Raw genomic sequence first — 71,549 nt, forward strand, 5'->3', positions numbered from 1 at the left:
ACAGACAGAGAGAGAGAGAGCCCTGCAGGAGAGAGAGAGAGAGCCCTGCAGGAGAGAGAGAGAGAGCCCTGCAGGACAGAGAGAGAGAGAGCCCTGCAGGACAGAGAGAGGACAGAGAGAGAGCCCTGCAGGACAGACAGAGAGAGAGCCCTGCAGGAGAGAGAGAGAGAGCCCTGCAGGACAGAGAGAGAGAGAGCCCTGCAGGACAGAGAGAGGACAGAGAGAGAGAGAGCCCTGCAGGACAGACAGAGAGAGAGCCCTGCAGGAGAGAGAGAGAGAGCCCTGCAGGACAGAGAGAGAGAGAGCCCTGCAGGACAGAGAGAGGACAGAGAGAGAGCCCTGCAGGACAGAGAGAGAGAGACCTGCACAAACATGACCCGTCAAACACACGACACCCTGATAAAACACATGTTCTTTTATCAAAACCTGTCGAAGCTGCGGACGTCAACATGTGACAACCACCACAAAAAGATGCAAAACCACCACAAAAAGATGCAAAACCAGCACAAAAAGATGCAAAACCACCACAAAAAGATACAAAACCACCACAAAAAGATGCAAAACCAGCACAAAAAGATGCAAAACCAGCACAAAAAGATGCAAAACCAGCACAAAAAGATGCAAAATGACTAAAAATAGTGTTGTCAGTGATAGTAGCCGTGGTGACGTGATGTATGAAAGCGTGTCTCGTCTCAGTGATCAGTGTGACGAAAGCGTGGATGTGAGGCGTAAATAAATGTTTTTTTAATGAAACGAGAGAAGAAACGCTCTCCTCAAAGCCTCCAGACTCCACTGACAGAAACAGTGATTTGACCTGCAGCTCCTGAGTTCTGTGAGTCTGGTGGCTTTGAGGAGAGCAGAGATGTCGGCTTCTGTGTTCTCCGCGTGAATTTAAACAGAGCTGCCGGGAAAGTGGGGGAAATATTTAAAGTATAGTCGACACTTGTGTTGATTTATTTTAACGTTTAGCTGCTGTTGCCGTCGACAACAGCCTCCTGCAGGAAACACACGGACTGAGCAGCTCGTTCAACCAAACTGTAACACGTCCAGACTGAAACCAAGCCACCAAGCAGTAATAGCAGCAGCAGCAGCAGCAGCAGTAACAGCAGCAGCAGCAGCAGCAGCAGTGACAGCAGCAACAGCAGCAGCAGCAACAGTAACATCAGCAGCAGTAACAGCAGCAGTGACAGCAGCAGCAGCAGCAGCAGTAACAGCAGCAGTGACAGCAGCAGCAGCAGCAGTAACAGCAGCAGCAGCAACAGTAACATCAGCAGCAGCAACAGCAGCAGTAACAGCAGCAGCAGCAGCAGCAGCAGTAACAGCAGCAGCAGCAGCAGCAGCAGTAACAGCAGCAGCAGCAGCAGCAGCAGCAGCAGTGTGTTCTTCCAGCTGCAGTTTAACGGCTCTCCTTCCTGGAAATGAGGGCTGTGCAGCGACGCCTGTGCTGCTGTCGGGGGGGAGGCCCCTCACAGCGGGGGGGGGGGGGGGGGGGGAGGCCCGGTGTCTCTCTCCCCCGGCCTGATGGGAGTTAATGGGCCGTAACCCGGAGGTGAGGAGCCATTATCAGCTCAGCTATCACCTCTGTGACAGGCGGCTGAGTGAGAGGCTTTTAACGCCTCCAGCCCGGACACACACACCGCTGAGTCAGCAGGTTATTTACCTGCTGCTGTTTAACCCTCTGCTGCAACAGCATGGTTATCAAAATCCATATTTCATCCTGTCGTTAATCTTTATCTGATGTACATCACAATACTTTCAACAATAAGTCATGTGCATCTTTTTGTGGTGGTTTTGCATCTATTTTTAGTCATTTTGCATCTTTTTGTGCTGGTTTTGCATCTATTTTTAGTCATTTTGCTTCTTTTTGTGGAGGTTTTGCATCTATTTTTAGTCATTTTGCTTCTTTTTGTGGAGGTTTTGCATCTACTTTTAAGTCTCAGAGCCCTCGTTGCTATTGTTGCTATAACAACAGCTGCTCTCAGTGTATTTCTCTGCCCAGTGTGTTGGTTTATGCATCATCATCATCATCATCGTCATCCTGCTGAAGACAAACTCACATCCAAATACTGCAGGTTTTCATTGGACAGTAAATTACTTTGTTGTTCCTCTGAGAGCCGTCCAAAAGAAAAAAGAACATTTGTCCTCGGCTTCAACGAAAACAAGAACATTTCCCTGGAAAAGAGTCAGATTTTGAGGGAAGACGTCTGAGGGGGAAACGGAGCTGAAGACAGGACGGAAGGAGCCGGAGGTCGTTCTCATTCAATTTATTACGAGACTGGAAGTGAATCTGTGTGTGTGGAGTCATCCAGAGGCTGCAGAGGGAAGAAGATGTCACAGACACAACTGCATGATGGACGTCCACAGGACCTGTGTGTGTGTGTGTGCGTGTGTGTGTGTGTGTGTGTGTGTGTGTGTGTGTGTGTGTGTGTGTGTGCAGAGGCCCCCTGAACAAGCTTCTCTTCCCACAGTTCGTCTCTTTCCCCTCACATATATTAATCACGCGGACTCTTCCTGTTGTCTTGAGGAGGTTTTATCGTCCTCTGCAGGTTCCTGTTCTCGAGGCCGAGCCGGTCCCATCGGCCGGGCCACAGGTCAGACACAGTGAACAGAGAGAGACAGTTATATTTTAATCCTGTTTGAATTTTGCCACCACAGACACATGATGAGGTTTGTCAATTAAAAAGAATAATTCTGCAAATATAGAAAGACCTCCAGGAAGTGCTTCATCTGACAGCCGCCAAACGGTGCCAAAAAAACGTTTCCCCAGTGACTTAAAGTTTCACAACCCGTCACAAACAACGGATGGATTATTGCCTACGAAGAGATGCTAAATGCCTAAAGATGGACACAACAAGACCACACAGAGACAAAGATGACGACAATGACACACGAAATGATTAATAATAGATGCAAAACCAGCACAAAAAGATGCAAAATGACTAAAAATAGATGCAAAACCAGCACAAAAATATGCAAAATGACTAAAAATAGATGCAAAACCACCACAAAAAGATGCAAAATGACTAAAAATAGATGCAAAACCAGCACAAAAAGATGCAAAATGACTAAAAATAGATGCAAAACCACCACAAAAAGATGCAAAATGACTAAAAATAGATGCAAAACCACCACAAAAAGATGCAAAATGACTAAAAATAGATGCAAAACCACCACAAAAAGATGCAAAATGACTAAAAATAGATGTATCCAGTTCTTTCATTCATCCATGATCCCTCACAGCCATAATTACTCCACACTCAGTTTGACTGAAAGAAAAGAGACGGACGCAGATTCGAACATTTGTACATTTAATTACAACGACGTCTCCTCTGGAGTAAAAACACTGTTAATCCGTTATTTTACACGTTGGACTGAAGCTTTTCCTGTGAAGCAGCTGGAGAAGAAGTTCAGCGCTGACGTGGAACTTCTTCTTCTTCTTCTTTGGCAACAAAAGACTGGAGCAAAATAAATACATGAGTGAAAACAGTGTGGAGTCGTGGAGCGTCAGATCCCGTTAGAGCGCAAGACGTTTATCGTAATAACACGATATTTCCACGCTTTAACAGGATACTGACGTGGTGTGGCCGTGACACGTGTGCGTAGTTTTAGTGAGGAACACAAAGGTCAAATATTATTTACACATTTATAGATTTATGTTGTTATTTACGTTTCCCTTTCGTTTCATGTTTCTCTTCTAAATCCAGTTCGTCCATAAAACACATTATTATTATTTACAATATTCACACATTATTATTGTTATTATTATTATTATTATTATTATTATTATTATTGTTATGAACACAGCAGCAGCAGCAGCAGAGACGCTCTCTCAGTCTTTTATGAAGGAGCTGCTGTGTGAGCTGCGTCCTGAGGCTCAGTCCAGCTGTTGTTCACATCAGGCCGCTGCTCACAGCTCCTCCGGACCTGCAGGCCCCCGCCGTCGCTGCTGCTGCAGGCCCCCGCCGCAGGCCCCCACCCCCGCCGCAGGCCCTCGCCGCCCCCGCCACAGGCCCCCATCCCCGCCACAGGCCCCCGCGCAGCAGAGGAAACGGAGTGAAGGAGATCCAGGAGGAGGACAGGTCCCTGGGCGCCTATGTGGAGCTGCAGGAATGAGCCGAGACGGAAGAATACTGGACCAGAGGAGCGTCCAGGTCCTGGTCCTGGTCCAGGTCCAGGTCCAGGTCCAGATACTCCTGCAGAGACACAACAACGTGATGTTTACGAGAATCTGAGCGAACGAACAGACGTGAAGCAGAGAAACGAAGGTCGAGGATCCAGGGAAAGGAAATCAGAAACATATTAACTCTGAAACTTCACTCTCACTGTGACTGTGACTCCGCGGACGGACGTAAAGTATTTGTGTGTGTTTCACTGAACACAGTCGCAGTGAGAGTGTGTGAAGAGTGTGAACACAGTGAAGAACACGTCACCTGGTTCGCCATCAGAGAAAGCGTTCGGTCTAAATCCTCCACCAGCTGCTGGAACGTCGGTCTGCGAGACGGGACGGCGTTCCAGCAGTCTCTCATCATCAGGTACCTGATGGAACACAGAGCATCAAACCTCTGCAGCTGTGTGTGTGTGTGTGTGTGTGTGCATGTGCGTGCGTGCGTGTGTGTGTGCGTGCGTGTGTGTGCGCTCACAGCTCCTGTGTGCAGGCGGAGGGTTTCTCCATGCGGTGTCCCTCCTTCAGCAGCTTGAAGAGCTCCTCCACAGGGACCCCGGGGTACGGCGAGCCCCCGAGGGTGAAGATCTCCCACAGCAGGACGCCGAACGACCACCTGCAGCACACGGGGACGACAGAGACACGCTCAGAAGAACAACATGGCCGACTTCATCCAGCCGTCACAATAATCTGCCTACAGGCCAGGACTGAAGTCAGATTATTTTTGACCACAGAGAAACAAGACGACGACATAGAAACGCAAAATGACTAAAAATAGATGCAAAACCAGCATAAAAAGATGCAAAATGACTAAAAATAGATGCAAAACCAGCACAAAAAGATGCTAAATGACTAAAAATAGATGCAAAACCAGCACAAAAAGATGCAAAATGACTAAAAATAGAAGCAAAACCAGCACAAAAAGATGCAAAATGACTAAAAATAGATTCAAAACCACCACAAAAAGATGCCAAATGACTAAAAATAGATGCAAAACCAGCACAAAAAGATGCAAAATGACTAAAAATAGATGCAAAACCAGCACAAAAAGATGCAAAATGACTAAAAATAGATGCAAAACCAGCACAAAAAGATGCAAAATGACTAAAAATAGATGCAAAACCAGCACAAAAAGATGCAAAATGACTAAAAATAGATGCAAAACCAGCACAAAAAGATGCAAAATGACTAAAAATAGATGCAAAACCAGCACAAAAAGATGCAAAATGACTAAAAATAGATGCAAAATGACCACATGGAAGACTCACACGTCACTCTGGTGCGTGTAGATGCGGTCGAACAAAGCTTCCGGTGCCATCCACTTGACGGGCAGACGACCCTGTGGGAACATGAAGGTTCGGTCAGAACAGGTCTCAGATCAGCCACAGACTCCCACTGAGAACGGAGCCTCACGTTGGTGGTCTTCTTGTAGTAGTCGATGTGGTGGACGTCCCGGGCCAGGCCGAAGTCTGCGATCTTCATCACGTTGTCCTCGGTGACCAGCACGTTCCTGGCTGCCAGGTCTCTGTGGATGCACTGAGAGGAGACGCCGCCTTTCACTCACAGGAAGCTCAGAGTTCACTGCGTTATCGTCAGGAGAGAGAGCGAGACGCTGAGCTCGCAGAGCCACGGGCACTGACCTTCTTTGAGGCGAGGTACGCCATCCCCCTGGCCACCTGGTAGGCGGCGGACACCAGCTCCCTGATCTCCAGAGTGTCCAGAGACGCCTGCCTGGACTCGCTCCAGTACTCCAGCCCCGCCGGGCGCCGGGCGCGCAGGTACTCCCTCAGGTTCCCCTGCGAGGCGTACTCCACCACCACGTACAGAGGGCCTGACGGAGGAGGAGGAGGAGTCTCTAACATCCGTACACACACATCAGCACTGACGGCCCACGTGCACACACTCATGCACACTCACCGTCCTGCGTGCACGCTCCCAGCAGGTTGATGATGTTCTTGTGTTTGCCGATCATCTTCATCATCTCCATCTCAGAGATGAGGTCGGACAGGTCCTTCTCTGTGGCGTCCGCTGCACAAGACAACAACGACAACAACAACAACAACAACAAGGACAAAGACATGTTTGAAACGGTGACATGATGCTGACGTCTCTGGTTCAAACTCTGCAGCGGTTGCGTTCAGAAAGCAGCGCTCACCTTTCAGCATCTTCACAGCCACCTTGGTGAGGCGCGTGGGCTTGTTCCTGTCGACGCCGACGGCCTCGGCCAGGACCACCTGACCAAAGCATCCTTCTCCCAGAGGCTTCCCCAGCGTCAGCCTGAGGAGCACACGGGCTTCATGTCAGTGTACAGCGGGGTCAAAGTGACACCAGCACGCTACAGATCATTCTGTTCACTTCATTATAATCTCACTAATCTTTGTTTTTGACTGGAAGTTGCTGACTTTGATAAAAATAACTATTTTTCCTTCAGATCTGTGACATATTCTACATGAAATTCTACAAAAGCACCACAAAAAGATGCAAAATGAGTAAAAATAGATGCAAAACCAGCACAAAAAGATGCAAAATGACTAAAAATAGATGCAAAACCACCACAAAAAGATGCAAAATGACTAAAAATAGATGCAAAACCACCACAAAAAGATGCAAAATGACTAAAAATAGATGCAAAACCACCACAAAAAGATGCAAAATGACTAAAAATAGATGCAAATATAAAACATGGTGTTGAAATGTGACCCAGGAAGTCTAAAGCTGAACAGACGACTCATGAGGTTTATTAAAGTGTGAGTCAGCGTTTTACAGCTCTGTAAAGTGTCACTGCAGCAAACTGTTCATCTTCTGTAAAATAAAACACACGCAGGGAGACGGTGAGAGGGTGAGACAGTCAGAAGGTGAGACAGGGAGAGGGTGAGAGGGTGAGACAGTGAGAGAGTTAGGCGGTGAGGCGGTGAGGCGGTGAGACGTGATCCACGAGGGAAGAGACGCAGTGAGAGGGAGAGGCGGTGAGACAATGAATCAGTGAGACGGTGAGACATGAGACAGTGAGAGGGTGAGACAGTCAGAGGGTGAGACAGTGAGACGTGATCCACGAGGGAAGAGACGCAGTGAGACGGTGAGACAGTGAGAGGGAGAGACAGTGAGACAGTGAATCAGTGAGACGGTGAGACATGAGACAGTGAGAGGGTGAGACAGTGAGACAGTGAGAGGGTGAGACAGTGAGAGGGTGAGACAGTTAGAGGGTGAGACAGTGAGACAGTGAGACAGTGAGAGGGTGAGACAGTGAGACAGTGAGAGGGTGAGACAGTGAGACAGTGAGAGGGTGAGACAGTGAGAGGGTGAGACAGTGAGAGGGTGAGACAGTTAGAGGGTGAGACAGTGAGACAGTGAGACAGTGAGACAGTGAGAGGGTGAGACAGTGAGAGGGTGAGACAGTTAGAGGGTGAGACAGTGAGACAGTGAGAGGGTGAGACAGTGAGAGGGTGAGAAAGTGAGAGGGTGAGACAGTTAGAGGGTGAGACAGTGAGACAGTGAGACAGTGAGACAGTGAGAGGGTGAGACAGTGAGAGGGTGAGACAGTTAGAGGGTGAGACAGTGAGACAGTGAGAGGGTGAGACAGTGAGAGGGTGAGACAGTTAGAGGGTGAGACAGTGAGACAGTGAGACAGTGAGAGGGTGAGACAGTTAGAGGGTGAGACAGTGAGACAGTGAGACAGTGAGAGGGTGAGACAGTGAGAGGGTGAGACAGTTAGAGGGTGAGACAGTTAGAGGGTGAGACAGTGAGACAGTGAGACAGTGAGAGGGTGAGACAGTTAGAGGGTGAGACAGTGAGACAGTGAGACAGTGAGAGGGTGAGACAGTGAGAGGGTGAGACAGTTAGAGGGTGAGACAGTGAGACAGTGAGACAGTGAGACAGGTGGTTGCAGGTGCTCCTACCTGTCTCGAGGCAGCTCCCAGACGGGGTCGTAGGGCAGCTCGTACTCGGACACTCCTGTCAGGATGGTCGTGGTCGCGCTGGAGAGACGAGACTGACGCATCAGACACATCCCAGACTGGAGGGAGGACGAGGACTCGACGGACACCTGCGGAGGGAGGAGAGATGCCATGAGAGTCTCACTCAAGCTCCGCCCACAGCTTCCTGTTCCTGTTTGGTCCAATCAGGAAGCTCGGTCAGCGTCAGTTCTCTGAGTGTCCACTAGGGGCAGGTTTCATAACAGAGCAGTTTCTCATTGAGCCCCATGTTAAACAGGCCGTTTACACAGCATCATTAAACCTGTTTAAGGACAAAAGAACATTCTAGTCTGTGTGTTTAGCTCAGATCTCCATGACAACACTGAGGGGGAGGGGCTAGTTTTTATTTGATTGGAGGGTAAAGGTTATGAATAATTAGGGGCGTGGCCTCTTAAGTGACAGCTAGCCTCTGGCCCTCACTTCTCCTCGGAGGTGAACGTCAGCCAGATGGATGTACGCCCCTCCCCCCAACGTCACATACATGCCCTTTTTTGGTCAGAGGAAATGAGGCAGAGTCAAAGTCTGACAAGATGGAGACTCCTGTAGGCGAGTACGATTGGATCAAGTTCAGTGAACGGACCTTGACGGAGACGCTATGTCCATTTTTAGACAGTTTGTGGTTCAACGTACAGGTCACATGTAAATAGGACGGAGACGGTTCGATCGTTGACAACATAACGTCTCTATTTACGCACCAAACGGAGCAGAGATGAGCCTTTACCTGTCTCCGCAGAGGGAGGCTCTTCGCCAGCTTCTGGACGGCTAACTGCCCGTTGAAGTCGCTCTTCTTCGGGGCGCAGCAGAGCCGGCAGACGACCGCCGTGGCTGTGAGGATGAAGATGATGAAAAACCCCAGGCAATAGATGAAGATCTCCAGGTACGTCTGAGAGGGCAGCGGAGCGGGCGGCAGGTCTGACACGGAGAAAAACCACAAACACCGCTCAGATACTATGAAATCCCTCCTGCAGGATGAGCAGAGAGCGTTGGTGACGTACCGTCGACGACGTTGAGCCACGCTGAGTGATGAGAGACCCCGATGGAGTTTCCTGCCAGGCAGGTGTACTCGCCCGCGTCGTTCAGACTCACGTTCCTCAGGTTCAAAACCTCCATTTCTTTATCCGTTGTGTTCAAACCTGCGGTCTGGGACAGAAATGTGACGTCAAACGTAATCTAATGTGTTCATTTACGGGAGCACGCGGCTCTCAGTGCCATCCGGCTCCCTCATCACTGGACTGATGCGTTTACGAGCACGCAGGCTGCACGCTTCACATCCCTGCTGTCACTTTCCTTGCACTGTTTGCAGTTGCTGTGGTAACGGTAAAGACGGGCAGCGATGTGCCAACAGAGGCAAAGAAGAATACTGCAAACTCACACACACGAATGTTAACGATAGAGGATTTAAAATGGTCAGAAAATCTGCAAAACACGTTTCAACACGACTGTGAATAAATTATAAAATATTAGCTTAACATGGATGAACAGTTGAAATAGTAAGCTAACAGTAAATTCATGCAATAGTTAGCTAAAAGTGCTGGATTAAAAAATTAGCTTAACATGGATAAATAGTTAGCTAAGAGTACGTCCATCCAAAAAGTAGCTAAAAGTATTGGAAAGAAAAATTAGCTTAACATGGATAAACAGTTGAAATAGTTAGCTTTCAGTAAATTCATGCAATAATTAGCTTAAAGCATAGTTAGCTAAAGGATAGTCAGCTTAGAATAATAATTAAAATAATGAGATTAAAGTTGATAAACATCTTAAATAGTTAGCTAACAGTAAATTCATGAAATAGTTAGCTAAAAGCATAGTTAGCTTAAAGTTATTGATAAAAAAGTTAGTTGAAAGTTGATAACCAGTTGAAATTCTAAAAGCATAGTTAGCTAAAAGTGTTAGGTAAAAGTTGATGAACAGTTGAAATGGTTAGCTAAATGATAGTCAGCTAAAAAACAATAGTTAAAAAACATAAACAGCCTAAATAGTTAGCTTAATGTTATGGATTAAAAACTCAGTTGAAAGTGGATGAACAGTTGAAATAGTTAGCTAACAGTATGCTAATGGATAAGCAGTTGTTAGTTAAAAGTTAGCTAACAGTATGCTAATGGATAAGCAGCTGTTAGTTGATAGTTAGCTAACAGTATGTTAATGGATAAGCAGTTGTTAGTTAATAGTTAGCTAACAGTATGCTAATGGATAAGCAGCTGTTAGTTGATAGTTAGCTAACAGTACGCTAATGGATAAGCAGTTGTTAGTTGATAGTTAGCTAACAGTACGCTAATGGATAAGCAGTTGTTAGTTGATAGTTAGCTAACAGTACGCTAATGGATAAGCAGTTGTTAGTTGATAGTTAGCTAACAGTACGCTAATGGATAAGCAGTTGTTAGTTGATAGTTAGCTAACAGTACACTAATGGATAAGCAGTTGTTAGTTGATAGTTAGCTAACAGTACGCTAATGGATAAGCAGTTGTTAGTTCATAGTTAGCTAACAGTACGCTAATGGATAAGCAGTTGTTAGTTAATAGTTAGCTAAAAGTACGCTAATGGATAAGCAGTTGTTAGTTGATAGTTAGCTAACAGTACGCTAATAGATAAGCAGTTGTTAGTTGATAGTTAGCTAACAGTACGCTAATGGATAAGCAGTTGTTAGTTGATAGTTAGCTAACAGTACGCTAATGGATAAGCAGTTGTTAGTCGATAGTTAGATAAAAGTTTCAGCTTTAAAGTAGTTGTAGCAGTAGTGGAACAATTCCAATCCAAGCTAAATAATGACATTATAATAATATATAATAATGTTCAATTGTTTTATAAAACAATGAACAATATCCAGTTTTATATAATGAATATTATTATACATTAGGAACTGATGAAGGGGACCAGAGTGACAGAACTACAGTAGTGTGATGATTCAGCTTCGTGGGGCGGGTGCTTCTCACATTTACGGTTAAGAAACGAGAAAAATAACTGAGGAGTTAAGTTTCAAACGTGCTCTTTGTCAAAAAAGGAGCATTTTTAATCCGTGCAGGGCTGAAAACCACAGAGGCCCAGCGCCTTCCCTCATCACTGATGTGGTTTTACTCTGTCAGACACATGGAACCAGCATCATGCAGTTTAAAGAGCGTCTGAATCACCACCAGCAACAGTGAAGGTTACACACACACACACACACACACTCGCACGCGCACGCGCGCACGCAGACACATTTCTCTTTAAAAGTCAGGACTCACAGAAGTCACCCTGACAGCGTAGCACGCTGCAGCTGACAGAAGAAGCAAAGGTTCAGATACGAACGAAGTCAGAAATAGTTAGCTAAAAACAACAACAGTAGAAATAGTTAGCTAAAAACAACAACAGTAGAAATAGTTAGCTAAAAACAACAACAGTAGAAATAGTTAGCTAAAAACAACAACAGTAGAAATAGTTAGCTTAAAACAACAACAGTAGAAATAGTTAGCTAAAAACAACAACAGTAGAAATAGTTAGCTTAAAACAACAACAGTAGAAATAGTTAGCTAAAAACAACAACAGTAGAAATAGTTAGCTAAACATTATTAATTAGCTAAAAGTAATGGACAAATGTTTGAATTAGTTAGCTAACAGTAGCCTAATGGAGTTAGCCAAACATGCATTAACAGTTGAAATAGTAGCTCAAAGTAAATGGTTGGAACAGTTAGCTAAAAAATTATAAATTAGCTAAAAGAAATGAATAAAAAGTTGATAGTTGATCACTTTATTTAAAACCCGAGAAAACACCAAACTGAAATTCAAATGTTTTCCAGGTTTTCCAGTCCCCGTCTGAACGTTATTAAATATGCATATTTATTATTTTCATGCATTTCCAGAACAGAAATGTGAACATTAGATAGAGTTTCAAAGGTTCTGTTGAAATCTAAGGGTCAAAGGTTTTTACAGGTATCTCTTTTAATCAAATCCATAAAACAAATCTATTTTCTCCAAGTTTTTAGGAATAAAATGTTGTTTTTGAAGCTGAAAGACGAGGAGACTACAACTCCCATGATGCCGCGCTGCTTCACCACGTCACCAAACTAACTTTTTTCATATCGTTGTCATTGAACGGCAGAAAATTACAGATGGAGAGCTAAAAAACAGTTGATTCGACAAAAAATATTGACAACTATTCTAATATTTGATCCTTTTGAGCAAAAATACCTCAAAAATTCTCCACTTCAGCTTTTTTGAGGATTTTCTGTTCTTTCCTGTTTCGTAACCATAGCAACTGAATATGTTGCGAGTGCCGGCTCCGTTACCTTCAGAACCAGGACGTACGGATGTCCGTCCGGCGCCTCTCTGCTGCCGTTGACCGTGATGTGTTTGAGCCACTGGATGTGAGGCTGCGGGTCGCTGAACACGCGACACACAAACTGCACGTCACGACCCACGACCGCGGTCTGGTTCGCGGGCAGACCGGCCTGCAGGATGGGCCTGTGAGGAGAACGCTCTGCAAAAGACCGTTAAGTGACGGTTAGACGTAGAGCAGCAACACAGTCCTTTAGCATCTTTAAACATAGTTAGCTAAAAATTATTAATTAGCTAAAAGTAACAGATAAATGGTTGAAATAGTTAGCTAACAGTAGCCTAATGGATAAAAAGTTAGCCAAACATGCATAAACAGCTGACATAGTCGCTAAAGGTAAATGCTTGAAACAGTTAGCTAAAAAAAACAATAACAGTAGAAATAGTTAGCTAAAAAATATTAATTAGCTAAAAGAAATGGATAAATGGTTGAAATAGTTAGCTAACAGTAATGGATAAAAAGTTAGCCAAACATGCATAAACAGCTGACATAGTCGCTAAAGGTAAATGCTTGAAACAGTTAGCTAAAAAAAACAATAACAGTAGAAATAGTTAGCTAAAAAATATTAATTAGCTAAAAGAAATGGATAAATGGTTGAAATAGTTAGCTAACAGTAATGGATAAAAAGTTAGCCAAACATGGATAAACAGTTGAAATAGTAGCTAAAGGTAAATGGTTGAAACAGTTAGCTAACGGTAAACCCTCCTTTTTTTTTCTACGTCCCAACAGGCGCACAGGAAATGACCTCAGAACCGCCGTAGGCCTCGTGCTCGTACACGTGCGCACGCTCGTGCTCGTACACGTGCAAACGTGCTTTACTAAAGCCCACCTCTCCCAAACGGGCCGTGGACGGCAAGCGTGCCGCTCCTAGACGTGGTACGGTTGCACTCACACTGGTCAAAGGAACCAGACTTTAGCCGTGACACGTGCTGGGGCACGGTACAGAGGCACAGTGGGAGGGCGCCCTTAAATACTGATTTATTTTACCCCGGGGGAATATAAAATACTGAGAACAAACGTCACACAACAGAAGATAATCTTTAGAAACATCAGAGAATCAGAGTTTTGTGGCGAGGAGGACGTGAATCCGCTGATGCTCATAAAAGGTCAAAGGCAGCTGTTCTTACCAACGACGTCCAGCAGGTACGTGTGTTCGAGGCTCCCGTACTCGTTCTCCACCACGCAGGTGTAGTTCCCCTTATCAGACGGGACCACGGACTCCATGATCAGGGTCCACATGTGGTCTCGGATCTGAAAGAGAAACGAAGAGATGAAGAAATCGAACATGTGGCCTCACGTCTGTCCTGTTGTCCGGTAAAGAAACGAACCTTGAACCCTCCGATCCTCTGGTCCTTCCTGAACACTTTCCCGTTCTTGAACCAGCGCAGCGTGGGGGCGGGGTTCCCCGTCGCCTGGCAGCGGAACTTCACGGTCCTGCTGGCGGGAACGGCGTGGAGCTGCTTCTCCATCTTGTCCGGCGTCACCCACTGAGGCGCCGACGCTAACAGAAGAGGAGACACGGTCAGGGCCGTCCGAACGCTGACTCGTGCTTTTTACACAGAAACACAAAGCGGTACAAAGGGACGCGGAGGAACGTTCGATGCTCACCCTGGAGCTGCTCGGTGCTCGTCGACAGCTCATTGGACAGTTTGTTCTCCTCCGACGACGACTCATCGTCTTCTTCGTCTTCGGAGGATTTGACTGCGTCTGCTACAAAACAAGGTCACATGATTCAGAGGAGACGTCTTTATCATCCGTGAATCAGTTTTCTGCAGGTTTTTATGGATCAAACGTTGCAGAAACGTGATGTGAAGGAGGTGAAACACGTTAAAAACTCAGATACAAAGGAAAGAAAACAGCAGTTAGTGGATTCAGGGTTCCTCCACATTTTCATTTTCTTAATTCCAGACTTTTCCAGACTTCTCTGCAGATATTTCAGTCAATATTAAACATCTGAACACCTGTTTTTAGATTCAAGATTCAAGATTCAAGAAGCTTTATTGATCTAAATGATCGTGCAACAGTTTGAACACAAAGATGAAAGGATCAGAGTAACAATAAGCATAAAAACATCAATCACATCAAGATAAAGCATAAAACATCATTTCAATCAAACAATAACTAAGTCTGATAGAGACGCAGGTTTATACAATAAACAACAATACGCAGCGTGAAGTTTAGCAGCAGATTAAATAAAATAAGTACAAAGTAAATAAGTGACAACAGTGTTAAAGTGCAGCAGCATTGGAAGTTACAGTAGTTACAGTAAAGCACAGTGTAGCAGCAGTAAGTTACAGTACACCTGAATAAAGTGATGCAGTGATGATCTAAAGTGATCTAAAGTGATGCAGTGATGATCTAAAGTGATGCAGTGATGATATAAAGTGATGCAGTGATTATATAAAGTGATGCAGTGATGATATAAAGTGATGCAGTGATGATATAAAGTGATGCAGTGATGATCTAAAGTGATGCAGTGATGATATAAAGTGATGCAGTGATGATATAAAGTGATGCAGTGATGATATAAAGTGATATAAAGTGATGCAGTGATGATATAAAGTGATGCAGTGATGATCTAAAGTGATATAAAGTGATGCAGTGATGATATAAAGTGATGCAGTGATGATATAAAGACATGTAGTGATGATATAAAGTGATGTAGTGATGATATAAAGTGATGCAGTGATGATATAAAGTGATGCAGTGATGATCTAAAGTGATGCAGTGATGATCTAAAGTGATGCAGTGATGATGTAAAGTGATGCAGTGATGATCTAAAGTGATGCAGTGATGATATAAAGTGATGCAGTGATGATGTAAAGTGATGCAGTGATGATATAAAGTGATGCAGTGATGATATAAAGTGATGCAGTGATGATCTAAAGTGATGCAGTGATGATCTAAAGTGATGCAGTGATGATGTAAAGTGATGCAGTGATGATCTAAAGTGATGCAGTGATGATATAAAGTGATGCAGTGATGATATAAAGTGATGCAGTGATGATCTAAAGTGATGCAGTGATGATGTAAAGTGATGCAGTGATGATATAAAGTGATGCAGTGATGATATAAAGTGATGCAGTGATGATGTAAAGTGATGCAGTGATGATATAAAGTGATGCAGTGATGATATAAAGTGATGCAGTGATGATATAAAGTGATGCAGTGATGATATAAAGTGATGCAGTGATGATATAAAGTGATGCAGTGATGATCTAAAGTGATGCAGTGATGATCTAAAGTGATGCAGTGATGATGTAAAGTGATGCAGTGATGATATAAAGTGATGCAGTGATGATATAAAGTGATGCAGTGATGATCTAAAGTGATGTAGTGATGATATAAAGTGATGCAGTGATGATCTAAAGTGATGCAGTGATGATATAAAGTGATGCAGTGATGATATAAAGTGATGCAGTGATGATCTAAAGTGATGCAGTGATGATCTAAAGTGATGTAGTGATGATCTAAAGTGATGCAGTGATGAGATAAAGTGATGCAGTGATGATCTAAAGTGATGCAGTGATGATCTAAAGTGATGCAGTGATGATCTAAAGTGATGCAGTGATGAGATAAAGTGATGCAGTGATGATCTAAAGGGATGCAGTGATGATGTAAAGTGATGCAGTGATGATATAAAGTGATGCAGTGATGATGTAAAGTGATGCAGTGATGATCTAAAGTGATGCAGTGATGAGATAAAGTGATGCTGTGATGATCTAAAGTGATGCAGTGATGATATAAAGTGATGCAGTGATGATGTAAAGTGATGCAGTGATGATATAAAGTGATGCAGTGATGATATAAAGTGATATAAAGTGATGCAGTGATGATATAAAGTGATGCAGTGATGATATAAAGTGATGCAGTGATGATATAAAGTGATGCAGTGATGATCTAAAGTGATGCAGTGATGATGTAAAGTGATGCAGTGATGATCTAAAGTGATGCAGTGATGATATAAAGTGATGCAGTGATGATGTAAAGTGATGCAGTGATGATATAAAGTGATGCAGTGATGATATAAAGTGATGCAGTGATGATCTAAAGTGATGCAGTGATGATCTAAAGTGATGCAGTGATGATGTAAAGTGATGCAGTGATGATCTAAAGTGATGCAGTGATGATATAAAGTGATGCAGTGATGATATAAAGTGATGCAGTGATGATGTAAAGTGATGCAGTGATGATATAAAGTGATGCAGTGATGATCTAAAGTGATGCAGTGATGATCTAAAGTGATGCAGTGAAGCTTATTCTGTAAATAAATGGTTTTAAAATCCAACTTTCACACGTATGTTAAATTCTGACTGTGTGTCGTCGTGTTGCCGAGTAACTAAAGACATTTTCACATTTGTGTTGTGGCTCTTAATGAAACATACTTATCGTCATATATCAAATATTAATACATAAAAATAAATCATGAATGAAATGAAATGTATGGAAAATATCCAATAAAGGAGATTTGCAGTCGCACGGCTACCGGTAACCATGGTAACCCGTTCAGCAGCCATCTTGTTTACAGGTCGGCTGAGCTGCGTCAATGAACTTGTTTTGATTTGTAAATATTCATATTTCTGATTTTAGGAAGTGAGAGAATAATCTGGAAACAACACAAACATTGTTCCAAACCTGGAAATTAGGAAACCTGTTCATTATTATTTTATTTTAGGATTTTAAAACTTATAAAAAAGCTTCAAAGTGATGAAATATATAATCTACAAAACTAAAGTCAACTGCACCCGAGCGCTCTGGACCCCGTAAACTGTGTTTGTGCAGGTTCTCCTCAATCACTCGTACAAGACGCTTAAGAATGAATCTGTTCGTAGGTCAGTTAACCTCTGACCTTTGACCTCTGACCTCTGACCCTCCTGGTTTTAAGGCTTTCTGCTCCACAGACGAGCAGACAGGAGCTGTCGCCACAGCAACACACAAAGCACACACACTGCATCACACACACAGAAACACACACTGCACACACACAGCAACACAGGAACACACACAGCAACACACAAAGGAACACACACAGGTACACACACATGAACACTGCAACACACGGGAACACAGGAACACACACTGCAACACACACTGCAACACACACAGCAACACACACTGCAACAGAGGAACACACACACAGGGACACAACCAGGAACAGAGGAACACACACTGCAACACACACTGCAACAGAGGAACACACACAGGAACACACACTGCAACACACACAGGAACACACACAGGAACAGAGCAACACACACTGCAACACACACAGGAACACACACAGGAACAGAGCAACACACACTGGAACACACACAGAAACACACACAGGGACACACACAGGAACACACACAGCAACACACAAAGGAACAGAGCAACACACACTGGAACACACACAGCAACACACAAAGGAACACACACAGGTACACTGCAACATACGGGAACACAGGAACACACTGCAACAGAGGAACACACACAGGAACACACACTGCAGCACACACTGCAACAGAGGAACACACACAGGAACACACACAGAAACACACACACAGGGACACAACCAGGAACAGAGGAACACACACAGCAACACACACTGGAACACACACAAGAACACACACTGCAACACAAACAGCAACACACACATGAACAGAGGAACACACACAGGGACACACACACTGCAGCACGCACAGGAACAGAGGAACACACACAGGAACACACACAAGAACACACTTTGCAACACACACACTGGAACACAGGAACACACACAACACACACAGCAACACACACATCACACACACATGACCTACGACCAATCACAGCAACAACAACGCGAAACAGAAATTAAATGAAACGACTGAAAATAAAGAACGAAGGACTTAATGATTATAAAAGCAGGTGTTCTTTCACTGTGAGGTGGATTTCTGTCCGTTTGTCTCTCATGTGTGAAACGGTTCCTGTGTGAAGTGGATCTGATGAAGGCGGACACAGAAAGGATCCGCGGAGACACGCGCTCAGCTGGACTCTCCGCAGAGAGAGCTTCAGTTGTGGCGCTGAAACTACAGAGGAGCGTAAACGTGCAGCTTCTGTTCCCACACATCAAAGAGTTCCTAAACAGAGCGGCGTCCCTGCGCCGACGGGGCTCAGACCGGCCCCCGGCGCTTACGGGAACAGTTTACTGGGGTGATCTGGAGAGCGTGAGGGAGGGAACACGAGCGAGCGAGCGAGCGACGAGCGAGCAACGAGCGAGGTGGGGAATTAAAAGCAGCCTTTGTTTTTAAAGGAGACGTTAAGTTTGATTTGTTCTTCACTGAGAAAAACAAGAATTTACAGGCGGAAAAACAACAGAATCAGCTGGAGTCCAGATGGGAGGAGGGGCGCGCACACACACACACACACACACACACACACACACACTGTAACCAGCACCCTGAGAGCCAAGCCTCGGCTCCACCATGAAACAAACATCTCTAACCAGTTTCAGATGCTTCCAAACCTTTTTAAAAAGCCACTTTCCTCTTAAAGTGGAAGGTTTTAGAAGCTTTTATATGACACAGAGTTTAAAAACACACACACACACACACACACACACACACAGGGACAGACACACACACACACACACACACACACACACACACACACACACACACACACACACACACACACCGTGGAAAAATCTAAATGTTCTTCTTAACTTTACCTGAGTAAAGAAACTATTTTCATTTGTTCACTTTCCTATTGAGGAAAAAGCGTCTGAGTGAAGGAAGAAGTGATGGTGTTCACGGGTCTGATGGAGCGTTTGGAACAGGAAATAGTATTTTGAAAGGCGTATTTTAAGTCGGACTCAACAGCTCCATGAGTGAACGGGCTGTACCTTAGAGATCCCGTCCAGACGTGTGTTCATGGATGATTACCCCAAAAATATCATCTCAAAGAGATTCTTAACGACCACAAGTACACACCAAACAACCAAATATGAGCACAAAAAGATGCAAAATGACTAAAAATAGATGCAAAACCAGCACAAAAAGATGCAAAATGACTAAAAATAGATGCAAAACCAGCACAAAAAGATGCAAAATGACTAAAAATAGATACAAAACCACCACAAAAAGATGCAAAATGACTAAAAATAGATGCAAAACCACCACAAAAAGATGCAAAATGACTAAAAACAGATACAAAACCACCACAAAAAGATGCAAAATTACTAAAAATAGATGCAAAACCAGCACAAAAAGATGCAAAATGACTAAAAATAGATGCAAAACCACCACAAAAAGATGCAAAATGACTAAAAACAGATGCAAAACCACCACAAAAAGATGCAAAACCATCACAAAACGATGCAAAATGACTAAAAATAGATGCAAAACCACCACAAAAAGATGCTAAATGACTAAAAACAGATGCAAAACCAGCACAAAAAGATGCAAAGTGACTAAAAATAGATGCAAAACCAGCACAAAAAGATGCTAAATGACTAAAAACAGATGCAAAACCAGCACAAAAAGATGCAAAATGACTAAAAATAGATGCAAAACCACCACAAAAAGATGCAAAACCACCACAAAAAGATGCAAAATGACTAAAAATAGATGCAAAACACCACAAAAAGATGCAAAATGACTGGAAACAGTTACAAAGACAGTCTCGGCGGTTCTGTTGACGCCGTCTCTCAGACGCTGCAGAGTGAAGATGTTCGGGTCCTGAACCAGAACAAGATCTAAAGAACCTGTTGGTACCAACATCAGTGCTAGCTAGCCCGTAAGGAGGCTAAGTAACGCTCCAAAGCTAGGCTATATTTGAGCGCGGTGTGACTGTAAACGGGTCCCCACGAGTCTCCTCTTTAAGACACGCCCACTTTATGATCCTCAGGGCGGTGGGGGGGGCGTTAACATGCAGTTGACCTCATGTTCTCTGACACGGCGATGAAAACATGTCTGACTGCAGATGAAATGCACTAATGTGAATCCCAGGTTTGGAGACGGGCCAATGAGAGAGCGTCTCATTCTGTCGGCGTAGGTCCCGCCCACCAGCGTGTGTGTGTGAGGTGTCTCACCTGTGTCCGTGTCCTCCGTGCGTGGCGTGTGTGTGTGTGTGTGAGGTGTCTCACCTGTGTCCGTGTCCTCCGTGCGTGGCGTGTGTGTGTGAGGTGTCTCACCTGTGTCCGTGTCCTCCGTGCGTGGCGTGTGTGTGTGAGGTGTCTCACCTGTGTCCGTGTCCTCCGTGCGTGGCGTGTGTGTGTGTGTGTGTGTGTGTGTGTGTGTGTGAGGTGTCTCACCTGTGTCCGTGTCCTCCGTGGTCGGTCTGGAGCCGGTCTGAGGGAACTGGAGCAGCAGGAGCAGGAGGACGCAGGACAGCAGCAGCTGGAAGCAGCGGGGGGACGAAGACATGTTGTCCTCACACATGGACGCTGCAGCCAGAGAGAGAGAGAGAGAGAGAGAGAGAGAGAGAGAGAGAGAGAGAGAGAGAGAGAGACGATTGGTCCTTCAGTTACAGTCAGGAGAAGACACACACACACACACACACACACACACACACTCTCTAAAACAAACACCATTTGCTGCCTGTGTCACCATGCAGGTGTGAAGGGCCCTCTGGTAAACACACACGAGGGGCAGTAACATGGAAATGCTCCTGACACGTCTCAACACAGAGAAGTTCAAATGAACGGCGTGATGACGTATAGGCAGCAAGAAGCATTCTCCGAGGCCCAGGTAGTGTCAGTACAAACGGGCCTGGAGGGGGGGACAAGGACCCTAAAGCACGGGGCACGGGACGGAGGCACAGTGGGAGGGGGGGGACATGTGACAAGGACACTCTAACACACGTTTATGCTCCTAGAGGACACTTTAACACACGTTTAGGCTCCTAGAGGACACTTTAACACACGTTTATGCTCCTAGAGGACACTTTAACACACGTTTATGCTCCTAGAGGACACTTTAACACACGTTTATGCTCCTAGAGGACACTTTAACACACGTTTATGCTCCTAGAGGACACTTTAACACACGTTTATGCTCCTAGCGGACACTTTAGCACACGTTTATGCTCCTAGAGGACACTTTAACACACGTTTATGCTCCTAGAGGACACTTTAACACACGGTTATGCTCCTAGAGGACACTTTAACACACTTTTATGCTCCTAGAGGACACTGTAACACACGTTTATGCTCCTAGAGGACACTTTAACACACGTTTAGGCTCCTAGAGGACACTTTAACACACGTTTATGCTCCTAGAGGACACTTTAGCACACGTTTAGGCTCCTAGAGGACACTTTAACACACGTTTAGGCTCCTAGAGGACACTTTAACACACGTTTATGCTCCTAGAGGACACTTTAACACACGTTTATGCTCCTAGAGGACACTTTAACACACGTTTATGCTCCTAGAGGACACTGTAACACACGTTTATGCTCCTAGAGGACACTTTAGCACATGTTTAGGCTCCTAGAGGACACTTTAGCACATGTTTATGCTCCTAGAGGACACTTTAACACACGTTTATGCTCCTAGAGGACACTTTAACACACGTTTATGCTCCTAGAGGACACTTTAACACACGTTTATGCTCCTAGAGGACACTGTAACACGCGTTTATGCTCCTAGAGGACACTTTAACACACGTTTATGCTCCTAGAGGACACTTTATCACGTTTATGCTCCTAGAGGACACTGTAACACACGTTTATGCTCCTAGAGGACACTGTAACACGCGTTTAGGCTCCTAGAGGACACTTTAGCACACGTTTATGCTCCTAGAGGACACTTTAACACACGTTTAGGCTCCTAGAGGTCACTTTAACACACGTTTAGGCTCCTAGAGGACACTTTAGCACATGTTTAGGCTCCTAGAGGACACTTTAACACACGTTTATGCTCCTAGAGGACACTTTAACACACATTTATGCTCCTAGAGGACTCTTTAACACACTTTTATGCTCCATCTCTCCCTCCCTTTTCCACTTCCTGTCTTGGATCCGTCACCTACACACCAGATTCTGCAGCCGCCTGGCAGCTCTGAATACTTTACATACCAACACACCAACAACTGATGGGAGGGAGGGAGGGAGAGAGAGAGAGAGAGGGAGGGAGGGAGGGAGAGGGAGAGAGAGAGAGAGAGAGAGAGAGAGAGAGAGAGAGAGAGAGAGAGAGAGAGAGAGAGAGAGGAGGGAGAGACACAGAGAGAGAGAGAGACGGGCACTGACAGTCACAGCAGAAACCGTAACCAGATTTCAGAAAGAAAACATGTTCTTTAATAAAACATGAAGCTTTGCTGCAGATGAAAGAGTCCGAGTGTTTATGAAAGAGTCAAACATGAGACTTTTTCTACATGATGCAGCTTTACTGTGAAACTATAAGTAGATTTTGCAGATTCTCCGTGTGCTTTAACACAAACGATGCACAACTTAACCTGTGATGAACCTGTTACTTCTTCACACATTCACATGATTTTGACCAAACCTGACGTTATTTTAAAAGTTTTATTTACTAAAGTAACAAAAGTAAAGGAACAAAATAAAACTGCCCTCTGAAAAACAACTCTGTCACAAGTTCGTCCTGTTTTAAAGCGTTAAAGTTCAGAAGGATTCAAACTAAAAGCTCCAAAAAGTCTCTTGTTTAACTCTTTAATTCACAGTCAGACTCTTTCATCTGCAGCAAAGCTTCATCACTTTTAAATAAACTCATGTTTTGGCAAAATAACTCACATAGTATCAACAGTAAAGCTCCGTAATGTCTCATATTTCACTCTTTCATAAACAGTTGGAGACTTTCATCTGCAGCAAAGCTTCATGTTTTTAAAATAACCTCATGTTTTAAGTAACTAGTGGAAGAGAAGTAACTCTGCACTACAGCGACGCTCCATCACAGGTAAAGTTGTGCATGGTTTGTGTTAAAGCACACTCAGAATCTGCAAAATCTACTTAAAGTTTCACAGTAAAGCTGCATCATGTAGAAAAAGTCTCATGTTTCACTCGTTCATAAACACTCGGACTCTTAAAAGTAAAGGTACAAAATAAAACTGCACTCTAAAAAAACAACTCTGTCACAAGTTCGTCCTGTTTTAAAGAGTTAAAGTTCAGAAGGAATCAAACTAAAAGCTCCGTAATGACTCTTGTTTCACTCTTTAATTCACAGTCGGACTCTTTCATCTGCAGCAAAGCTTCATCACTTTTAAATAAACTCATGTTTTGTCAAAATAACTCACATAGTATCAACAGTAAAGCTCCGTAATGTCTCATATTTCACTCTTTCCCAAACAGTCGGACTCGTTCATCTGCAGCAAAGCTTCATCAGTTATAAAGTACGTCATGTTTTGTCAAAATAATCTGAATTTCTTGCAATTACAGGTTAATCACAGGTTAAGTTGTGCACTGTTTGTGTTGAAGCACACGGAGTTTCTGCTGAATACACTTAAAGTTGAACAGTAAAGCTGCATCATGAAGAAAAAGTCTCATTTTTAACTCTTTCATTTACACTCGGACTCTTTCATCTGCAGCAAATCTTCATCACTTTTAAAATAACCTCATGTTGTAAAGTAACTAGTGGAAGAGAAGTAACTCTGCACTACAGCGACGCTTCATCACAGGTTAAGTTGTGCATTAGTATTTAGAGAATCTGCAAAATCCACTTAAAGTTTCACAGTAAAGCTGCATCATGTAGAACAAGTCTCATGTTTGACTCTTTCATTCACAGTCGGACTCTTTCATCTGCAGCAAAGCTTCATGTTTTATTAAAGATCATGTTTTGTTTGGACTATTCCCTAACAGCAGATTCTCCGTGTGTTTTAACCCAAACAGTGCACAACTTTACCTGTGATTGCAAGAAATTCAGATAATTTTGACAAAACCTGACGTCATTTATAAAACATGAAGCTTTGCTGCAGATGAAAGAGTCCGACTGTAAATTAAAGAGTTAAAAATGAGACTTTTTGGAGCTTTTAGTTTGAATCCTTCTGAACTTTAACTCTTTAAATCAGGACGAACTTGTGACAGAGTTGTTTTTTTAGAGTGCAGTTTTATTTTGTACCTTTACTTTTAAGAGTCCGAGTGTTTATGAACGAGTGAAACATGAGACTTGTTCTACATGATGCAGCTTTACTGTGAAACTTTAAGTGGATTCAGCAGATTCTCCGTGTGCTTTAACACAAACAGTGCACAACTTTACCTGTAATTGCAAGAAATTCAGATGATTTTGACAAAACCTGACGTACTTTTATAACTGATGAAGCTTTTCTGCAGATTAAAGAGTCTGACTGTGAATGAAAGAGTTAAACATGAGACTTTTTGGAGCTTTTAGTTTGAATCCTTCTGAACTTTAACGCTTTAAAACAGGACGAACTTGTGACAGAGTTGTTTTTTTAAAGGGCAGTTTTATTTTGTTCCTTTACTTTTATCACTTTAGTAAATAACACTTTTAAAATAACGTCATGTTTGGTCAAAATCATGTGAATGTGTAAAGAAGTAACAGGTTCATCACAGGTTAAGTTGTGCATTAGTATTTAGAGAATCTGCAAAATACACTTAAAGTTTCACAGTAAAGCTGCATCATGTAGAAAAGTCTCATGTTTAACTCTTTAATTCACAGTCAGACTCTTTAATCTGCAGCAAATCTTCATGTTTTATTAAAGAACCTCATGTTTTCTTTGTGTTATTCACTAAAGTATGAAGAGAAAAGGAACACGATGCAAAAGTAGCCTCACTGTAAAATCCTCCGTGTCACATTAAAGTCCTGTATTTTATAAAAACCTCCTCTGTGACACGCCCGTCCTGTTTTAAAGTGTTAAACGTTTAAAAAGATTCTCAGTGAAAGCTTCAGATGATGAAAAGGTTCAACACAGAGCTGCAGCCGAGACGCTTCAGTGGGACACTTCTGCTTCCTCCTCCACATCTGGAAAACAAGAGACCAGAGTGTGCAGAGCAGAGACGCCTCTTTACCTGAGTTCAGTCAGTCCACGGATCAGAGTGTCCACAGATCAGTGTGTCCACAGCTCAGTGTGTCCACGGATGAGTGTGTCCACGGATCAGAGTGTCCACAGATCAGAGTGTCCACGGATCAGAGTGCCCACAGCTCCCTGTGTCCACGGATCAGTGTGTCCACGGATCAGTGTGTCCACAGATCAGTGTGTCCACGGATCAGTGTGTCCACAGATCAGAGTGTCCACAGATCAGTGTGTCCACGGATCAGAGTGTCCACGGATCAGTGTGTCCACGGATCAGAGTGTCCACGACTCAGAGTGTCCACAGCTCCCTGTGTCCACAGATCAGAGTGTCCAGGGATCAGAGTCCACGGTTCAGTGTCCACAGCTCAGTGTCCACGGATCAGTGTGTCCACAGCTCAGTGTCCACGGATCAGAGTGTCCACAGATCACAGCTCCGTGAGTCTTGGGCTCCGTGTGTCCACAGCTCCGTGAGTCTTGGGCTCCGTGTGTCCACGGCTCCGTGTGTCCCGGGCTCACTTGTGTCCCGGGCTCACTTGTGTCCACAGCTCCTTATGTCCACAGCTCCGTGCGTCCAGGGCTCCGTGCGTCCCGGGCTCCGTGTGTCCACAGCTCCGTGCGTCCACAGCTCCTTATGTCCACGGCTCCGTGTGTCCACAGCTCCGTGTGTCCACAGCTCCTTATGTCCCGGGCTCCGTGTGTCCAGGGCTCCGTGTGTCCCGGGCTGACTTGTGTCCCGGGCTCCGTGTGTCCCGGGCTGACTTGTACCCGCGGACTCAAAGGTTAGATCCCCAGCCTGCTCCTCGTGCAGCCGTTTCCTTGTTAATGATTCCAAACTCCAGAAAAACGCTGCGGAGAGAAACGAGGGAAAGCTCCAGTCACGCACCGGAGCGCCTCAGTGTCCAGCCCGAGAGAGGAACCGCCTTACACACACACACACACAGAGTTAACCCCCCACTCGATTAATGCCCCTGTGCCATCTATTCATTGACTCCATTTTCAGAGTGGCGCAAACCAGCCTCACGCACGGAGCTCCCTCCCCCAGGAACCGTGCGCTGCGTGCCCGGGTCTGTGCGCTCACCTCCCCCTCTCCTCCTCTTCCTCTCCCCCTCCTCCCTCTTCTTCTTCTTCTCCTCTCCCAGGAACAGGAAGGGAAAGGATTTCCTCTCCTTTAAACTCCCGCTGTGCAGAATGGGACCGACAGCTTCTCCTCTGAGGTCTGGGTCAAAGACGAGGACCTGAACTGGATCAGGTGCTGAAGAGGATCCGCGTCAGGGACAGAAACCCACAGAATCCACGGGGTCACTTTTGTTCCTTTACGTCATCAAACAAGAAAGAAACATCCAGAAAGAGTCAAAAAGTCCTTCTGAGAAAAGTTTCCAGCCTTTCCTCATTTTTGATTGAATTGAACTTACTCTATAAATCCTTAACCCTGGTTAAACATAAAAAGAATATACGATTTTTAGATAACGATGAAAATATATTTGATATCCCTTCTGGCAATGAGTGAAATGTATGACTGCAGACATTATTACATATATTTATGAGCTGACAGAATGATGTTGTATGAGTTACTAATATCTGCTTATGTTGTTTCTTATTATTACACCTCCTCATGAGATCTCAGGGAGGTTCTTTGCACATGTTTTATTCTATTTGTTGACTTTTTGTGTTGCATCTGTGAAGCAGCTCTAATTAACTGTGTTCTGTTTTAAGGTTTGACATCATTTGTAAATTGCATATTTAAATAAAGTTCATGTTTAAAAAAATGTTTTTTTAAAAAGTCCTGTGAAATACAAAAGTTCTGTTTTCAAATACAAAGTTTTTTCTGTTGAATCCAAAAGTTCTGAATTCATTTGAGATCAAAACATCAACACAACAATTAAACTGTTGACAGAATTTACGCTGTTATTTTTGTTTCTTTACATCAAACAAGAAAGAAACATCCAGAAAGAATCAAAAAGTCCTTCATCCAAAAGTTTTTTCTGTTAAATCCAAAAGTATTTCTGGTAAATCCCCATTTTTTCTCTGTTAGATTCATATTTTGTTTGTAAATATAAAACGTTTTACTACGTTTTTTCTGTTAAATCCAAAAGTTTTTAGTGTTTTCAGTTTTTATTTACAAACATTTTGTTTGTAAATAAAAAGGTTTTGTTTTTAAACTTTAGTTTTTTCTTTACATCATCAAACAAATCCAGAAGGAATCAAAACGTTTTTCTGTTAAATCCAAATTTAGTTTGTAAATATTAATGGTTTTCTTACGTTTTTCTGTTTTTAGTTTTTAAAAACAAACATTTTGTTTGCAAATACAAAAGTTTTGAAACAGTTCTAAAACACATCAAAACATCAACACAACAATCAAAATGTTTAATGCAAATAAAATAAACATTTATAGTTTAGTTTTGCTCGTACAGACTTTGAGTAACTGATGTTTATAATCATAATAATATATAATAAAATAAAATGTTTAATAAACACTTAAATATAACGACGTCATATCAACAAAGCAGGCGAAGAACGTCTGTATCACTTTCCTGTGCTCACACACACACACACACACACAGTCACACACACACACACACGGACACAGTCACACACACATACACACACACACACGGACACACACACACACACACACACACACACACACGGACTCCATTGTGGATTCATTGGCAGAATGTGTGTGTGTGAGTGTCAGGCTGTGAACAAAGCCCCGGTGTGTTCCTCTGCGGGTGTTTGTGATGCACAGCGGAGCGGAGGGTCCACACACACACACACACACACACACACACACACACAGACACACACACACACACACACACACACACACACACACACACACACACACACACACACACACACACACACACACACACACACACACACACACACACACACACACACACACACAGAGCGTTCTGTGTGAACAGACACTTCTGCACCATCAAGCTTTCGTTTCTGAATAATAACAATATCCAGGAAAAGTACAAATGCTGCAGAAACTCTCGTCCTCCCACGACCGTGACGCAAGTTCCAGGAGTGTGAAACAGTCGGGGCCGGACCGAGAACGTGAAGTTCCACTGAAGGTCATTCCTATTCAAACCAATGCAGCAGAATGATCACAGTGGCGGCCATTTTTATGTGTGACGTTGCCAAACAACAGATTGAGGCCGCCCTCCCACTGTGCGTGCGTCCCGTGCCCCGTGCTTTAGGGTCCTTGTCCCCCCCTCCAGGCCCGTTTGTACTCACACTACCTGGGCCTCGGAGAATGCTTCTTGCTGCCTATACGTCATCACGCCGTAACACGTCACACGCATTGATGACGTCATGGCGATGCGTGGCTTTGTTTCCAGATCTTTCCGTAGACCTCAGAGTTTTTGTGCGTCTTGTCGACTGTTTTTGAATCTTTTCATCGACCAAATCTGCAGTAAACACTCCACCTCCGCATCACACCAACGTGAACCTTTCACCGCCATTGTTTGAAATGTCCGCGCATGGTCCCTCCTTCTTTTTTCTACGTCCCAACAGGCGCACAGGAAATGACCTCAGAGCCGCCGTAGGCCTCGTGCTCCACGCTGCTGTTACGATCACCTGACTCACCTCAGACCACAACGAAGAGGAGACCACACAGTGAAACCATTTCAATACGTTTATTAGAAACTAAAGATGAGTGTAAGCGGAGGCTAAGTGTGTGTACTGTGATATGGACTGTTGCAGTGAGATCGTGCAAACTAACAAGAAACAACTAGAAGAACTGTTGGCAGCCGTCATCGCAGAGAGGGAGGGAGACGCGGCCCTTCTCCCTAAACCAGGGGTCTGCACCCTTTACGGTCAAAAGAGCCATTTTGCCTTTTTGTCTTCCACCAGCAGCTGATCCCAGATCTTTTTAAAGACTGGGCTCCTCTTCTTCTTCTTCTTAGTTTAGTCGGCTCACACAGGAACTCTTCGCCAACACATCTGCAGGTCCGTGGTTTCCACAGGACCCAGGATCACAGACTCTACTCACTCATTATTCTGGACCAGCACACATGTGTCAGCCCCGGCCCGGGCCCAGCACCAACCACCAACCCTGTTAAACTCCAGTCAGACCAGTCTGGACCCACCCAAACCTGGAGCCGGAGCCAAACCCCAGACCCAGACGGAGCGGAGCAGAGCCAGGATGTGCCGGGCCAATAAAACAGCACATTCTTCAGTCACCAGAACCCGACCTCAAGACTCTCTGTGAACTGGGCGAGTGAAGGAGCGAACGCAGGTGCTCTTCTCATCAGATCCTCCGACGGGGACTCACCCACACGACAGCGTCCTGCAGGAAGAGGAGCCCGGCACGTCCTGGGGACCCGAGTCTCCTGGAGGCTTCTGTGCTCAGGTGTTCATCTTTGCTGTGCACAGTTGGTTCTGATCCAACACAGACGTCTGGACTCACTGTTGTTACTGTGGCCTCAGGTCTTCAGTACCTCACTCCCCCTCCTGTCATGTTGTTTATATAACGTTATATCCTCACTGAGGGCGCCCTCCCACTGTGCCTCCGTCCCGTGCCCCGTGCTTTAGGGTCCTTGTCCCCCCCTCCAGGCCCGTTTGTACTCACACTACCTGGGCCTCGGAGAATGCTTCTTGCTGCCTATACGCCATCACGCCGTAACACGTCACACGCATTGATGACGTCATGGCGATGCGTGGCTTTGTTTCCAGATCTTTCCGTAGACCTCGGAGTTTTTGTGCGTCTTGTCGACTGTTTTTGAATCTTTTCATCGACCAAATCTGCAGTAAACACTCCACCTCCGCATCACACCAACGTGAACCTTTCACCGCCATTGTTTGAAATGTCCGCGCATGGTCCCTCCTTCTTTTTTCTACGTCCCAACAGGCGCACAGGAAATGACCTCAGAACCGCCGTAGGCCTCGTGCTCGTACACGTGCGCACGCTCGTGCTCGTACACGTGCAAACGTGCTTTACTAAAGCCCACCTCTCCCAAACGGGCCGTGGACAGCAAGCGTGCCGCTCCTAGACGTGGTACGGTTGCACTCACACTGGTCAAAGGAACCAGACTTTAGCCGTGACACGTGCTGGGGAACGGGACGGAGGCACAGTGGGAGTGCGCCCTAACATCTGTAAATACTGCCACTTGTAGTCTGAGAACGCTCCAGGTTCTGTTTTTGTTTTATGGATTGAGCCTTTTGTGCAGGAGCAGTGACAGTGTTAGTGTGTATGCATGACGCCATGTGAGTGTGTGTTGTGTTCCTGGTCGTCTCTCAGTCGCTCCCTGAAACTGGAGTCTGCTGCGGTTCAGTGGGTTTTTTTTTTTCAGGGCCACTTCAGCCGTGGAAAACCCCAAAAGACATTTATGCAAATTAAATCTGCAGTGACCTCGAAGACCGAGCCACATGTACACACACACACACACACACACACACACACACACACACACACACACACACACACACACACACACACACACACACACACACACACACACACACACACACACACACACACACACACACACACACACACACACACACACACACACACACACACACACACACACACACACACACACACACACACACACACACACAAGCTGTGTTTCCATCAGACGTCTTGAAATGAAGGAAATACTGCTGCGTAGTTTTGTCAGAGGGTGGCGCTGTTTGCCAGTGACGTGCACAGACTTTTTGAAGGGCAGGGGCAAAAGGGAGAAAAAGGGCACCACTGAAGAAGACACTTTAGCACACGTTTATGCTCCTAGAGGACACTTTAGCACACGTTTATGCTCCTAGAGGACACTTTAGCACACGTTTATGCTCCTAGAGGACACTTTAACACACGTTTATGCTCCTAGAGGACACTTTAGCACACGTTTATGCTCCTAGAGGACACTTTAGCACACGTTTATGCTCCTAGAGGACACTTTAGCACACGTTTATGCTCCTAGAGGACACTTTAGCACACGTTTAGGCTCCTAGAGGACACTTTAGCACACGTTTATGCTCCTAGAGGACACTTTAACACACGTTTATGCTCCTAGAGGACACTTTAGCACACGTTTGGGCTCCTAGAGGACACTTTAGCACATGTTTTGGCTCCTACACTTTAACACACGTTTATGCTCCTAGAGGACACTTTAGCACACGTTTATGCTCCTAGAGGACACTTTAGCACACGTTTATGCTCCTAGAGGACACTTTAGCACACGTTTATGCTCCTAGAGGACACTTTAACACACGTTTATGCTCCTAGAGGACACTTTAGCACACGTTTATGCTCCTAGAGGACACTTTAGCACACGTTTAGGCTCCTAGAGGACACTTTAGCACACGTTTAGGCTCCTAGAGGACACTTTAGCACACGTTTATGCTCCTAGAGTACACTTTCATACCTGGAAGTGAAGCATCTTTCATAGGAATGAACATGGCTCCATCTCTGACGTTGTATCCAGTTCTTTTACACATCTACGCCTCAACCCCACTGAGCTCCTCCCTAATGACAGAGTCCTGGTTCAGGGCTGAGGGATAATCATTTAAATTACACTGATGCTGCATGTGTGTGTGTGTGTGTGTGTGTGTGTGTGTGTGCGTGTGTGTGTGAGTGATGGTGTGTATTTACAGGAAGGTCTTAAATCAAGTGGAGAGAGAGTGATAACGCTGTGTGAGGTCTTAAACTGCATCTGTAATTCACTGGTGAACGTGTGTCTGCGCGCGTGCACATGTTTGTGTGTGTGTGTGTGTGTGTGTGTGTGGCTCTTTAGAGTTTGGATGAACCCCCCCCCCCCCCTCAAGGTCAGGGAGGCTGCAGCCGCAGGGAGATCATTGTGGAGCTGTTTGGAGGTTCTCTGCGGTGTCTGGGTGGGGCGGTGGTGAATGTGAGGACACATTTAAAGTAAAAAACAAACTCCAAACACGCTAACGTCCTGCAGGTAGTCTGAACATTTAGTGATTGTGATCGTGTTCAGTTTAACCCACAAATATAAACGATGGTGTGATGTGTTCAGTTCATTTAATGATGTAAATCTAAAGTCTAATTTCTTACCTTTACAACATAATATCGCTTTAGCCGTTAGCTTTAGCTTTTGGCAGAAAGAACGCTAACAGTGGTGAGTTACCCGTGTGCTACCCTCGGCCCTACTGGGACGCCCCCATCTCCTTGCTGTAAAGATGCTAGTTTATTAGCCGCTAGCAGTGTTGACGTCATCACTGCGACTACTCCATCATCGCTCGACGCCATTCAGAGGCTTCAGCAGACAGTTTGGGAGCGTAGCGACACTTTTTTACTGTGAGAAAATAATAATTCATATAAGCCAAAACAGACGTTGCTGCAGTGTTTACATTTTACAGACACTGCAACACGTAGCTAGCTAACGTCTGGGAAAGTAGCATCTTGGTTGATTTCTCCCTATTTTCAGATCATGGGCATGAGTGTGTTAAAGTGTCCTCTAGGAGCCTAAACGTGTGTTAAAGTGTCCTCTAGGAGCCTAAACGTGTGTTAAAGTGTCCTCTAGGAGCCTAAACCTGCGTTAAAGTGTCCTCTAGGAGCCTAAATGTGTGCTAAAGTGTCCTCTAGGAGTCTAAACGTGTGTTAAAGTGTCCTCTAGGAGCATAAACCTGTGCTAAAGTGTCCTCTAGGAGCATAAACGTGTGTTAAAGTGTCCTCTAGGAGCATAAACGTGTGTTAAAGTGTCCTCTAGGAGCATAAACCTGTGCTAAAGTGTCCTCTAGGAGCCTAAACCTGCGTTAAAGTGTCCTCTAGGAGCCTAAATGTGTGCTAAAGTGTCCTCTAGGAGCATAAACATGTGCTAAAGTGTCCTCTAGGAGCATAAACGTGTGTTAAAGTGTCCTCTAGGAGCCTAAACGTGTGTTAAAGTGTCCTCTAGGAGCCTAAACGTGTGTTAAAGTGTCCTCTAGGAGCCTAAACCTGCGTTAAAGTGTCCTCTAGGAGCCTAAATGTGTGCTAAAGTGTCCTCTAGGAGTCTAAACATGTGTTAAAGTGTCCTCTAGGAGCATAAACCTGTGCTAAAGTGTCCTCTAGGAGCATAAACGTGTGTTAAAGTGTCCTCTAGGAGCATAAACGTGTGTTAAAGTGTCCTCTAGGAGCATAAACCTGTGCTAAAGTGTCCTCTAGGAGCCTAAACCTGCGTTAAAGTGTCCTCTAGGAGCCTAAATGTGTGCTAAAGTGTCCTCTAGGAGCATAAACATGTGCTAAAGTGTCCTCTAGGAGCATAAACGTGTGCTAAAGTGTCCTCTAGGAGCCTAAACGTGTGTTAAAGTGTCCTCTAGGAGCATAAACGTGTGCTAAAGTGTCCTCTAGGAGCCTAAACGTGTGTTAAAGTGTCCTCTAGGAGCCTAAACGTGTGCTAAAGTGTCCTCTAGGAGCATAAACGTGTGTTAAAGTGTCCTCTAGGAGCATAAACGTGTGCTAAAGTGTCCTCTAGGAGCCTAAATGTGTGCTAAAGTGTCCTCTAGGAGTCTAAACATGTGTTAAAGTGTCCTCTAGGAGCATAAACGTGTGTTAAAGTGTCCTCTAGGAGCCTAAACCTGTGCTAAAGTGTCCTCTAGGAGCATAAACGTGTGTTAAAGTGTCCTCTAGGAGCATAAACATGTGTTAAAGTGTCCTCTAGGAGCATAAACGTGTGTTAAAGTGTCCTCTTCTGTGGCGAGGATGCGTTATATGTGCCCTTGTTTTTCCTTTTGGCCCCTGCCCTTCAAAAGTCTGTGCACGGCCCTGGACTTGATGATTTACACGAAGGCAGCAATGAAAACGTCTGAGTAGAGCGACGAGATTTAGGAACTTCTGTTGGTACGGGCCGACACTGAGATCATCAGAGACCAAACTGTTAACCTGCTCCAACGGCGCGGTGTAATCAGTGTCATGTCCTGCCCGTGCACGCTCTACGCAGGCCCCGCCCCCCTCGCCAGAATTAGAGTCGAGCATTTCCAGTAAGAGAGGACGAGTCAGAGACGGAGAATCTGCTGCAGCAGAGGAAGAGAAACTCTGGGCTTCAATGTGCAGATCATCAAGTCACACACACACACACACACACACAGACACACACACACACACACACACACCCCTCCATAATAGAAGGAGAGAGAGCTTGAGACAGACACACCACAAACTCAGGAATGTGGAGTTTACATGGGCAACTTTATTTGGCCTGAAGAAAATGTTCCCTCACTGAGCTCAGCCACATCCCACACACACACACACACACACACACAGAGACACACACACACACACACACACACACAGAGACACACACACACACACAGAGAAACACACACGCACACACACATACAGACACACAGAGACACACACACACACAGACAGAGAAACACACACACACGCGCGCGCACACACACACACACACACACACACACACACACACACACACACACACACACACACACACACACACACACACACACACACACACACACACACACACACACACACACACACACACACACACACACACACACACACACACACACACACACACACACACACACACACACACACACACACACACACACACACACACACACACACACACACACAGTGAAACCTGTAAAATAAAGCTCCATCTGTTATGAACGTTTAATATCTCTCTCTGAGCGTCGGCTCTGGTTGTCGGGGGCGAGCAGAGTGCATGCTGGGAGCTGCAGGTGTTATTTATAACGCGCTGCACAGACACGGGCGGGCCGAGAGGATTTATGATACGACACAAATAATTTCTGTCCACACAAAGATCCATAACTCCAAACTATAAATCTGGATTTAATTAAAAGTCTGTGTAACTCAGGTGGAGTCCACGCCACGACTGTAACCACGGCAACAGTGGAGAAGGATATCACAGCATTTAATGAACACTGACAACCAATCAGGATCATCGGAGTTAACAGTGTTTCAACTCTTAGAATAGACAAAGTGTTAAAAATCTCTATAATAATAAAGTGTAATAAAGTGTTGAAACACTATATTATAATAAAAGATGTGTTGAAATACTGTAAAATAGAGTTTAATAGTGTTTAAACTCTACATAATAAATAAATGAAGTGTTTAAACTCTATAATAATAAATAAATGAAGTGTTGAAACTATATATTAACTACTAAAGTGTGATAAAGATGCTTCATTGCTGTTGTTCCTCTTAAACAGAAGCAGACATTAGCACAACCTTCACAAAAACAACCATTAAAACAGGTTCTTTTGTGCGTGTTAAGAGCGTTTGTACGTACAAACGCTCTTTGGAGCATCAAACGTGTGGCTTTAAAAGCTGCTCAGGACGTTTTTACGTCCGACGACGTGGTGAAAAACAGGAGAAAGTGTCAGGAGGTGGGTTTAAATAAAACTACAAGAGAAAGTTACAGTTTATGGCCTGTTCCTGAAAACAGAGGCGCTTTTAAGAGGCGTCTGAAGACGTCACGCCACGTTAAACACACCGCGACTACAGGACTTTAGCTTTTAGCTAACTACTTTAACCATTTATCCAGTAGCTTACTTTTAGCCAACTGTATTAACAATTATGTTCTACTTCAAGCTAACTACTTTATCCATTCTAGTACTTTTAGCTAACTATATTAACAATAATTATGTTCTACTTTAAGCTAACCATTTTAACCATTCTAGTACTTTAAGCTAACCATTTTAACCATTCTAGTACTTTAAGCTAACCATTTTAACCATTCTAGTACTTTAAGCTAACTATATTAACCATTCTAGTACTTTAAGCTAACTATATTAACCATTCTAGTACTTTTAGCTAACCATTTTAACCATTCTAGTACTTTAAGCTAACTATATTAACCATTCTAGTACTTTTAGCTAACCATTTTAACCATTCTAGTACTTTAAGCTAACCATTTTAACCATTCTAGTACTTTAAGCTAACTATATTAACCATTCTAGTACTTTTAGCTAACTATATTAACCATTCTAGTACTTTTAGCTAACTATATTAACCATTCTAGTACTTTTAGCTAACTATATTAACCATTCTAGTACTTTTAGCTAACTATATTAACCATTCTAGTACTTTTAGCTAACTATATTAACCATTCTAGTACTTTTAGCTAACTATATTAACCATTCTAGTACTTTTAGCTAACTATATTAACCATTCTAGTACTTTTAGCTAACTATATTAACCATTCTAGTACTTTTAGCTAACTATATTAACCATTCTAGTACTTTAAGCTAACCATTTTAACCATTCTAGTACTTTTAGCTAACTATATTAACCATTCTAGTACTTTTAGCTAAGTATTTTGCGTTTGCTGCACTTTGAGCTACAAGTACTATGAGTACAAGCACCCCTGGTTGGGAATCGCTGGTTTAGAGAAGAGACGCTCAGCGGTCCTGCTGTTAGCACAGACGTGAACCAACGGCGGTCACTTACCTCGTTCACGCGCTGCTGCAGAATAAAACACTGACGTATGAAACTACCAACCAGACTCATTTAAACATGAATCAAATGTGCCTGAGCGCCGTTACGCTTCGTTCTGCTCCAGTTTATTCTCTGCAAACCAAAGAAAAATCTAAATGAGTGACATTAAGGGCGCCCTCCCACTGTTCCTCTGTACCGTGCCCCAGCACCTTCCACGGCTAAGGTCTGGTTCCTTTGACCAGTGTGAGTGCAACCGTACCACGTCTAGGAGCGGCACGCTTGCCGTCCACGGCCCGTTTGGGAGAGGTGGGCTTTAGTAAAGCACGTTTGCACGTGTACGAGCACGAGCGTGCGTACGTGTACGAGCACGAGGCCTACGGCGGTTCTGAGGTCATTTCCTGTGCGCCTGTTGGGACGTAGAAAAAAGAAGGAAGGACCATGTGCGGACATTTCAAACAATGGCGGTGAAAGGTTCACGTTGGTGTGATGCGGAGGTGGAGTGTTTACTGCAGATTTGGTCGATGAAAAGATTCAAAAACAGTCGACAAGACGCACAAAAACTCCGAGGTCTACGGAAAGATCTGGAAACAAAGCCACGCATCGCCATGACGTCATCAATGCGTGTGACGTGTTACGGCGTGATGACGTATAGGCAGCAAGAAGCATTCTCCGAGGCCCAGGTAGTGTGAGTACAAACGGGCCTGGAGGGGGGGACAAGGACCCTAAAGCACGGGGCACGGGACGCACGCACAGTGGGAGGGCCTCTTTCAGTTTCTATGAGATTAAAAGAACAAAATGTCGACTTTGTACAGAAGAAATTGGGTTTGATCGTCGTCTCCTGGTGAAGAGATAAACCCGTACGACTGCCACTCCTGAACTAAACTCAGCTGCGTCACTAGCAGGTCTTCAGTCTGGTGGTGGTTTTAATTCAACAGCAGACGGTCGTATTAATAAAACCGACAGTATTAGAGATGATGGTTGCAGTGAGGTCAGTGGAAAAGACGTGACGGGGTCTAATTGTGTCCTCTGAGCTCATGAGTGAGTGGGCGGCTGCTCGTTAGACTCAAACAGCTGAATTAGTCGTGTTCGTTAGAGTTTAGCTCACAGGGAGGGAGAGATGAAGCACCAGCACTCACATGTGCCTGAACCTGTTTCCTCAAGACCAGAGCGACGACACGACAACAACACATACGACATCAGAGAGAACGCAGCTTTAAGTGGAGTCTCCTCCTGCTGGACATTAGAGAGAATGCAGCTTTAAGTGGAGTCTCCTCCTGCTGGACATTAGAGAGAATGCAGCTTTAAGTGGAGTCTCCTCCTGCTGGACATTAGAGAGAATGCAGCTTTAAGTGGAGTCTCCTCCTGCTGGACATTAGAGAGAATTCAGCTTTAAGTGGAGTCTCCTCCTGCTGGACATTAGAGAGAATGCAGCTTTAAGTGGAGTCTCCTCCTGCTGGACATTAGAGAGAATGCAGCTTTAAGTGGTGTCTCCTCCTGCTGGACATTAGAGAGAATGCAGCTTTAAGTGGAGTCTCCTCCTGCTGGACATTAGAGAGAACGCAGCTTTAAGTGGAGTCTCCTCCTGCTGGACATTAGAGAGAACGCAGCTTTAAGTGGAGTCTCCTCCTGCTGGACATTAGAGAGAATGCAGCTTTAGGTGGAGTCTCCTCCTGCTGGACATTAGAGAGAATGCAGCTTTAAGTGGACTCTCCTCCTGCTGGACATTAGAGAGAATGCAGCTTTAAGTGGAGTCTCCTCCTGCTGGACATTAGAGAGAATGCAGCTTTAAGTGGAGTCTCCTCCTGCTGGACATTTTGACCCTGTTGTATATTTTGCTGGTTTGAGACTTCCTATAGAAACAGCCTCTGTCCCTGCAGAACAAACAGCCCCTGAACGCACCGCAGGACCTGAAACCCGCCAGCGTGAGCGACTGGAATCTGCACACTCAGCCCTTTAAGGTGTGCAGAGAGCAGGAGAGCAGCCGCTTCCACACAAACACCTCCAGCCCACAGTCACGCTCTCTATAAGTTTAGTTTTGTCACAAAGACCACTTCAAACTTAACATAATACGTTTGGTATTACAAAGTTAACTGGGTAGAGTGACTGTGTCTCCCAAAGGAAGCTAGAGAAGCTTATAGGCGGGGACCCGTGGTTCATGGAGAGGTCGTGCTACAGTCAAACATACACAAAGTTACCACCTGTCAGCAGAAATAATGAGCAAATGCACGCAGAAGCACCAGAACAGTCATAATTAACACATGTTGGAGATAAAGGGCGACACCTTAAGGCCGTCATCATCAGTCCTGTTCCATATCTGCCCCCCCACACACAGCACTCAGGCTGGTGCGTACATGTGGACGACGTTTCCCTGATATCAGCGGTTTGGTTCTCCTTTGGTGTGTGTGCTGGGGGCTGGAGATGGGACCAAGGCGACACAGTTTAGGATTCAGCATGTTGACAACTTGAAACATGAGGCAGGCGTTGTGACGTCGGTTTAGCTCACAGAGGCCGGTCTGAGGTGGGTTTCACTCGTGGAGCCAAAGAACTCAAGTTCAGTCTGACCAACATGAAGTGAAGCAACGCTGCTCTTTGTTTGTGTTTTTCCGCCTGCAGGGACGCAGGAAACACCCCCCCCCACACACACACGCCCCGCTTCCTTTAACGCAGGATGAGTAAAGCACGGGGGAGGAACCCTCAGGATGTTGACACCGGTTGCGTTAAAGACCGCGGCGTGATATCCAAGCTGCAAAGACACGACATCACTTAACATTTCAACACTGAGCAGGTGATGTTTGTACGACAGAGTTTTATTCTGATTTTATGTCAGAACAGAAATGTGAACACTGGATAAAGTCAGGTTCAAAATGAATCTTTCATTGAGGGCGCCCTCCCACTGTGCCTCCGTGCCGTGCCCCGTGCTTCAGGGTCCTGGTTTGGGGAGGTTTTCCTCTTGTTCAGCTCCATGTCAGCGTGAATGCAAGTGTTTCTGTGAACCTCCTTCAGCAACAAGCAACACGTCACTGCACCTGTCTCCATCAGCTGCAACTTTCATACAAAACAACGTCCGACTGAAAACAGGTGAAGCCGTTCACTGAAACTATGAAGAGTCCAGATCTAAACCTCATAGAGAAGCTCTGGGAAATCCTTGGTGACAAAGTAAAAAGCTGTGTTTCCATGAGGGTCGAATACCCAGAATGAGGCGGGTCTATCTCGCTGAAACGCCCTCCCACTGTGCCTCCGTCCCGTGCCCCGTGCTTTAGGGTCCTTGTCCCCCCCTCCAGGCCCGTTTGTACTCACACTACCTGGGCCTCGGAGAATGCTTCTTGCTGCCTATACGTCATCACGCCGTAACACGTCACACGCATTGATGACGTCATGGCGATGCGTGGCTTTGTTTCCAGATCTTTCCGTAGACCTCGGAGTTTTTGTGCGTCTTGTCGACTGTTTTTGAATCTTTTCATCGACCAAATCTGCAGTAAACACTCCACCTCCGCATCACACCAACGTGAACCTTTCACCGCCATTGTTTGAAATGTCCGCGCATGGTCCCTCCTCTTTTCTACGTCCCAACAAGCGCACAGGAAATGACCTCAGAGCCGCCGTAGGCCTCGTGCTCGTACACGTGCGCACGCTCGTGCTTGTACACGTGCAACGGCTCTACAAAAGCCCACCTGGACGGCCCGCTGTCCGCAGTTATGCGCGGAGCAGGTGCACTCACACTGCTTAAACGTACTAGGCTTTAGCTGAAAAAACGGTTTTGGCCCGGTACAGAACGACAGTGTGAGTGCGCCCTGAGTCTCTCCTTTCTCTCAGTCCATGGAGTGAATGCTCGGCCTATAGTGACTCTGGTTGTTGCCCGTCTCCGCTCACTCAGCTGCTGGGACAAAGAACGCCCCCTTCACTGAGGCTCCCAAGCAGCTGCACGATTGGCCAACTCCATTTCACTCCACATATTCAACCTTTAATTTATTTAAACAGCCGTTTCTCCTTCACCTGCACGTGTATTTGGTTTTCTGTTTACCCATCTCTGTCCGACCTTTCTTTTCTCCTTAAATCAGAAACTGCTGCTGTCGATAAAAACCGAACCAGAGCGAACCGGTTAAAGTGGAAAAGCCCCAAAAAAGTCACAGCTGCAGCTTTAAGGAGCTGAACTTGAGCGTTTACGATGCTTCAGACTCTGATTGGACCACAAACCACCAATCAAGCCCCTCCACCCACCGCCTCTTCACCCTCACGTAAACACGAGCGACATGATGGAGCAGCGGTCGGGGATCAGACACAGAGACGGGTCCAGGTCTGTTTACGGGTCCCTGTGTGTTTACACCCAAGCCAGAACACGTGTGTGTGTGTGTGTGTGTGTGTGCAGAAATAAAGCACAGATGTGGACTGGAGCCGGAGGGTCTGAGGGGTCAGGGCCCGGATCTGGACGGTCCAGCCACAGAGGAAAACACACACACACACACACACACTCACACAGACACACAAACACATATACACTGCTGAAGCAAATGTGGATTAATCCGCCGCTGAAAATAGTCCCCATTGATCAGCTCAAACATAAATCTACTAAATGTAACGGACTGAAACTTACGTCCGGAGCAAAGAAGGAAATCAGCTGACGTAGAATCAGAGCGCCAGAGTCCACGAAGGGGGGACGGGTCCAGACCCAGGACTCTGACCTGGAGGACCGGTGTTCAAGTCCTAGTGTGAGTACAAACGGGCCTGGAGGGGGGGGGGGGCAAGGACCCTAAAGCACGGGGCACGGGACGGAGGCACAGTGGGAGGGCGCCCTGAGTCACACACTCCCGTTAGTGAAGTGTGTTAGAGACTGAGAACGGACGCAGATCAAAGCAGAGCAGTGTGAGAAACTAGTGATGTCCTGAGGGTGCAGGTGTGTGTGTATGAACATATTTATGTGGATATTATCTATTTTTAGTCATTTTGTACGATTTTTGTCACGTGCTGAAGTCGTTCAGAGCTGTGGCCTCTTCACTTCCTGTTCAGTTTGAACCCTACAGAAGGAAACACTGAAATCTTCTGACACAATCAACGCTGTTCTCTCGTTCTGATCACTGATTTTTCACTGAATAAAGGTTTTTGTTGAAGCGTCTTGGTTATTTATAAAAACATGCTCGTACACAGAAGTGTATTCTATCAAATTCTGAACTATATTCAGAATAAATCCAGTGTTAACGATCTGTTTGTAACTCTTATCTCCACTGTGCTGCTGCTGAAACGCTCCTCAGGAGTTTGTTCTGTTCAGATTTGGAGATCAGGCAGTTGACGGTGTTTTTAAGATTTAATCTTTGGGAATATTTGAATGATGTCAGAGCAGAAGTCAAGGAGAGTGAGAGAGGAGTATGACATGCAACAAAGGTCCCAAGACCTCCAGAAGATCACAAGTTAAGTGTGAAGGTACCATTAATCTTCAGGAACACTAAAGGCTCCAAACTAAAGAACTTGCTGTAGATTATGGCACTGTGGGCATTTACGCCGGCTTTAAGACATCAGCAATACCTGGTGTCTTTACCTCACAACAACCAGAAAACAGATATTTACGGTTTGAAATATCTAAGATGCTAAAGATCGAATAAGTTGACAGTCAATCGAGCAACTGTGTGACATTTAAGGGCGCGCTCACACTGTCCTCCCGGACCGAGACCCGGACTTTAGGGTACTTGTCCCCCCTCCCTCTCCCCCCCGCGCCCCAGCCCCGTTTGTACTCACACTACCTGGGCCTCGGCCAATGCTTCTTGCTGTCCATACACCATCACGCCGTAACACGTCACGCGCATTGATCGCGTGTGTGTGGCTTTGTTTACAAATCTTTCCACAGACCTCTGAGTTTTTGTGCGTCTTGTCGACTGTTTTTGAATCTTTTCATCCGACCAAATCTGCAGTAAACACTCCACCTCCGCATCACACCAACGTGAACCTTTCACCGCCATTGTTGTTGTTGTTAAATGTCCGCGCATGGTCCCTCCTTCTATTTACATGTCCCAACAGGCGGACATAACGCTACTGCCGTAGGGCTCGTGTTCGTGCGCGTACACGTGCGCACGCTCGTGCTCGTACATGTGCAAACGGCTCCGCTAAAGCCCACCTCTTTCAAGCGGGCCGTGGACGGTCCGCTGGCCCCAGTTGAGCGCGGAGCGGGTGCACTCACACTACTTAAAGGTACTAGGCTTTAGCTGAAAAAACGGTTTTGGCCCCGGCCAGAAGGACAGTGTGAGCACGCTCTTACTCTCACCCTCTGCTGGCAGACCCCCCCCCCCACCCCTCGTGATGATCTCGCTCTTTATTCGAGGAAACACAGAAAGTTTTTTCACCCCCAGAGGAAATAAAACGACATTTTTATCAGTTCATCGTTCTGTGAAAACACCATATTTAATAATAACACTGGTACATTTATGTGGAGTAGAGACACACGAGGTCCCTTTGTGACAGAATCCTTTCAGCACATTCGATTGTTACAGGTTTAAAAATGTTTTGAGCTTAAAGCTGAAGAAGCGTTCAGTGTTTCAGACTAAATAAAGAATAAAATAAGACGTTTACTTTTAATTAAAACAACTTTAACCAACAGTCCTGAAAAATACATTCTTCTGTCTGGAACAGTCTGAAGCAAAGACGACGTTTGGTTCAGAGCAAGAGACAGAGTTTGGCTTTCATCAGTCGTCATCAGAGAGGAGTGTGTGTGTGTGTGTGTCTCTCTGTCTGTCTGTGTGTGTGTCTGTGCGCGTGTGAGTCTGTGCGTGTGTGTGTGTCTGTGTCTGTGTCTGTGAGTCTGTGCGTGTCTGTGTGTGTGTCTGTGTGCGCGTGTGAGTCTGTGCGCGCGTGTGAGTCTGTGCGTGTGTGTGTGTCTGTGTCTGTGAGTGTGTGTGTCTGTGTGTGTGTCTGTGTGTGTGTGTGTCTGTGCATGTGTGCGTGCGTGTGTCTGTGTGTGTGTGTATGTGTGTGTGTGTGTGTGTGCGTGTGTGTGAGAGTGTGTGTCTGTGTCTGTGAGTGTGTGTATGTGTGTCTGTGTGTGTGTCTGTGGTGTGTGTGTGCATGTGAGTGTGTGTGCGTGTGTGTCTGTGTTTGTGTAAGTGTGTGTGTGTCTGTGTGTGTGTGTGTGTGTGTGTTTGTCTGTGTGTGTGTGAGTGAGAATGTGTGTGTCTGTGTGTGTGTGAGTGAGAATGTGTGTGTCTGTGTGTGTGAGAGTGTGTGTCTGTGTGTGTGTCTCTGTGTGTGTGTGTGTGTCTGTGTGTCTGTGTGTGTGTGTGTGTGTGTGTGTGTGTGTGTTTCATGATCCACATATAAGGATTCACGAACAACCGTTGATGATGTGATGAATGATGTTTAAAGATCGTTCAACGTGATATTTAATAACTTTATATATGTGTTTTTATTCGGCGTCTTTCTTCAGTCCATCGTTGTTATTGTTATTTACATTTTCTGTGAGTTCTGTCGATCGTTTCTTCATTGATCGGCAAAATGTTTTGGTTGAAAAAAGTCAGAAAATGTTGAAAAGTGTGGATTCTCAAAGACGACGTCCTCAAACGTGTCAAACATATATTTATATTTTAGTTCACTGTCGTAAAAGTGTCATTCCAGCGTAAAATCATCTGTTTTTTAATGTAACAACTGTTAACGTATTAAAATCCAGGAGAGATGCTAACAGCCGGACGTGGCTAACAGTGATTAGCTCGGGGCAGCACGGTGAAGGCATTCAAAGGTCTTTTTTAACCACTAATGCTGCTGAAAATAACAGCAAACCTCTGCAGCAGCATGAGAAGAGTCCCTACACACACAACAAAGCACCACTGGGCAGTGAAATGTCTCTGGGGTCGGGCGTCACAGGTCTCCGATGTGACACCACAGCGTTGAAATGGTGGGATGTGTTCATGGTCGGGAGGAAAACACACATTCATCAGGACGTCGAGCACCAGCGTCAGTGTGTGTGTGTGTGTGTGTGTGTGTGTGAGTTAAAGCACTGTGCGGAAGAGTGAGCGTGGTGCTTTTACCGCACGCTCTGAGACATGTGCAGGGGGGTCAGCATCTCCTCAAAGATGGCGCCCTTCACGTTGGAGCCTCTCAGGTTCGCCTCCTGGAGGTCGCACCCCGACAGGTCGCAGTTCTGGGAAAAACACACCACACCTGAATGCATAACAGGTTCAGATTGGCCTCACAGTGGCAGGTGAGCTATCTGTGTGTGTGTGTGTGTGTGTGTGTGTGCGTGTCCTCACCTCCAGGTCCGTCCCGGCCAGCGTCGCTCCTCTCAGGTTGCAGTTCTTCAGTTTGGCGTTTTTCAGCGTGGCGACCCTCAGGTTGATCCCCGTCATCTGACTCCCCTCCATGTCCACACCCTTCAGGTTGGCTCCTGCACACACACACACACGCACACACGCACACACACACGTTGAATACAAACGTCAGCTGCTCAGGTGTGTGTGGATCGGAGCGTGTGATTGGCTGCCTCACCCTCCAGATTGGCTTTGATTCCTGCAGGATCTTCAAAGTTACAGCCTCTCAGTGACGCTCCTTCAGCGTTGGTGCACAGCATCTTCACCCCCTGCAGGTTGGCTGCCTGACACACACACACACACACACACACACACACACTCTTGGGTCACTGGCTGTAACTGCCTCATCATCTGCTGTCACTGATGAATAACTGATGCATTGTGGGAGTGTGTGTTCAGAGTGAGTGGGTGTGAAATGAGAAGTGCGCTCACATCGAGGCAGGCCATGGACAGGTCGGCTCTCTCCAGGTTGGCCCCGCTCAGGTTGGCGTGGGTCAGGTTGGCTCCTCGCAGGTTGGCCATCTTAAAGTTGATGTAGCGCAGATCGAGACGAGACAGATCGGCCCCGTTAAAGTTCAGACCCTGACAGAGCGCGAACACAGAGAGAGGAAGTGCGTAACACAAATGTATAAAGAGAAAACCCAGTGAAGACCTGGACGTCTGGTTGATCTGGTGAATAAACAGGAAACACCCGGGCTGGGTAAATTACAGATTCATCAGCGCGTTGCATGGATTAGTTCTGTTGTAATGAAGCTCTAGTGGAGTGAGGGCGCTGAGAGCAACGCACTCACACTACGGCGTTGTACGGAGGCCCCACTCGACCAAACAACGTTTACTCAAACACAACGGCGCCCGAAGCAGCAGCAGCAGCGAGCAGCAACAGCAGTACTTTCACCCAGGGCGAGCGGCGTTCATTTCCGGGTGGTGGCCGTTTATGTCGTGGACGCACTAAACCGAACCACAGCCTTTTTTCTGATCCTAACCAGGTGGTTTTCATGTCTCGTTGCCTTTTTTTGGTTTAATTTTTCTCGTAGATTTGCTTCTTTAATCTCATGAATCTGTGATTTACGGCGTGGTGTTCACGTCTCACTCCAATCGTCACGTGACGTGTTTTTGGTGCGTTGTCGTTGTCAAGGACCACTTCCTCTCATCTCATCTTCAGCCTCTGATCCTGGATCAGGTCTCAGGGGCAGCAGCTCCAGCAGGGGACCCCAAACTTCCCTTTCCCGGGCCACATTAACCAGCTCTAACTGGGGGATCCTGAGGCGTTCCCAGGCCAGTGTGGAGATCTAATCTCTCCACCTGGTCCTGGGTCTTCCCCGAGGCCTCCTCCCGTTAAAATGACTTTTAACAGTAATAACAAAACTTTCTTCTGTTAATCTCTGTTGGCCTCAGTTTGTTCTAAACCAGCACAAAGATTGCAAACGTTAGAATTTAACAATTATCAGACGGTGCTCTAATGATTTATTTGTGTATTTCTGTCATTTACACTTATTACTGAATCAGTATGGAAGTGAAATCGACTCGGATCGTTGGTTCCAGCCCTGGGTACCAGCAGCAGAGGAGAGTCTGTGCCTGAATCAGTGTAAAGGCTGCACGTGTGCGTCGTCTGTACCTGACACCGCAGCTCCGCCTTGGTGGTCGTGGCCAGCAGGTATCGGATGAACTCCTTGCGGCTCAGAGGGGAGTGATCGTCGGGGGGCTGAGACGACTGGACGAGAGGGAAACAGGCGTGGAGGTGAATCTAAAGTGAAACCAAACCTCACTCTGCTGAACGTGTGATCTGCAGACACGCACGCACCTTAATGAGCGTCTCCAGCTGCTCCGCCAGCTGCTCGATGCCGAAGAAGCGAGCCTCTTCCAGCACACCTGCAGCGGAGACACTGACCGTGAGGAGGAGCGTCGTCTACCACACGGTGTGTGTGTGTGTGTGTGTGTGTGTGTGTGTGTGTGTGTGTGTGTTACCCAGAGGGTTGATGCCCTCATTGATGATGAGCTGTCCGTGTCTCAGATAGTTCAGGATGGGTTCGAAGTAGTCTGGACTGCGGTCGATGAGGAACGCGCCCTGAGAGTCCTGCTTGTTCCCCCAAACGTCTGAATTCAACAGAGGGTGAGAGAGCGGACGTCACAGAGGGTGAGAGAGCGGACGTCACAGAGGATGAGAGAGCGGACGTCACAGAGGATGAGAGAGCGGACGTCACAGAGGATGAGAGCGGACGTCACAGAGGATGAGAGAGCGGACGTCACAGAGGATGAGAGAGCGGACGTCACAGAGGGTGAGAGAGCGGACGTCACAGAGGGTGAGAGAGCGGACGTCACAGAGGATGAGAGAGAGCGGACGTCACAGAGGGTGAGAGAGCGGACGTCACAGAGGGTGAGAGAGCGGACGTCACAGAGGATGAGAGAGCTGACGTCACAGAGGGTGAGAGAGCGGACGTCACAGAGGATGAGAGAGAGCAGACGTCACAGAGGATGAGAGAGCGGACGTCACAGAGGATGAGAGAGCGGACGTCACAGAGGATGAGGGAGCGGACGTCACAGAGGATGAGAGAGCGGACGTCACAGAGGATGAGAGAGCGGACGTCACAGAGGATGAGAGAGCGGACGTCACAGAGGATGAGAGAGCGGACGTCACAGAGGATGAGAGAGCGGACGTCACAGAGGATGAGAGAGCGGACGTCACAGAGGATGAGAGAGAGCAGACGTCACAGACGACGAGAGAGCGGACGTCACAGACGACGAGAGAGCGGACGTCACAGACGACGAGAGAGCGGACGTCACAGAGGATGAGAGAGCGGACGTCACAGAGGATGAGAGAGCGGACGTCACAGAGGATGAGAGAGCGGACGTCACAGAGGATGAGAGAGCTGACGTCACAGAGGATGAGAGAGCGGACGTCACAGAGGATGAGAGAGCTGACGTCACAGAGGATGAGAAAGAGGACGTCACAGAGGATGAGAAAGAGGACGTCACAGAGGATGAGAGAGCTGACGTCACAGAGGATGAGAGAGAGGACGTCACAGAGGATGAGAGAGAGCGGACGTCACAGAGGGTGAGAGAGAGGACGTCACAGAGGATGAGAGAGCGGACGTCACAGAGGATGAGAGAGCGGACGTCACAGAGGATGAGAGAGCGGACGTCACAGAGGATGAGAGAGCAGACGTCACAGAGGACGAGAGAGCGGACGTCACAGAGGGTGAGAGAGAGGACGTCACAGAGGATGAGAGAGCAGACATCACAGAGGGTGAGAGAGGACGTCACAGAGGATGAGAGAGCGGACGTCACAGAGGATGAGAGAGCGGACGTCACAGAGGATGAGAGAGCGGACGTCACAGAAGATGAGAGAGAGGACGTCACAGAGGATGAGAGAGCGGACGTCACAGAGGGTGAGAGAGAGCGGACGTCACAGAAGATGAGAGAGAGGACGTCACAGAGGATGAGAGAGCAGACGTCACAGAGGATGAGAGAGCGGACGTCACAGAGGGTGAGAGAGAGGACGTCACAGAGGGTGAGAGAGCGGACGTCACAGAGGATGAGAGAGCGGACGCCACAGAGGGTGAGAGAGAGGACGTCACAGAGGATGAGAGAGCAGACGTCACAGAGGGTGAGAGAGCGGACGTCACAGAGGGTGAGAGCGGACGTCACAGAGGGTGAGAGAGAGCGGACGTCACAGAGAATGAGAGAGCGGACGTCACAGAGGATGAGAGAGCGGACGTCACAGAGGATGAGAGAGCGGACGTCACAGAGGATGAGAGAGAGGACGTCACAGAGGATGAGAGAGAGGACGTCACAGAGGGTGAGAGAGCGGACGTCACAGAGGACGAGAGAGCGGACGTCACAGAGGATGAGAGAGCGGACGTCACAGAGGATGAGAGAGCAGACGTCACAGAGGACGAGAGAGAGGACGTCACAGAGGATGAGAGAGAGCTGACGTCACAGAGGATGAGAGAGAGGACGTCACAGAGGATGAGAGAGCGGACGTCACAGAGGATGAGAGAGCGGACGTCACAGAGGGTGAGAGAGAGGACGTCACAGAGGATGAGAGAGCGGACGTCACAGAGGATGAGAGAGCGGACGTCACAGAGGATGAGAGAGAGCAGACGTCACAGAGGATGAGAGAGCGGACGTCACAGAGGATGAGAGAGCGGACGTCACAGAGGATGAGAGAGCGGACGTCACAGAGGGACACACAGAGAGCGGACGTCACAGAGGATGAGAGAGCGCACGTCACAGAGGATGAGAGAGCAGACGTCACAGAGGATGAGAGAGCGCACGTCACAGAGGATGAGAGAGCGGACGTCACGGAGGATGAGAGAGCGGACGTCACAGAGGATGAGAGAGCAGACGTCACAGAGGATGAGAGAGCGCACGTCACAGAGGATGAGAGAGCGGACGTCACAGAGGATGAGAGAGCGGACGTCACAGAGGGTGAGAGAGCGGACGTCACAGAGGATGAGAGAGCGGACGTCACAGAGGATGAGAGAGCGGACGTCACAGAGGATGAGAGAGCGGACGTCACAGAGGATGAGAGAGCGGACGTCACAGAGGATGAGAGAGCGGACGTCACAGAGGGTGAGAGAGCGGACGTCACAGAGGGTGAGAGAGCGGACGTCACAGAGGGTGAGAGAGCGGACGTCACAGAGGATGAGAGAGCAGACGTTACAGAGGATGAGAGAGCAGACGTCACAGAGGATGAGAGAGCAGACGTCACAGAGGATGAGAGAGCGGACGTCACAGAGGGTGAGAGAGCGGACGTCACAGAGGATGAGAGAGCGGACGTCACAGAGGGTGAGAGAGCGGACGTCACAGAGGATGAGAGAGCGGACGTCACAGAGGATGAGAGAGCGGACGTCACAGAGGGTGAGAGAGCGGACGTCACAGAGGATGAGAGAGCGGACGTCACAGAGGGTGAGAGAGCAGACGTCACAGAGGGTGAGAGAGCAGACGTCACAGAGGATGAGAGAGAGCGGACGTCACAGAGGATGAGAGAGAGCGGACGTCACAGAGGATGAGAGAGCAGACGTCACAGAGGAGAGCGGACGTCACAGAGGATGAGAGAGCGGACGTCACAGAGGATGAGAGAGAGCGGACGTCACAGAGGATGAGAGAGAGCAGACGTCACAGAGGATGAGAGAGCGGACGTCACAGAGGATGAGAGAGTGGACGTCACAGAGGATGAGAGAGAGCGGACGTCACAGAGGATGAGAGAGCGGACGTCACAGAGGATGAGAGAGCGGACGTCACAGAGGGACACACAGAGAGCGTTTCTCTTTAGGACGGAACGGGGCGTCACCTTTCTCTCTGAACATGTGGGCCAGCATGCTCTCCGGCTCTTTACTGACCAGCGTGCTCCTGAGGACACACACACACACACACACACACACACACACACACACACACACACACACACACACACACACACACACACACACACACACACACACACACACACACACACACACACACACACACACACACACACACACACACACACACACACACACACACACACACACACACACACACACACACACACACACACACACACACACACACACACACACACACACACAGATGAAGATGTTTCACTCATGCACAGCGTGTTCACAGGTTTTTATCTAAACTGAAGACTGGAGCGTCAGGCTGTGTTCAGACCGGTGTGTTGAGGCGTGTGTGTCGTGGTCTGGACGGTGAAAGCTCAGACTTTGTTAAAGGACGGCGTCATGGCCCCACCTCCGACCTCTGACCCTGTGGCGTCACATAACAACAACAGTGCTGCTGCGTGAGAGGACAGAGACGGACCCAGAGACTGTTTACTGAACTGGACTCTGAGCCACATGCATGGGACTGAATGAGGCCCAGCACAGATTTCTCCCTTTTCCCTGATGCTCTGAATAAGGAGCTAAACTGCTCTAGGCTCTGTTTCTAAATCCAGTTCTAAGAAGCTGTGAAAAGTCTCTAAATGTAGTGAGAAAGTGGCGCCTGGGAGTGCTTTGGGACGGGGAAGGGGCTCCCAGCAGCCCCCTCTGCTCAGTGAGGACACTAACTGCAGAGTGATGGGGCTCCCAGCAGCCCCCTCTGCTCAGTGAGGACACTAACTGCAGAGTGAAGGGGCTCCCAGCACCACCCTCTGCTCAGTGAGGACACTAACTGCAGAGTGAAGGGGCTCCCAGCAGCCCCCTCTGCTCAATGAGGACACTAACTGCAGAGTGAAGGGGCTCCCAGCAGCCCCCTCTGCTCAGTGAGGACACTAACTGCAGAGTGAAGGGGCTCCCAGCAGCACCCTCTGCTCAGTGAGGACACTAACTGCAGAGTGAAGGGGCTCCCAGCAGCCCCCTCTGCTCAGTGAGGACACTAACTGCAGAGTGAAGGGGCTCCCAGCAGCCCCCTCTGCTCAGTGAGGACACTAACTGCAGAGTGAAGGGGCTCCCAGCAGCCCCCTCTGCTCAGTGAGGACACTAACTGCAGAGTGAAGGGGCTCCCAGCAGCCCCCTCTGCTCAGTGAGGACACTAACTGCAGAGTGATGGGGCTCCCAGCAGCACCCTCTGCTCAGTGAGGACACCAACTGCAGAGTGAAGGGGCTCCCAGCAGCACCCCTCTGCTCAGTGAGGACACTAACTGCAGAGTGAAGGGGCTCCCAGCAGCCCCCTCTGCTCAGTGAGGACACTAACTGCAGAGTGATCGGTGCATCGATGGTGTTGGTCTGAACGCAGCCTGCAGCTTAAGCAGCTCACCTGCAGACTCACAGCAGGTCAGACTTACCTGGTGGTGGTGAAGCAGCGTCCGCCGACGTTGAGCGTCAGCCAATCAGTGTGAGTCTGGTCCTTGTCAGGGTCAGCGAGGTCGTCCTCAGGGTCTACAGGTAACAGGTGAAGGTCACAGTCACACGCTGCTCTCATGAGGACTTTAACTGCTCAGGGGTCTGTTTACTCTGTTCTTCTGTAACTTACCTTCAAATGAATCTCCCTCTGACACGTACAGCACATCATCGTCTCTGCACACACACACACACACACACACACACACACACACACACACACACACACACACACACACACACACACACACACACACACACACACACACACACACACACACACACACACACACACACACACACACACACACACACACACACACACACACACACACACACACACACACACACACACACACACACACACACACACACACACACACACACACACACACACACACACAGCGTTTACTCTACGTTGGTCTCTGTACTTGACTGGAGAGTTTTCTTCTCATGACACCTTCTTCTTCTTTACGTTAAGGTTAGTTGAGGTTAATTGTTAATTGAAGTCAATGCATTGTTTTTTAGTCATTTTGCATCTTTTTGTGCTGGTTTTGCATCTATTTTTAGTCATTTTGCATCTTTTTGTGCTGGTTTTGCATCTATTTTTAGTCATTTTGTATCTTTTTGTGCTGGTTTTGCATCTATTTTTAGTGATTTTGCATCTTTTTGTGGTGGTTTTGCATCTATTTTTAGTCATTTTGCATCTTTTTGTGGTGGTTTTACGTCTATTTTTAGTCATTTTGCATCTTTTTGTGCTGGTTTTGCATCTATTTTTAGTCATATTGCATCTTTTTGTGGTGGTTTTGCATCTATTTTTAGTCATTTTGCATCTTCTTGTGGTGGTTTTGCATCTATTTTTAGTCATTTTGCATCTTTTTGTGGTGGTTTTGCATCTGTTTTTAGTCATTTTGCATCTTCTTGTGGTGGTTTTGCATCTATTTTTAGTCATTTTGTATCTTTTTGTGCTGGTTTTGCATCTATTTTTAGTGATTTTGCATCTTTTTGTGGTGGTTTTGCATCTATTTTTAGTCATTTTGCATCTTTTTGTGGTGGTTTTGCATCTATTTTTAGTCATTTTGCATCTTTTTGTGCTGGTTTTGCATCTATTTTTAGTCATTTTGCATCTTTTTGTGCTGGTTTTGCATCTATTTTTAGTCATTTTGCATCTTTTTGTGGTGGTTTTGCACCAATTTTAGTCATTTTGCATCTTTTTGTGGTGGTTTTGCATCTATTTTTAGTCATTTTGCATCTTTTTGTGATGGTTTTGCATCTATTTTTAGTCATTTTGCATCTTTTTGTGGTGGTTTTGCATCTATTTTTAGTCATTTTGCATTTTTTTGTGGTGGTTTTGCATCTATTTTTAGTCATTTTGCATCTTTTTGTGCTGGTTTTGCATCTATTTTTAGTCATTTTGCATCTTTTAGTGGTGGTTTTGCATCTATTTTTAGTCATTTTGCATCTTTTTGTGGTGGTTTTGCATCTATTTTTAGTCATTTTGCATCTTTTTGTGATGGTTTTGCATCTATTTTTAGTCATTTTGCATCTTTTTGTGGTGGTTTTGCATCTATTTTTAGTCATTTTGCATTTTTTTGTGGTGGTTTTGCATCTATTTTTAGTCATTTTGCATCTTTTTGTGCTGGTTTTGATGCTAATGATGATGATGATGATGATGATGACGAAGATGCAGATGCTGCTGCTGATGATGATGCTAATGATGATGATGATGATGATGATGATGATGATGATGATGATGATGAAGGCCTCACCTGATTAACGTCATGTCGTCGATGAGGCCGCCGTTGCCGTTGTACACAGTGGAGGCGGTGATGCCCAGCTTGGCGCTGGCCGCAGACAGCAGGTCCTCCATGGAGCCGTAAACAGCCACCACCTGAGACCGACATGTTGCTTTCAGCACCAGCACACCGACACACACACACACCGACACACACACACACCGACACACACACACACACACACACACACCGACACACACACACACCGACACACACACTGACACACTGACACACCGACACACACACACACCAACACACACACACACACACACACACACACACACACACACACGCACACATACACACATACACACCAACACACACACACACACACCCTTTTCCCGCCTTTATCTGCCGCACTGACCTTTCCATTGGAGGAGGTTCCGTTCACGAACAGCGTGACTCTTCTCATGGCGAAATAAAGGTCAAATTAACCGTCGCCGACGCTGAGTTTCATCCATTAAGACACTTTCTTCAGCAACAACCTTCTTCCTGTTTCTCCTCCGCTCCAACGCCCAACACAGCGAACCAGCCAATCAACGGCTTAGCCCAGAACGCAGCAGCCAATCAGGGAACAGAGTGGGCGGGACCTCCGCATTTCCGCAAAAATCACCAAATTATTATTTTTAATTTACATTTTATTTAAATTAAGAACAGTTACTTCAGTTTCTTTGTGATTTATTTAAAAAAAATAATTTGATAAATTATTAGACGTTAGAATAAAACTTCCATACATTATTGCACCAATAATTATAATCAAATAAAATTTAAATAAAATGAAAATATAAAAAATATGATGTTCAGAAATGAGCCAAACTTTGACTTTTGTTTAATTTTAGTTTATTTTTTACTTTTTTAGTAAAACCTTAAAATGTTTGGTGGACTGAATCTGAAAGAAATGAATTCATAAATAAATAAATGACTCAATTAATACATTTCTATTACATTAAATGTACAATAAATATATATTTTTTTAATTTTAGGCATTTATTCATTGATTAAATGTGAAATAAACTGTTTTAATTCGCTGCTTTAGTGATTTGACCTGTGTATTAATTTTCTTATTTATTTAATTTCCCCATTTATTTTCTAATTCATTCACATTTGATTATATTTATGTATTTATCCGTGCTTTTATTTTTATTTATTTTGTATTTATTTTCTTCATTATGCAAATGAGGCGGTCATTCACAGTAATTATTAATTATGTAAAAACAAAAGTTTAAAAAAAGAAATAAAATCAGACAGAAATAATTAAATAAAGCCACGTAAAATAAAACTTAAAATATACTTTTAACGACCACAAACACAAAAAAAGCCAAACAGTTGTTTTAAAAAGAGCTTTATTAAATGAAATCTTTCACCAGGACAGAAAATAAAGATAATAAATAAGAGCTCTTCTAACAAACACACAACAACAAAAGTCCCAGAGCGTTTTCATTTTCATATTTGGCAAAAAGCAGAAGATGAAGGTGATTTTCTCGCTCTCACGACGCCGAGAACACGTTTTGTTTTGTTTTGTTTTTAACCCCAACAAACTTTTTCTGCTTCATTTTCTCACTAATAATAAATCTATGACTTTTATTTTGACAGAACAGGAAGTGCCAACGACCCCCGCAGAGAAATCTGAAATGCTTTTATTCTTCACTCATTTACACTGACAATAAATTCATCCACACATTATTTTTTGCATCTGGTTTTAGTCATTTTGCATCTTTTTGTGGTGGTTTTAGCTCAGGGCGGTACGGTGAAGGCATTCAAAGGTCTTTTTTAACCACTAATGCTGCTGAAAATAACAGCAAACCTCTGCAGCAGCATGAGAAGAGTCCCTACACACACAACAAAGCAGCATCAGCGTAGTTAGTGAAGCCAGAGTTTATTAAAGAGTGTTTTAAAGACTTACCTACTGGCCCCTGTACCAGCTCCTCTCATAGTAAAGTCCATTACAGTGGAAGGAGCCCATTGCTGCTTTGTTGTGTGTGTAGGGACTCTTCTCCTGTGTGTGTGTGTGTGTGTGTGTGTGTGTGTGTGTGTGTGTGTGTGTGTGTGTGTGTGTGTGTGTGTGTGTAGGGACTCTTCTCATGCTGCTGCAGAGGTTTGCTGTTATTTTCAGCAGCATTAGTGGTTAAAAAAGACCTTTGAATGCCTTCACCGTGCTGCCCCGAGCTAACCACTGTTAGCCACGTCCGGCTGTTAGCATCTCTCCAGGATTTGTACCTTAATAAAAACTGTCTCCATGGTTACTGATGATTAAAGTGCAGACAAAGACCCTGGAGGAGGATTTTGCACCAGGATCACACTTAAGGGCGTGGCCGTAAAGCAGCCGTCAGTGAGCGCGCTGACACTCGTCTTTTCAGTCGAATCGATCAGATGTTATAGAAATAATCGACACAGAATCAAACCCACGCCATGATCACATTCATGTAAGGTGAAAACCTTTGTGCAGGTCAAATAAACGTATTGAAAATAAACTGTTATACCTCAAAGAATGGAGTTTAAGACTTTTAATTGTTGCTCAATTGATTTTATCAGCTTTAATAGTTTTTAAGACCCTGATGACCCGGCTTCCTGTCTTTTTGTTTTGGCAGTTTTTCAAGCCTTTATTTTTAAGGACTGACAGGAAATAGGGTGAGAGAGAGAGGGAGAGAGGGAGACGTGCAGCAGAGGGCCGCAGGTCGGAGTCGAACCCGCTCTAACCACTCACTTCCTGTCATCTTGCAAAAAGACGCCCCGGAGCAAAGCGTTGAGTTTAAGGTCCAACTATAAAAACAAGATCTCACACACACACTGTCACACTGCGAACTGTGTGTGTGAGCGTGAAACACGATCAAAGTCCAGCAGGTCGACTGATTGTGTTTGCGTGACGCAGCAGGAGCCGCCGCCGCACCCTTTAGTTAAACAGGAAGTCAGTCAGGGCCCAAGCGAGTTTTCAAACATCATTTTAAAACAGGAAAAAACAATCGAGGCCAAGTCCAGCAGAGACGTGAGTGTTTCAAATAAGGCACAGGACAGGAAGACATGCAGACACAGACACACCGCGTTAAGGCTTAAGAAGAGTGTGTGTCCACGCACCGCAGTGACCCGGCCACAGTTACACAGTCACACAGTCACACAGTCACGCAGTCGCACAGTTACACAGTCACACAGTAACAGTCACACAGACACACAGTCACACAGTCACACAGTTACACAGTCACACAATCACACAATCACACAGTTACACAGTCACACAGTCACACAGTCACACAGTCACACAGTCACACAGTCACACAGTCACACGGTCACACAGTCACACAGTCACACAGTCACAGTCACACAGTCACAGTTACACAGTCACACAGTCACAGTTACACAGTCACACGGTCACACAGTCACACGGTCACACGGTCACACAGTGACAGTCACACAGTCACACGGTCACACAGTCACAGTCACACAGTCACACAGTTACAGTCACACAGTAACAGTCACACGGTCACACAGTCACACAGTCACACAGTCACACAGTCATACAGTTACAGTCACACAGTTACAGTCACACAGTTACACAGTCACACAGTCACACAGTCACAGTCACACAGTCACACAGTCACAGTCACACAGTCACACAGTCACACAGTCACACAGTTACACAGTTACACAGTTACAGTCACACAGTCACACAATCACACAGTCACACAGTTACACAGTCACACAGTCACACAGTCACACAGTCACACAATCACACAGTCACACAGTCACACAGTCACACAGTTACACGGTTACACGGTCACACAGTCACAGTTACACAGTCACACGGTCACACAGTCACAGTCACACAGTCTCACAGTTACACAGTCACACAGTCACACAGTTACACGGTCACACAGTCTCACAGTTACACAGTCACACAGTCACACAGTTACACAGTCACACAGTTACACAGTCACACAGTTACACAGTCACACAGTCACACAGTCACACAGTCACACAGTCACAGTTACACAGTCACAGTCACACAGTCACACAGTGACACAGTCACACAGTCACAGTCACACAGTTACACAGTTACAGTCACACGGTCACACAGTCACACAATCACAGTTACACAGTCACAGTCACACAGTCTCACAGTTACACAGTCACACAGTCACACAGTTACACGGTCACACAGTCACACAGTTACACAGTTACAGTCACACGGTCACACAGTCACACAATCACAGTTACACAGTCACACAGTCACACAGTCACACAGTCACACGGTCACACGGTCACACAGTCACACAGTCACACAGTCACACAGTTACACAGTCACACAGTCACACAGTTACACGGTCACACAGTCACACGGTCACACAGTCACACAGTCACACAGTCACACAGTTACACAGTCACACAGTCACACAGTCACACAGTTACACAGTTAGTCTCACAGTCACAGTCACACAGTCACACATATACACAGTCACACGGTCACACGGTCACACAGTCACACAGTCACACAGTTACACAGTCACACAGTCACACAGTCACACAGTTACACAGTTAGTCTCACAGTCACAGTCACACAGTCACACGGTCACACGGTCACACAGTCTCACAGTTACACAGTTACACAGTCACACAGTTACACGGTCACACGGTCACACAGTCACACAGTCACACAGTTACACAGTCACACAGTCACACAGTCACACAGTTACACGGTCACACGGTCACACAGTCACACAGTCACACAGTTACACAGTCACACAGTCACACAGTCATACAGTCTCACAGTTACACAGTCACACGGTCACACAGTCACACGGTCACACGGTCACACAGTCACACAGTGACACAGTCACACAGGCACACAGTCACACAGTCACACAGTCACACAGTCACACAGTCACAGTGCATCTGTGTGTCGTCCCAAATGTTTCCGACAGTGTTCAAACCCCAGAAAAGTGTCTTTGTATCCACGGTAACGCTCCAGTGTCAGACAGAAGCTCCATAAAGTGACTTTGGATCCAGTTTTAAGACCATTCAACCAAACGCTTTTAGATCTTGGTGGTTTTTAACTCTATGTTTGAACCAGATGAAGGATTTTAGTTCGTTAGTGATCAGAAAAACACGCTGAACGGACGTTAGCAGCAGCGAGGAGCGTCGGAGAAACTCTGACAACAACTCCCACGATGCCGCGCTGCTCCACCGCGTCGACAAACCCACTCTTTCCTCGCCGCTGACGTTCAGAGGTGGAGAATTAGGTTTAAGAAACAGTATAAAGCTGTGGTGACAGACTTATTTAAACTTCAAGAGAGCAGAAATATATTTTTAATATAACGATGCATCTCTGCACAGTTCCACCGTCACCACAGCTGTCGACACACTGAACGAACGGTCAGGGGAGAGTTTACGCGTCTTTATTTATTTTAAAACAGATCCTTTTATAAATATCTTCAAGTACCTTTTGTCGTGGCCGCGGGAGTTTAAGGCTGAGAGGGGCGCAGTGTTCGTACGCGTGGAGAGGGTTAAGTACGTTTTAAGTCCGAGGTCACGTCCACACGACCACGTCTTCACTGTTAAACAGAGTTTAAAAAAGCTCAGCATCAGAAATGATCTACGTCCACGTTAACACAGATCACGTGACCAGTCGCGTCCGCTGGGCACGCACGTGGCGACGTAAACAGGAAGCAGAACAGGACCAGTTTAGTCCCTCCCAACTAGTGATGTTGAGTGGATGGCAGTTAATTCATCGATCGACGTTCTTCTAAACGGGTCGGTTACAGGTTCGTGGAATAACACATGATTACGTTTATTACATTCTATAAAATATGAAAAGAGCCGAGCGCTTCGTTGTTCATCATCTGGGACCATTTGTGCAGCAGGAACAGCAGCGTTCAGTGATTATCTCAGAGTTCTGCTTCCTGTTTAAGTTTAGAACTACAGTTTTTAGTTGTGCTGCGTAAAAGAGATGAGCGCGGAAGAGACTTGATTTGGCGGGTGGGTTATTTAAGAGTACACGCGGGTTCAGGCAGCGTCAGAGCAGATCGGAACGTCTCTACTCCGGACGTTGACGGAAGTTGAACAGCGACGGACTGATGAAGTGTCTGCGTCGTCCTTTTCAAACATGTGTGGACGCCAGGTGCAAACGTCGAGGAAAGGAGGCGCTTCTATAAGAAAGCGTAGCCGTGTGGAAGGAGCCGGAGACGTGTCCCGAGCTGTAAACTCTTCATCTGGTTCATGTCTTTGTTTAACAGACGCACGCCTTCAGCTGCACTCACCTCTGCGCTTTACAGTGAAATACATTTTGCTTTGGTGCCGTCACCGTCTCTGCCCCTCCGTCCACGTTAGTGAAACTATTCATTCCCACTGTCCTCTGTGTCCTCCTCCCCGCCCTCGCTCTGTCCGTCGCCGCTCCTCTCCGGGTAGTCCAGGATGTGCCGGCTGGCCTGGATCACGCACTGCTGCCGTTTGAAATACACCTTCAGCACGCCCTTGATCAGCACGAAGGCGATGCCGCCCTGAGGGGAGAGAGGACGACAAGGAGCTGATGATGTGACCATGAAACTAAGGGATGAGGCGTTTCTTAATCCCATTTAATGTTGTTTTATTTAAACAAACCGCGTCAGGGAAGTGAAAACCTGTGGTCTACAGGAAGCCAGCGACCCCGGCCGACGCCATGAGGTCCATACCAACGAGTTAACTTAACTCACCAGCACCGTGCGCTGAAGGTTGGAGGGCATCCGTCCAAACAGCAGCCGTCCCACCAGGCTGGCGATGGAGGGAAAGACGAGCGCTCCACACAGAGTCCTGGACACGGAGAGGTGATCCCCTGCACCGAGGCCGTCGCCGGCCACTCTGGGCAGGTAACGAGCGCCCCCTGAGGTCAGACACACGGGGAAACAGCTGCAGCTATAGGATAAACAAAGCCCTGACGAAGTCCAGAGGAAATGTGTGTGTGTGTGTGTGTGTGTGTGTGTGCGTGTGTTTGTACCTGGAGGGAACTTCCCTTTGTTGGAGTATCTCTGCCACAGCCTCACGAGGTAATCCTCCCAGCGGATCATCTTCCCCAGCACCAGCACCACGGGGATGGTGGGCAGACCCATCAACAGGAAGAGAGGGTCGGCCCGCTCCATCACGTACAGACCCTTTTTATGTCCCACGACCTACACACACACACACACACACACACCCACACACACACACACACACACACACACACACACACACACACACACACACACACACACACACACACACACACACACACACACACACACACACACACACACACACACACACACACACACACACACACACACACACACACACACACACACACACACACACACACACACACACACACACACACACACACACACACACACACACACACACAGAGGAGGTGAACAGACCGCACGCACCGCCTTTTAATGTTCTTTTGTGCGTAAACGTGTTTGTGTGGACCTGCATGACGGTCACGGCTCCGTACGTGACGGCTGACCAGTAGACGGTCCCGGCCACCACGCCAACAGCAGCGAAGGGACTGGCCCGGGACAGAGCTCTGTCCACCTGCTGGAGGAAATACACCAACGGGCCTGAGGAGAGGACAGAAACAGACATATGTCTGATCATTCTCTGTGTTTTCATCTTGGTAATGATTCCCACAGTGTGAGTTTCACAGCCTGACGTGTTTCAAACATCACTGAGACACGATCTTATTAACGCAACTCGTCACCAGTCGGACGCCGTTCCCTGGTAATACCTCTATCGGGACGGATGCGGACCGACGCAGTTTCCATCGTCCCCTCACTCGTGGGGTCAGGACTCATTCCCTACCTGGAGTAACAATCCACCGGTTTCCTGCTAAACCAACATGGCCGACTCTTCTCTGCCTAAAGTCCATGAGCGTTTCCTTCTCTGTGAGCAGTCGCTCGTCTCCCCCTGACTGAACTCTTCACTCACCCATCTTGGGGAAGGTGATGTGGTACTCGGTGCCGCACTGAGGGCAGTTGACGGCTCCGCCTCCGTTGCCTTTCTGCTTCTCGTCCAGCCAGCGCTGCAGACACGACTGGTGGATCCATTTGGTGCAGCCCTTACACCTGCAGGGGCTCACCCACTCTGCACTGTGGTCGTCCTTCTCTGTGGCAAAACACACCCAGCAGTGTCTGAACACACACACACACACACACACACACACACACACACACACACACACACACACACACACACACACACACACACACACACACACACACACACACACACACACACACACACACACACACACACACACACACACACACACACACACACACACACACACACACACACACACACACACACACACACACACACACACACTTTAACACACGTTTATGCTCCTACACTTTAACACACGTTTATGCTCCTAGAGGACACTTTAACACAAGTTTATGCTCCTAGAGGACACTTTAACACAAGTTTATGCTCCTAGAGGACACTTTAGCACACGTTTATGCTCCTAGAGGACACTTTAACACACGTTTATGCTCCTAGAGGACACTTTAGCACACGTTTATGCTCCTAGAGGACACTTTAGCACACGTTTATGCTCCTAGAGGACACTTTAACACACGTTTATGCTCCTAGAGGACACTTTAACACAAGTTTATGCTCCTAGAGGACACTTTAGCACACGTTTATGCTCCTAGAGGACACTTTAACACTAGTTTATGCTCCTAGAGGACACTTTAACACACGTTTATGCTCCTAGAGGACACTTTAGCACACGTTTATGCTCCTAGAGGACACTTTAACACACGTTTATGCTCCTAGAGAACATTTTAGCACACGTTTATGCTCCTAGAGGACACTTTAGCACACGTTTATGCTCCTAGATGACACTTTAACACACGTTTTGGCTCCTAGAGGACACTTTAACACACGTTTATGCTCCTAGAGAACATTTTAGCACACGTTTATGCTCCTAGAGGACACTTTAACACACGTTTATGCTCCTAGAGGACACTTTAACACACGTTTATGCTCCTAGAGGACACTTTAACACACGTTTATGCTCCTAGAGGACACTTTAGCACACGTTTATGCCCCTAGAGGACACTTTAACACACGTTTATGCTCCTAGAGGACACTTTAACACACGTTTATGCTCCTAGAGGACACTTTAGCACACGTTTATGCCCCTAGAGGTCACTTTAACACATGTTTTGGTTCCTAGAGGACACTTCAATTCAATTCAATTCAATTCAATTTAATTTTATTTATAGTGTCAAATCATAACAAAAGTTATCTCAGGACACTTTACAGAGTAGGTAAAGACCACACTCAATGACTTATTTATGATTTACATAGACCCAACAATTCCCCCGTAGAGTACAGTGGCAACGAAAACCTTCACTATAACAGACAGGAACGTCAGACAGACCCAGCTCTGTGGAGGACGGCCATCTGTCTTGACCGGTTGGGGAGGAAGAAAAGGAGAGAGAAAGAGAGAAAAGACACACAGATGGACAGGGAGAGACAGACAGACACACTTCCAGAGATGTAAGCAAAGCCTAACAGTAACTATAATATTTATAGTAATGTGAATATGACGTATATGTTAAGGCAGTTAATACAACAGAATAGTAGAAACAAGCACAGCTAAGGTGACAGAATATGAAAATGATAATAATTATGGTGGCAAACATGATCAATGATGAGTAGTGGCAATAGCAGCTACAATACAGCTACAAATGTTATAGTTTATTAAACTAGTGATAGTATATATGAGTAACACTTGGGGGGCTAACATCGGGTGTGACAGAGTTTACATGTTTGTGTTTACTGGACACATTTGTAACATTTCGTCTGGATGTGGTGCAGAAACGGTGAGTCGTGGTCGTACTTCTCAGGCTGCTCCTCAGCGAGGGCCATGGTTCTGAAGAGACTCTGCTCCCCTGGGTCCGATCATGAACCCGTCAGGCTGCGGCCAAGAACCTTCAAAATAAAAGAGCACAAACTAACGTTAAAGAAAACACTTTACAACAGCTTCATTTCATCACCCGTCCTGCTCTTTTCTCTTTTATGATCTCATCTGTAACCCTGTTTCTATAAAGAACTTTTAAGTAAAATAAATTATTAATTATGGATGCCCATAATTATGATTATTATTATTTTGGAGACAGTTACATGCTTGTACTTTATACTCAACTACATTTGACTACTTCAATTAGTTCCTTCATTAATTTAAAGTCATTTATTTAATGATTTACTCGTTATTTTGACCGTTTTAGTTACAAGTTACTTTACAGATTTATTTTTAATATTATTTTAATATTAATTCATTAAGCAAAGTATCCATGTATTTATTTACATATTTAGGTATGTATTTACATTCAGATTCATTGTTTAAAAAAACATTTAATGGAATATTAATTAATTTAGTGAATCAGTCTTTTATGTATGTACTTTTTATTTTGAGCGTTTCAGTTTCTAGTTAATCCACAAATGTTTTTATTTTAAATTATTTTTGGTACATTGAATGATATATTAATTCATTTATTTACATATTTATGTATGTATGTATTTACTTTGTTATGACCTTACGGATTTATTTATTTATTTATAATATATTTGGTATATTCAATAGAATATTTATTCATTTATTTACATATTTACGTATGTTTGTATTTACTTGCTTTGACTCTAGGATTTATTTATTTATTTTATAATATATTTGGTACATGTAATGGAATATTTATTCATTTAATTGATTGATTTACATATTTACGTATGTTTGTATTTACTTGTTTTGACTCTAGGGATATATTTATTTATTTTATTATATTGTTGGTACATTTAATAGCATATTAATTAATTTAACGAATCATTTATGTACTTATTTACTTATTTACTTTTTATTTTGACAGTTTCAATTATTAGTTACTTTACATTATTTTTGGTACATTTAATAGAATATTATTAATTTATTTACATATTTACGTATTTATGTATTTACTTGTTTTGACTCTAGGGATTTATTCATTTATTTTATTATATATTTGGCACATTTATTGTAATATTAATCGCTGTATGGAGTCATTTCTTTATTGACTCTATGTTTGGCAGCTCCGGTCCTCCGCACCTGTGACCTCTGACCCGTGACCTTTGACCTGTGACCTCTGACCCGTGACCTTTGACCTGTGACCTCTGACAGAGCATTTACAGGAAACCGAAACTTGAGTTAACCACGGATCCCACTTTTTAAATAAACTTAACCTGAACACGTCTCTGCTGAACCTGCAGTTAGTTAGTTTAACTGACTTTAAGGTCGTTATGTCACCATGGTGATGCTAACAGGAGGCAGCTAGTTCACTTTAGTCACCGAGTAAACAACAACTTCGCTAAGTTTACGTTAAATTAAGTTACTTAAACAGCTGTCAGTTAATAAAACAGTCGCGTGACATTAATATTCAAACAGCACCTACCTGAAAAATAACAATAAATCCGAGTAAAATCACTGTTTGACGGTTTAAACCTGTGTTTTGCTCTTGAGGTTATGCTAACGATGCTAACTAGCGACTGAGAAGCGTTCTGATTGGTCCGTGTCGGCTGTGACGTTGCAAGTTGCTTTCACGGCCTGTGGGAAATCACAACACTCCCGTTATATCTTTATTGTTGTTTTTATTTGTTAATATTTCTGCTGCATTAATGTGTTTGTTGTAAGTTTGAGCTCATTTTTGATACTATTAGAAAATACTTTTAATTAAGTATTTGAATCACAGGCGTTGCCCTCTAGTTACTTTACATTTATTTATTTATTTATTTTTATAGTATTTGTTTACGTACATTTAATGGAATATTCATTTATGTATCCAATCATTTATTTATTTATTTTCGTATCTGATTCTTTATTTATTTACTTTTTATTTTACAGTTACTAGTTACTTTAGAGATTTATTTTTAATATTATTTTTCGTACATGTAATGGAAAATTAATTAAAATATTCAAACATTCATTTATTTATTTGCATATATGTATTTGTTTTTTATTTTTACAGTTTCAGTCACTGGTTACTCTACGTATTATTTTTTTTAGAATTAGTGTGGTACATTTAAAGAATATTTAATAATTTATCGAGTCATTTATTCATTTACTTTTTATTGTGAGATTTATTTTTAATATTATTTTTTGTACATTTAATGGAATAATAATTAATTTATCGAATTATTTATTTACAAATTTATTTATTTATGTATTTACTTTTTCTTTCTACAGTTTCAGTCACTAACTACTCTACGGATTTAAAAAAAAATTATAATTCTTTTACATTTAATGGAATATTAATGATATTTCGAACCATTTACTTTTCCTTGTGGCGGCTTCAGTCCTCCATAAATATAATAATACATAATAAATAAAATAAAACCGTTAAAGTAAACAATAATAATAACGTGTTGACATTTTTAAATAATAAATAAAGTGTAAATGGGCGTTTTTCCTCACAAAGAGAAGCTCGGTGCGGCTTCACTGACAGCACACAGAACGAATGGCTGTGATTGGTTCTCCCTCCCGTCAGTCAAAGCTTCGGCTAATGTGATTGGCTGATGCCTGTTGTCAGTCAAAGCTCCGGTTAATGTGATTGGCTGATGCCTGTTGTCAGTCAAAGCTCCGGTTAATGTGATTGGCTGATTCCTGTTGTCACTCAAACCTCCGCTGGGTGGTGCTGTTGTTGTGGCAGCGGGGGGCGGGACCAGCAGCGGCACAGAGGAGCGGCGGAGTTGAGGCGGTGCCAGTGACAGCGCGTTATCTTCCATCTCTTTCATGATTTAAACGCCACAGGAGCGAAGAACACACGTACACACGTCCGAAACCCTCTGTCCGTCATGGAGTCCTATGACATTTTAGCCAACCAGCCCGTTGTGATTGATAATGTGAGTATGATGAGGTCATTCATCCACACCCTAAACACGGGCCGCTCACCCGGCTAACCGTTAGCCTCAGTTAGCTCGGTAAACCTGTGTTATAGCTGACGTACAGGGGCATTCATACATGTCCTGCTGTAACCAGCGTTACCTGAAAGCTCTCTATCTTTGCTAAAACGTCCATTAGCATAGCTCCAGGTGTTAGCATGTACAGCGTCCCACCCCAGACACAGCTAGCTAAAGCTGCAGCTAGCTTACATACAGCACTAACCGGCTAGCTAGGCTGCCAGATCCAAAACGTTAGCTCTGTGTATCATCACAGATCTAACCAATGCTAACTAGCTAGCATAGCATAATGAGCTGTCAGCTTTGTAAGGATGTGATCATCATCCACAGGAGAGTGTGTGTGTGTGTGTGTGTGTGTGTGTGTGTGTTGTGTGTGTGTGTGTGTGTGTGTGTGTGTGTGTGTGTGTGTTCTGCTCTGTAGCACTTTGAGATTGTTGAATAGTGCAATATAAATAAAATGTATTATTGTTATTCTAAGGCTGAATATGTAGAATCTCTGTTATAAAGCTTTATATATATTTTAAATATTACACCCACGGGGCATTTTGAGGTGAGGGGTACAGAATAAAATTTTTGCTTATCCATGAAAAATGACAATGACTTTCTCTCCAGTTGTGTTTCCACTGTAGCGGCCAATAGCGTTGGGCGTTGCTGGTTGCCAGGGTTGACTGTTGTTGCTACAGAAACAAGAATCATTTTGAGTTGAGAGCTAGCTTATGCGACTAGCTAAAGTTAAATACTGTTGCAAATTAACTGATTAGTCCAAATGAGACGATGATTCATCACTGATATGGAGCCGCCTGATCACTGATACACTCAACCAACCTGGCAACCAACCTGGCAACCCGACTGCAGGACTTTTTTGTTGTTGTTGTGACGACGATCTTGAGACACTAGATGGAGCTGTTCTGCCCTTTGTGTGGTCCACACATGTGTCCTATATCTGAACTAAAATAGAGTTTATTAAAGTACGCAGAAAACGTTTGCAGCAGAAACTTTGCAGAACACCGGTGTTGTGTTTGAGTTTGACTCCCGTTTCCTTCACTCTCCTCAGTTTAACACAGAGGAAACAAACCGATTCACACAGAAACAGACTCTGGAACAACACCGGCTGTTGTTCAGTCGTCACGACGGCACAGGACAAAGTCGCCGTTGAGACGGTTGGCTGTCGGGCTCAACGTTAGTCTCAGCGTGTGTGTGTGTGTGTGTGTGTATGTGTGAGTGTGTGACTGCCGGTGGCTTCAGGCTGCGTCTCATGACCACCGTCTGAGCGCAGAGATTAAAACAGCGCTTCAGTTCAGCCGTAACCCTGTGATGTTGGGCTCCAGTGTAACGTCAGACCTCCCTCTTCTCTGCAGGGTTCGGGGGTCATCAAAGCTGGGTTTGCAGGAGACCAGATCCCCAAATACTGCTTCCCCAACTAGTGAGTACTAAACCTTTCTGAAGGCGTCGTTCAAAGAGGCCGGGCTCAGGACGTGTTGGGACTGAAAGGATTAACTGCTCTATTGTTGTGTGTTATTAATGCATATTTGTGTGTGTGTGTGTGTGTGTGTGTGTGTGATACAGCGTGGGGCGTCCCAAGCATGTACGCGTGATGGCTGGAGCCCTGGAGGGAGACCTGTTCATCGGACCCAAGGCCGAGGTAACAACATGAGTCTGTGCTGACGGAGGATTCCAGAAAAAGATAAATGTCCCGAGGACATGTTTCCACTTCACAGTGTCGGCTGTGTTCTTCAGAAATAACACGGAGAGAGAGAAACTATGGAGGGTGTGCGGTGGGAGGGGGGGGTCTGATGATCAGATCATTAAGGATCTGAACGTGCTGACGATCTTCCAAAGCACAGAGATCCTGGTATCGTCTGCAGGACTCATTCTGTTCTCTGCACAGACGCATCAGGTTCTTTTATCTTCAGCCAAATCACACGATTGGCTGAACCGTCTCATGTCCCGCCCTAAACACACGCCGGCCAACCAATCATAGAGAACTACGGTTAATGATGATGATTTCTCATCCTGTCGTCTTTAATTCAGAGAGCAACAGGAAGTCCTGGCTGAAAATATCAACAGGACGCAGGAGTTTAATCGTGTCCTAACGGCACACGAGCTTCAGACCATCGCATCACATCCACACGTCTGTCCACACGTCTGTCCGCACGTCTGTCCACACGTCTGTCTGCACGTCTGTCCACACGTCTGTCCACACGTCTGTCCACACGTCTGTCCACACTGATTCATTAAATGTGTGCGATATGCCCCTAAAAACAGGTGCAGGTCAACCAGTGGACTACTGATGTAAGAAGGAGCGAGCGGCGTCACGAACCTGCCACACGCACACACGCACACGCACACACACACACACACACACACACACACAGCAGAATTAAAAATATAAATATCTGTCATTCATTTACATTCATTTTTGGTTCGTTTATTCTTTTACTTGATTTCTTTGAAACTAGTGTTGACTAGTTAAACTAATTATAAACCCTGCTGCGCCCGTCTACGTGATGCAGCGTGCCCGTGCCCTGTAAACAGCCACCTGTGGCCCCGGGGCCCGAGCAGGTTAATCCGGCCGTGCCGTGATGCTGGAGTGATGCGTGTCTGCTCATGTGCAGGGTTTGATCCCATCATCTTCTCTCTCTCCGTCTCCCACGGGTGCCACAACGAGGGGTCTTTTTCTGCAGTGGCTCTGTTTAGGAACAGTGAATAAATGCAAATGGGTAATTGTTGACTTTCGTTGTTGGTGTCATAAGGAGCACAGGGGCCTGCTGTCGGTTCGATACCCGATGGAGCACGGGATCGTGAAGGACTGGAACGACATGGAGAGGATCTGGCAGTACGTTTACTCCAAGGAGCAGCTGCAGACCTTCTCAGAGGAGGTGAGCGGCTCTCCTCTCCCGCTGCTGTGTGACGATAATGTGAGGGTTCAAACGTCTTTACGCGTCTCCGTGTTTGTCTCTCCGCAGCATCCTGTGCTGCTGACGGAAGCTCCTCTCAACCCCAGCAAGAACCGGGAGAAGGCCGCGGAGATCTTCTTTGAGACCTTCAACGTCCCCGCTCTCTTCATCTCCATGCAGGCCGTCCTCAGCTTGTAAGTGCACAGTGTCTGGTATCCACGGCGACCGCGGCCGCAGGGACGAGACGAACACTAACACAGATTGTGTCTCGTGCAGGTACGCCACGGGTCGCACCACCGGCGTAGTCTTGGACTCAGGGGACGGCGTGACCCACGTCGTGCCCATCTACGAGGGCTTCGCCATCCCACACTCCATCATGCGCGTGGACATCGCCGGGCGGGACGTTTCGCGCTACCTCCGCCTGCTGCTGCGCAAGGAGGGCTACAACTTCAACACCTCCGCGGAGTTCGAGGTCGTCCGCACCGTCAAAGAGGTGAGACGGGCGCCGTGGAATTCGATTTTTAACAAATCAAAACAAACAAAAATAGGAATAAGAAAACGGAAAACCTATTTTAAAAATAAAATGTTTAACTTGCAATCAAATAATTTGTTAAATAGTGTAAAAAATGTTGTTTACGGTTCCCTCTGCTTCCCTCTGAGCTCAGACCTTCGCAGTTTCTCTTGTTTGCGCTATCTGATATTTTTTGTTTTGCCTTTTGAGCAGAGCGTCCTCAGTGGCGTGACCCGGAAGTTACACGTAGTTAGCTGCTAGCAGAGAGAAGAAGAAGAAGAATTAGAAGAAGAAGAAGCATTACAAGAAGATGTAGAAGAAGAAGAAGAAGGAGAAGAAGAAGAAGAACAAGAACAAGAACAAGAAGAAGAAGGAGAAGAAGAAGAACAAGAAGAAGAACAAGAAGAAGAAGGAGAAGAAGAAGAAGAAGAAGAAGAAGAAGAAGAACAAGAACAAGAAGAAGAACAAGAACAAGAACAAGAACAAGAAGAAGAAGAAGAAGGAGAAGAAGAAGAAGAAGAAGAAGAAGAAGAAGAAGAACAAGAACAAGAAGAAGAAGAAGAACAAGAAGAAGAAGAAGAAGGAGAAGAAGAAGAAGAAGAACAAGAAGAACAAGAAGAAGAAGGAGAAGAAGAAGAAGAAGAAGAAGAAGAAGAAGGAGAAGAAGAAGGAGAAGAAGAACAAGAAGAAGTAGAATAAGAAGAAGAAGAAGTAGAAGAAGAAGAAGAAGAAGAATCATCGGTAGAAGAAGAAGTCGTCGTCGCCCGGGAGTTTTGTGCCAAAACTGTAAACAATAAAATCATGGAGCACAAACGAGAGAGAGCCGAGAGTGGACAGGTCTGAGCTCAGAGAGAGAAGCAGAGGGAGCCGTAATAATGTCAATATTTTACACTTTTCAACAAGTTACACGTTTTATTTTTAAACTCCTGTTTCTGTTTGTTTTGATTTGTCCGTGTTCGGCGTGAGCTGCTGTGAAACCTGAACAACCGTTAGTGTTTTTTATTGTCTAATGAAACGTGTCCGTCTCCGCAGAGAGCCTGTTATCTGTCGCTCAACCCGCAGAAGGACGAGACCTTAGAGACGGAGAAGGCTCAGTACGTGCTGCCTGACGGGAGCACTTTAAACGTGAGTCCTCCGTCAAATGTTCCAACGGGAAATCCTCCTCCGCACAAACCAGTCACATGTCTCCTCCTCCTCCTCCTCCTCCTCTTCCTCCTCCTCCTCCTCCTCAGATCGGTCCGGCCCGGTTCCGCGCTCCAGAGCTGCTCTTCAGACCCGACCTGATCGGAGACGAGAGCTCGGGGATCCACGAGGTTCTGTCCTACGCCATCCAGAAGTCTGACATGGACCTGCGGCGCACGCTCTTCTCCACCATCGTGCTGTGCGGCGGCTCCACCTTGATCAAAGGTGGGTGTTATCGAGGGACGAGCAGACGCCACGCAGCGGCGCTCACCGGGCGCTCCGTACGCACGGTGCATTCACTGAACCTGTCTCTCTTCTTTTAGGATTTGGAGAACGACTACTGACGGAAGTGAA

The 71,549-nt window shown here is 45.7% G+C and overlaps 4 protein-coding genes across 5 annotated transcripts in view; 1 reads left to right on the plus strand and 3 right to left on the minus strand.

Moving 5' to 3' along the window:
* Window positions 1-4,033: 4,033 nt before the first annotated feature.
* Window positions 4,034-26,326, minus strand: fgfr1b (fibroblast growth factor receptor 1b). Its single transcript, XM_083929675.1, has 17 exons — window positions 25,386-26,326; window positions 20,719-20,850; window positions 14,052-14,153; window positions 13,772-13,944; window positions 13,571-13,694; window positions 12,397-12,587; window positions 9,129-9,273; window positions 8,855-9,045; window positions 8,059-8,204; window positions 6,318-6,439; window positions 6,080-6,190; window positions 5,803-5,993; window positions 5,576-5,698; window positions 5,431-5,501; window positions 4,641-4,778; window positions 4,431-4,536; window positions 4,034-4,193 (listed from the first exon to the last, which is right to left on the minus strand). Exons 2-17 carry the CDS (start codon window positions 20,843-20,845, stop codon window positions 4,092-4,094), a joined length of 2,163 nt encoding a protein of 720 aa, XP_083785801.1. The 5' UTR covers window positions 20,846-20,850; window positions 25,386-26,326; the 3' UTR covers window positions 4,034-4,091.
* A 17,488-nt stretch (window positions 26,327-43,814) lies between these two features.
* kctd9b (potassium channel tetramerization domain containing 9b) lies at window positions 43,815-54,162 on the minus strand. The gene is made up of 12 exons (XM_083929683.1): window positions 54,028-54,162; window positions 53,637-53,758; window positions 52,001-52,044; window positions 51,813-51,906; window positions 50,343-50,401; window positions 47,015-47,143; window positions 46,851-46,918; window positions 46,665-46,760; window positions 45,482-45,631; window positions 45,228-45,333; window positions 44,993-45,126; window positions 43,815-44,883 (listed from the first exon to the last, which is right to left on the minus strand). The coding sequence occupies exons 1-12, from the start codon at window positions 54,073-54,075 to the stop codon at window positions 44,767-44,769; spliced, it is 1,167 nt and encodes a 388-aa protein (XP_083785809.1). The 5' UTR covers window positions 54,076-54,162; the 3' UTR covers window positions 43,815-44,766.
* A 4,509-nt stretch (window positions 54,163-58,671) lies between these two features.
* marchf5l (membrane-associated ring finger (C3HC4) 5, like) lies at window positions 58,672-65,212 on the minus strand. Of its 2 annotated transcripts, XM_083929688.1 has the most exons (7): window positions 65,102-65,212; window positions 63,520-63,611; window positions 61,596-61,798; window positions 61,098-61,228; window positions 60,625-60,796; window positions 60,344-60,510; window positions 58,678-60,151 (listed from the first exon to the last, which is right to left on the minus strand). In XM_083929688.1, exons 2-7 carry the CDS (start codon window positions 63,546-63,548, stop codon window positions 59,987-59,989), a joined length of 867 nt encoding a protein of 288 aa, XP_083785814.1. In that variant the 5' UTR covers window positions 63,549-63,611; window positions 65,102-65,212; the 3' UTR covers window positions 58,678-59,986. The 2 variants fall into 2 exon arrangements, with proteins under 2 accessions (XP_083785813.1, XP_083785814.1); XM_083929687.1 differs by having other exon boundaries at window positions 58,672-60,151; window positions 60,344-60,796.
* Window positions 65,213-66,379: 1,167 nt separating this feature from the next.
* actr1b (actin related protein 1B) overlaps window positions 66,380-71,549 on the plus strand; it is a 9,663-nt gene continuing 4,493 nt past the window's right edge. Inside the window, exons 1-9 of the mRNA XM_083929684.1 lie at window positions 66,380-66,548; window positions 67,964-68,028; window positions 68,172-68,247; window positions 69,359-69,484; window positions 69,572-69,696; window positions 69,779-69,995; window positions 71,046-71,138; window positions 71,246-71,420; window positions 71,519-71,549. The exon at window positions 71,519-71,549 is cut by the window's right edge and continues 31 nt beyond it. Coding sequence (XP_083785810.1) covers window positions 66,501-66,548; window positions 67,964-68,028; window positions 68,172-68,247; window positions 69,359-69,484; window positions 69,572-69,696; window positions 69,779-69,995; window positions 71,046-71,138; window positions 71,246-71,420; window positions 71,519-71,549 — 956 coding nt within the window. The 5' untranslated portion in view covers window positions 66,380-66,500. The remainder of the gene's footprint in view (window positions 66,549-67,963; window positions 68,029-68,171; window positions 68,248-69,358; window positions 69,485-69,571; window positions 69,697-69,778; window positions 69,996-71,045; window positions 71,139-71,245; window positions 71,421-71,518) is intronic.

The sequence above is a fragment of the Echiichthys vipera genome (genome assembly GCF_963691815.1).
Source record: "Echiichthys vipera genome assembly, chromosome: 16".
NCBI classification, from domain to species: domain Eukaryota; kingdom Metazoa; phylum Chordata; class Actinopteri; order Perciformes; family Trachinidae; genus Echiichthys; species Echiichthys vipera.

What these genes read in the sequence shown, in the direction of transcription:
- kctd9b (XM_083929683.1), bottom strand. Translation starts at nt 54,075, where the DNA reads ATGAGAAGAGTCACGCTGTTCGTGAACGGAACCTCCTCCAATGGAAAG. An exon ending in GACGACATGACGTTAATCAG is followed by an intron (nt 52,045 to 53,636) that starts GTGAGGCCTTCA and finishes GTGTGTGTGCAG; the next exon opens with AGACGATGATGTGCTGTACG. An exon ending in AATCAAAGCCAATCTGGAGG is followed by an intron (nt 45,127 to 45,227) that starts GTGAGGCAGCCA and finishes GTGTGTGTGCAG; the next exon opens with GAGCCAACCTGAAGGGTGTG.
- fgfr1b (XM_083929675.1), bottom strand. Translation starts at nt 20,845, where the DNA reads ATGTGTGAGGACAACATGTCTTCGTCCCCCCGCTGCTTCCAGCTGCTG. An exon ending in GAGCACCGAGCAGCTCCAGG is followed by an intron (nt 13,945 to 14,051) that starts GTGAGCATCGAA and finishes CTCTTCTGTTAG; the next exon opens with CGTCGGCGCCTCAGTGGGTG. An exon ending in TACACGCACCAGAGTGACGT is followed by an intron (nt 4,779 to 5,430) that starts GTGAGTCTTCCA and finishes CGTGTGCTGCAG; the next exon opens with GTGGTCGTTCGGCGTCCTGC.
- marchf5l (XM_083929687.1), bottom strand. Translation starts at nt 63,548, where the DNA reads ATGGCCCTCGCTGAGGAGCAGCCTGAGAA. An exon ending in CATCACCTTCCCCAAGATGG is followed by an intron (nt 61,229 to 61,595) that starts GTGAGTGAAGAG and finishes TCCTCTCCTCAG; the next exon opens with GCCCGTTGGTGTATTTCCTC. An exon ending in GAGCCGTGACCGTCATGCAG is followed by an intron (nt 60,797 to 61,097) that starts GTCCACACAAAC and finishes GTGTGTGTGTAG; the next exon opens with GTCGTGGGACATAAAAAGGG.